Below are 72,089 nucleotides of genomic sequence, written 5' to 3' on the forward strand. Positions count from 1 at the left end.
AGATTGGGGTAGTTTTTAAAATTTAAGTTAAACATACTTAAAATTAATTTTTCTTAATAACAAGAAAAATGATCCTAGATTATAGTTTAAAGTTTAATTTAAGACCGTTCCTAAAACTAACCAACGTATAGTTTTCCTAAATCACGAATAACCGATTTGTTTTTTTCGAAAAATTTCCCATGTTATTTCTATGGGAAAAATTTCTGTTTTGCATCAAAAGGTGTGATTAATTTTATGGAAATTAAAACCACCCTTAGCAAATTTATTTTTTATAAAATAAACTAATTTATGGATCTCTTTGAAATTTTAACCACATATTAAGGGCCCGAATTGTAGTTCTGTGGAATTTTTTCGAATGAATTAATACAATACAAAAAAAACTACATCCAAACAAAAAACCCTCCTTATACATTAAAAGCAGTATGAAGTCTTATCTAAGAGAGCTACCGCTCTCTCAGAATAATGTTATTGTTCAAGGACCTAAAGAAATGGAGCATTTCTTCGAATAGGCCCGCTTTTTACCTCTCCGAGTGACGTATGTCACGGAGAGGTTCTGTAACGATAGTGTGTGTCTGGGTGTCTGTGTGTGTGTCTGTTGTTACACCCACGTGACCGCGTTCGCAGTTTCCAAATCGGAGCAAAGGTGTTCGCCATTTCCGAACTGCTTTCACAGTCACGGAAATGGCTACTCTACTTCAGTTCTCACACCACCATCTTCTGGTCTTTGTCCAACCCACACGGACACCAGTCTGTACTTACTGGCTTCTAATCATCACCATCTTACGGCCTTCGTCCATCCCACATGGACACCAGTCTGTACATACTGGCTTCTAACCACCATCATCTTCTGGTCATTGTCCATCCCACATGGACACCAGTCTGTACACACTGGCTTCTAACACCACCATCATCTGGTCTTTGTTTTTGTCCATCCCACATGGACACCAGTCTGTACACACTGGCTTCTAACACCACCATCATCTGGTCTTTGTTTTTGTCCATCCCACATGGACACCAGTCTGTACTTACTGGCTTCTAACACCACCATCTTCAGGTCATTGTCCATCCCTCATGGACACCAGTCTGTACACACTGGCTTCTAACACCACCATCTTCAGGTCATTGTCCATCCCACATGGACACCAGTCTGTACACACTGGCTTCTAACACCACCATCTTCAGGTCATTGTCCATCCCACATGGACACCAGTCTGTACACACTGGCTTCTAACACCACCATCTTCTGGTCTTTGTTTTTGTCCATCCCACATGGACACCAGTCTGCACACCTGGCTTCTACACCACCAATTTCTGGTCTTTGTTTTTGTCCATCCCACATGGACACCAGTCTGCACACCTGGCTTCTACACCACCATCTTCTAGTCTTTGTTTTTGTCCATCCCATATGGACACCAGTCTGCACACCTGGCTTCTACTCCATCGTCATCGTTGGGTTTAAGACATTCGCGGCGATCAGCTAGGGTTACGAGAAACGTCTAGCCTCCCTAGGGTGGGTTGTCCACGATAGGTTTTCGCAATTGCGGTTATTCTTGCTTTTAGCCGTAGTTCGACACCCTTATATACTACCTATTTGATTAAGGCGAAGCAACCGGCGTATGCTTAATTTCAAACGCCAATATTAGTCAAGTCTCTCAAGAATGTTTAATTGTTCTTTTTTAAAACGATGTAACGTTCAATAAGGCGAATAACTAACGAAGAAAATATTAAATATTAATTATATTTATTTTAATATTTAAGATAATCTTGTTTCTCAATTCAAAATTAATACGGAAAGAGTTAAAAAGCAGTCTATGTTTTTGTCTGTGTGTGTCCGTCCGTTGTTACAGTAGTGCGCTGCGTTAGAAGTTCGTTTTGTTTTGATGTGTAAAGGAATCCTACAGAACCATAATATTCCCTTTATCCTTAATATAAAGTGAATATGTGGAAATATTTTTCGTAATTATGATGTATTTAGTACTTTTATAGCTTTAAAGCTCTATTTCATTTTGATATTCCAAAGATTTTTTTTAATATTATTATTTAAAATGGATGTTTATATATTACTTAAGCTATACTACATCTGTTTATAGCATAATCCTTTCTAAAGTGAATACAAGCACAACGCTATTTTGTTGGTCAAATGAACTTTTATTTGTCAAAAGGACTAGTGAACCAAAAAGTAAACGCTTGGGTTTGGTTTTCGTTTCTGTAATGCAGAGACATTAACGGTTCAGAGTGAGCCGAAAGTTAAATACACTTTTAAATAATTAGGCTTAGATTATATAATCATGGTGGAAATCTGGGCCGCGTTCAGCAGTGCCCAGCGCTGTGAGCAGTGTCCTACATAACGGGATTTTGTTTTTGAATTTTGACGTCACGGTTCTTAGCGCTGAGCTAGCGCGGTCTTCAAAGGAAATAGTCGGCTCTTTGGATAACGTGACGTAAAACGCATAGTTCTCAGATTGGCGAAAAAACCGTGGAGGAATTAATACAAATAGCTCTATGGGACTATAACTATTTAATTGGCGTGAAACCAGTTGATCACGCGAGAATTTTAAGAGATATGTTAGTTTCCAATTTTAATTATAAAAGTTGTTATCTATCTCTATAAATATGTTATCATACAATTTTTGGTAAGCCTTGGTACTTTGCACGCTTTATTGCGCTAGCGTCATTTATAAAACGCCGATGACCGGAGAAAAGCTATGACGACAGACCTCACCGGTAAACATTTCCAAAATCCGCCGTCTTTTTTGGTGAGCTCTGCTGCACGCAGCCCAGAGTCCCAGACCAGTGAAAGGTCTGATCGTAATCGGATAATAGCTTCGTGTTTTCATGCTTTTATGGTACCCATTTACTTTCAGTGTGTGTAGCCACAAATAAGCTTTGGTGTTATGTAACGTTAACAGTCATGTTGACAAACTAAGAAAATCGTTGAGATGAAACGAGAGGATAGTGTTTACATGGCAACCCTGTTGTGAATATGGCTTTGAACATAGAGGGCATACAGTTGAGGAGTAGAAAATTGGGCCTTTACAAACACGTAAAGGTAATATCCCTCCAAAGTTTTATCTCTTCTTTTCCCGTTTTTCCCCCATCGGATGATTTTAATGTGTACAAGTATTTCATTATTGGATGTAAAATGTCGTCTGATTTACAGTATATTTGCTATGCTTTGTATACTGCTTTAATATTTCATAAACATTTCCATATCTGGGTAAATAAGTTTGTAAGTAGTCGTCTTGACTCGGAGAGGTAATATTTTGGTTTTCCCAACTTGTATGAAGCTAGATTCCCACTCCACGGAAAAGACGACGGAAACCCGGCAGAAAGGGGTTCGACCGACGGAATTTCCGTTCGTCGGGCGTAAGATGTGTTCTATTTTTTCGGTCGTGTTCGTCGTTACGCCGGTGTCTCAGCCAATGAAATTATCCCACTGACAACGTCATAAATTTCAAGACCGCACGCACACGCGAAATCGATTGATAGCCGCCATTTTTTGTGGTTGACCAAGGCTTATCGGAAACATACCACCAAGAAAGAAAAATTAAATTAACGGAAGTAAAAAGAGATAAGATGTTAATAAGGAAAAGTTTACTGAGGAAGCTAGAAAATATCCCTTCTAGTACGATCCAAGCGACAAGGGGACAAAGAGTGTGAAATAGATGTTGAGGAAACAACTCAAATCTGTCACGTGACCCAAAAATATCTACCGCCAAACTGAAAATTCAGTCGTAGTTTGAACGGTCTACCGCCGGACGCCAGCATAAGTTAAAATTTTTACCGTTGGCTGTGTGATTTCCGCCGGTTTTTTTCGGTCGAGTGGGAATCTAGTTTAATGCCTAAGAAAGAAAGGTGTTGCTTTAAAAAGTAACATGTGCTCTTTATTAATACCGATCTGACTCTATTAGTTGTAACCCAAGAGAGATCATTTGGATAATTTTAACTGCATTAACTTATAGTCGTGTTAATTCGAGCTTGATATAATCATGAGTTAATAATATGTTAGCTCATATAGGGAGCTAACATATTATTCACTCATGATATAATAGAAAAGCCTTCAACGTGTATATACACAATAGTAAAGGTAGTGAAGTCCCACCGAACACGACAATAATGATCCCAGTAAATGGGGTGAATAGAGGTTTGAAATGGGCAAATAGTGACAAGAAATGGGGTAAATAAAGACTTGAAAAGAGGTGAATAGGGGTTTTGCAATGGTGTAAATAGGGCTTGAAATAAGGTAAATATACACTTGAAATGGGCTAAATTTAGACTTGAAATGGGATAAATAAGGACTTGAAATGAGGTAAATAGGAGTTTTCAATGGCGTAAATAGGTTTAAAATGGGGTAAATATTAGGAATTAAAATGAGGTAAATAGGGGTTTTGCAATAGTGAAAATAGGACAAGAAATGGGGTAAATATAGACTTGAAATGTGGTAAATATAGGCCTGAAATGGGGTAGATATGGAGTTGAAATGGGGTAAATAGGGACTTTAAATGGGGTAAATAAGGGTTTTGCAATGGTGTAAATAGGGGTTTTGCAATGGTATAAATAGGGGTTTTGCAATGGTGTAAATAAGGCTTGAAAAGGTGTAAATAGGGGTTTTGCAATGGTGTAAATAGGGGTTTTGCAATGGTGTAAATAGGTGTTTTGCAATGGTGTAAATAGGGGTTTTGCAATGGTGTAAATAGGGGTTTTGCAATGGTATAAATATGGGTTTTGCAATGGTGTAAATAGGGGTTTTGCAATGGTGTAAATAGGGGTTTTGCAATAGTGTAAATAGGGGTTTTGCAATGGTGTAAATAGGGGTTTTGCAATGGTGTAAATAGGGCTTGAAATGGGGTAAATATAGACTTGAAATGGTGTAAATATGGACTTGAAATGGTGTAAATATGGACTTGAAATGAGGTGAATAGGGATTTGCAATGGTGTAAATGGGGTAAATATAGACTTGGAATGGGCTAATTAATAAGGACTTAAAATGGGGTAAATAGGGGTTTGCAATGGTGTAAATGGGGTAAATATAGACTTGTAATGGGCTAATTAATAAGGACTTAAAATGGGGTAAATAGGGGTTTGCAAAGGTGTATTTTCGTATTATTTTAACACCATTTAATGGTATAATCGAAGGTGTTATTTTAATCCATTTGTGTATAATTTGAGCAACTTTTATTGAATGATGTTTTATGAATCCGTTTTTTGCACCATTTATTTTCGCTAATGGTGTTTGTAAAATATCGCACTATTTTCATACAATTTCAACACATTGTCAAGGTGTACAAATACTGCGGAATAAATTTTACACAACTACAACACTTTTTAGGTACCTTAATTTAGAGTGCATAACTCCATTTTCACGTTATTTCACCATCTTTTATGAGTCTTGCTCACCTTTTCGAGGATGAGGTTTCTTCAGTCGTTTCTTACACCTTCTATTTAAGCGAAAGGTGTTTAAAAGATAACTCCATTTTCACATTATTTCAACATCTTTTTAAGGGCCTGCGAAGGTGTTATTTTATACCAATTGCGCAACTTTCCGAGGATGAGGTTTTTTCCGCCCTTATTTACACCTTCTATTTAAGCCAATGGTTTTCAAAACATAACTCTATTTTCACATTATTTGAACACCTTTTATATGGGCCTTGCGAAGTTATTATTTTATATCGTTTGGGTATCATTTGTGCGCCTTTTAATGAATGAGGCTTTTTGAACCCTTATTCACACCGTTTATTTAAGCGAATGGTGAATGAATGAATATTTTATTGACCTTTTTGTAAACAATCCCTTTTAAATCAGGGAGGAACACTCTCGGTGTTCACAGGTCCGGAACAATAAACAATGATATACAATACAGGAATCGATATAATATTTACAGTTAAACAGTTAAACACTTAAACAATTGACTAAGTACATCGACGAATTGCAGAACAGGCTAAGGTGGGCTTTGTTGGCGCAAATTGGCCCATTGTCGGAGAATGCTTTTTGTCGTCCCTACCAATTCTAAGTGTAGCCCCTCGCCAATCGCGGGCAACCCAAAGGTCCTAAACGGCGCCCTCGCCAACTCCAGGGCTGGACATTCCAAGATGACATGCGCTATGTGTTTAAAAATTATCGCACTAATACTATGCCATTTGAGCACCATTTAATGGGGTATTCAATGGGGCTATTTTATATAATTAAGGTATCATTTGCACACCTTCTAAAGAATTATGGTTTATAAACCCATTTCTACACCATTCGTTTAAGCTAATGGTGTTTTTAAAATATCGAACCATTTTCGTAATATTTCCGCACCTTGTCAAGGTGCACAAATAGTGCACATTATTTTAACACCATTATGGCACTATTTAGACACCACAATTTTTTACAGTGTACAATTGAGACCTCACAACACCGCTCCCGAATGGGCTCGAACCACGAACCTTTTGAATAACAGCAGAGCGCGCTACCCATTGCGCTACGGAAGCCCAAAAATTATTTGGTCGTCAGGTATTGTGGAAAAACTTTGGCTTTATACGTGACATTTGAGATCCCACAACACCGCTCCCGGGTTGGCTCGAACCACCAACCTATTGGTTAACAGCCGAACGCGCTAATCATTGAGCCACGGAAGCTCAGAAATTTAATGGTTGTCAGGTATTGTGGAAAAGCTATGACTTTTTACGCTAAATCTGAGACCTCACAACACCGCTCCCGGGTGGGCTCGAACCACCAACCTTTTGAATAACAGCGGAGCGCGCTAACCATTGCGCCACGGAAGCCCAAAAATTATATGGTCGTCAGGTATTGTGGAAAAACTTTGGCTTTATACGTGACATTTGAGATCCCACAACACCGCTCCCGGGTGGGCTCGAACCACCAACCTATTGGTTAACAGCCGAACGCGCTAACCACTGAGCCACGGAAGCTCAGAAATTAAATGGTTGTCAGGTATTGTGGAAAAGCTATGACTTTTTACGCTAAATCTGAGACCTCGCAACACCGCTCCCGGGTGGGCTCGAACCACCAACCTTTTGAATAACAGCTGAGCGCGCTAACCATTGCGCCACGGAAGCCCAAAAATTATATGGTCGTCAGAAATTGTGGAAAAACTTTCGCTTTATACGTGACATTTGAGATCCCACAACACCGCTCCCGGGTGGGCTCGAACCACCAACCTATTGGTTAACAGCCGAACGCGCTAACCATTGAGCCACGGAAGCTCGGAAACTAAATGGTTGTCACGTATTGTGGAAAAGTTTTGACTTTTTACGCTACATCTAAGACCCCACAACACCGCTCCCGAATGGGCTCGAGCCACCAACCTTTTGAATAACAGCAGAGCGCGATACCCATTGCGCCACGGAAGCCCAAAAATTATTTGGTCGTCAGGTATTGTGGAAAAACTTTGGCTTTATACGTGACAATTGAGATCCCACAACACCGCTCCCGGGTGGGCTCGAACCACCAACCTATTGGTTAACAGCCGAACGCGCTAACCATTGAGCCACGGAAGCTCAGAAATTTAATGGTTGTCAGGTATTGTGGAAAAGCTATGACTTTTTACGCTAAATCTGAGACCTCACAACACCGCTCCCGGGTGGGCTCGAACCACCAACCTTTTGAATAACAGCGGAGCGCGCTAACCATTGCGCCACGGAAGCCCAAAAATTATATGATCGTCAGGTATTGTGGAAAAACTTTGGCTTTATACGTGTCATTTGAGATCCCACAACACCGCTCCCGGGTGGGCTCGACCCACCAACCTATTGGTTAACAGCCGAACGCGCTTACCATTGAGCCACGGAAGCTCAGAAATTAAATGGTTGTCAGGTATTGTGGAAAAGCTATGACTTTTTACGCTACACCTGAGACCTCACAACACCGCTCCCGGGTGGGCTCGAATCACCAACCTTTTGAATAACAGCTGAGCGCGCTAACCATTGCGCCACGGAAGCCCAAAAATTATATGGTCGTCAGGTATTGTGGAAAAACTATGGCTTTATACGTGACATTTGAGATCCCACAACACCTCTCCCGGGTGGGCTCGAACCACCAACCTATTGGTTAACAGCCGAACGCGCTAACCATTGAGCCACGGAAGCTCAGAAACTAAATGGTTGTCACGTATTGTGGAAAAGTTTTGACTTTTTACGCTACATCTTAGACCCCACAACATCGCTCCCGGGTGGGCTCGAACCACCAACCTATTGGTTAACAGCCGAACGCGCTAACCATTGAGCCACGGAAGCTCAGAAATTAAATGGTTGTCAGGTATTGGGAAAAGCTATGACTTTTTACGCTAAATCTGAGACCTCGCAACACCGCTCCCGGGTGGGCTCGAACCACCAACCTTTTGAATAACAGCTGAGCGCGCTAACCATTGCGCCACGGAAGCCCAAAAATTATATGGTCGTCAGATATTGTGGAAAAACTTTCGCTTTATACGTGACATTTGAGATCCCACAACACCGCTCCCGGGTGGGCTCGAACCACCAACCTATTGGTTAACAGCCGAACGCGCTAACCATTGAGCCACGGAAGCTCAGAAATTAAATCTTTGTCACGTATTGTGGAAAAGTTTTGACTTTTTACGCTACATCTAAGACCCCACAAAACTTCTCCCGGGTGGGCTCTAAACACCAACCTTTCGGTTAACAGCTGAACGCGCTAACTATTGTGCCACGGAAGCCCAAAAATTACATGTTCGTCAGGTATTGTGGAAAAACTCTGAATTTAAACGTTACATTTGAAACCTCACAACACCGCTCCCGAATGGGCTCGAACCACCAACATTTTGAATAACAGCGGAGCGCGCTAACCATTGCGCCACGGAAGCCCAAAAAGTATATGGTCGTCAGGGATTGTGGAAAAACTTTGGCTTTATACGCTACATCTGAGACCTCACAACACCGCTCCCGGGTGGGCTCGAACCACCAACCTTTTGAATAACAGCGGAGTGCGCTAACCATTGCGCCACCGAAGCCCAAAAAGTATATGGTCGTCAGGTATTGTGGAAAAACTTTGGCTTTATACGTGACATTTGAGATCCCACAACACCGCTCCCGGGTGGGCTCGAACCACCAACCTATTGGTTAACAGCCGAACGCGCTAACCATTGAGCCACGGAAGCTCAGAAATTAAATCTTTGTCACGTATTGTGGAAAAGTTTTGACTTTTTACGCTACATCTAAGACCCCACAAAGATCTCTCGCGGGTGGGCTCTAACCACCAACCTTTCGGTTAACAGCTGAACGCGCTAACTATTGTGCCACGGAAGCCCAAAAATTACATGTTCGTCAGGTATTGTGGAAAAACTCTGAATTTAAACGTTACATTTGAAAAATCACAACACCGCTCCCGAATGGGCTCGAACCACCAACATTTTGAATAACAGCGGAGCGCGCTAACCATTGCGCCACGGAAGCCCAGAAAGTATATGGTCGTCAGGGATTGTGGAAAAACTTTGGCTTTATACGTGACATTTGAGATCCCACAACACCGCTCCCGGGTGGGCTCGAACCACCAACCTATTGGTTAACAGCCGAACGCGCTAACCATTGAGCCACGGAAGCTCAGAAATTAAATGGTTGTCAGGTATTGTGGAAAAGCTATGACTTTTTACGCTACATCTGAGACCTCACAACACCGCTCCCGGGTGGGCTCGAACCACCAACCTTTTGAATAACAGCGGAGTGCGCTAACCATTGCGCCACCGAAGCCCAAAAAGTATATGGTCGTCAGGTATTGTGGAAAAACTTTCGCTTTATACGTGACATTTGAGATCCCACAACACCGCTCCCGGGTGGGCTCGAACCACCAACCTATTGGTTAACAGCCGAACGCGCTAACCATTGAGCCAGGGAAGCTCAGAAACTAAATGGTTGTCACGTATTGTGGAAAGGTTTTGACTTTTTACGCTACATCTAAGACCCCACAACACCGCTCCCGGGTGGGCTCGAACCACCAACCTATTGGTTAACAGCCGAACGCGCTAACCATTGAGCCACGGAAGCCCAAAAATTACATGTTCGTCAGGTATTGTGGAAAAACTCTGAATTTAAACGTTACAATTGAGACCTCACAACACCGCTCCCGAATGGGCTCGAACCACCAACCTTTTGAATAACAGCAGAGCGCGCTACCCATTGCGCAAAGGAAGCCCAAAAATTATTTGGTCGTCAGGTATTGTGGAAAAACTTTGGCTTTATACGTGACATTTGAGATCCCACAACACCGCTCCCGGGTGGGCTCTAACCACCAACCTATTGGTTAACAGCCGAACGCGCTAACCATTGAGCCACGAAAGCTCAGAAATTAAATGGTTGTCACGTATTGTGGAAAAGGTTTGACTTTTTACGCTACATCTAAGACCTCACAAAACTTCTCCCGGGTAGGGTCTAACCACCAACCTTTCGGTTAACAGCTGAACGCGCAAACTATTGTGCCACGGAAGCCCAAAAATTACATGTTCGTCAGGTATTGTGGAAAAACTCTGAATTTAAACGTTACATTTGAAACCTCACAACACCGCTCCCGAATGGGCTCGAACCACCAACCTTTTGAATAACAGCTGAACGCGCTAAACATTGCGCCACGGAATCCCAAAAATTAAATGGTCGTCAGGGTTTATGGAAAAACTTTGACTTTTTTCGTTATTTTTACCAAAACACACCAACGTTCCCGGGTGGGCTCGAACTAGCAATCTTTCGGTTAACAGCCGAACGCGCTAACCATTGTGCCACGGAAGTTTAGAAAGTAAATTGTCGTCAGGTATTGTAGAAAAACTTTGACTTTTTACGTTACAACTGACACAACACAACACCGCTCCCGGGTGGGATCGAACCACCAACCTTTCGGTTAACAGCCGAACGCGCTAACCATTGCGCCACGGAAGCCCAAAAATTAAATGGTCGTCAGGTATTATGGAAAAACTTTGACTTTTGACCTTATTTATACCAAAACACACCAACGTTCCCGGGTGGGCTCGAACTAGCAATCTTTCGGTTAACAGCCGAACGCGCTAACCATTGTGCCACGGAAGTTTAGAAAATAAATTGTCGTCAGGTATTGTAGAACAACTTTGACTTTTTACGTTACATCTGACACAACACAACTCCGCTCCCGGTTGGGCTCGAACCACCAACCTTTTTACTAACAACTGAACGCGCTAACCATTGCGTCATGGAAGCCAGAAAATTAAATGGTCGTCAGGTATTATGGAAAAACTTTGACTTTTTACGTTATTTATCACAAAACACTCCAACGTTCCCGTGTGGGCTCGAACTAGCAATCTTTCGGTTAACAGCCGAACGCGCTAACCATTTTGCCACGGAAGTTTAGAAAATAAATTGTCGTCAGGTATTGTAGAAAAACTTTGACTTTTTACGTTACATCTGAGACAACACAACACCGCTCCCGGATGGGCTCGAACCACCAACCTTTCGGTTAACAGCCAACGCGCTAACCATTGAGCAACGGAAGCCCAAGAATTAAATGGTCGTCAGGAATTATGGAAAAACTTTGACTTTTTACGTTATTTATACCAAAACACACCAACGTTCCCGGGTGGGCTCGAACTAGCAATCTTTCGGTTAACAGCCGAACGCGCTAACCATTGTGCCACGGAAGTTTAGAAAATAAATTGTCGTCAGGTATTGTAGAACAACTTTGACTTTTTACGTTACATCTGACACAACACAACACCGCTCCCGGGTGGGATTGAACCACCAACCTTTCGGTTAACAGCCGAACGCGCTAACCATTGCGCCACGGAAACTCAGAAATTAAATGATCGGAGGTATTGTGGAAAAACTTTGACTTTTATTTTACATCTGAGGCCTCACAACTCCGCTCCCGGGTGGGCTCGCCACCAACCTTTCGGTTAACAGCCGAACGCGCTAGCCATTGAGCCACGGAAACTCAGAAATTAAATGATCGGCAGGTATTGTGGAAAAACTTTGACTTTTTATGTTACATCTGACACAACACAACTCCGCTCCCGGTTGGGCTCGAACCACCAACCTTTTTACTAACAACTGAACGCGCTAACCATTGCGTCACGGAAGCCAGAAAATTAAATGGTCGTCAGGTATTATGGAAAAACTTTGACTTTTTACGTTATTTATCACAAAACACACCAACGTTCCCGGGTGAGCTCGAACTAGCAATCTTTCGGTTAACAGCCGAACGCGCTAACCATTGTGCCACGGAAGTTTAGAAAATAAATTGTCGTCAGGTATTGTAAAAAAACTTTGACTTTTTACGTTACATCTGACACATCACAACACCGCTCCCGGGTGGGCTCGAACCACCAACCTTTAGATTAACAGCTGAACGCGCTAACCATTGCGCCACGGAATCCTAAAAATTAAATGGTCGTCAGGGTTTATGGAAAAACTTTGACTTTTTTCGTTATTTTTACCAAAACACACCAACGTTCCCGGGTGGGCTCGAACTAGCAATCTTTCGGTTAACAACCGAACGCGCTAACCATTGTGCCACGGAAGTTTAGAAAATAAATTGTCGTCAGGTATTGTAGAACAACTTTGACTTTTTACGTTACATCTGACACAACACAACTCCGCTCCCGGTTGGGCTCGAACCACCAACCTTTTTACTAACAACTGAACGCGCTAACCATTGCGTCATGGAAGCCAGAAAATTAAATGGTCGTCAGGTATTATGGAAAAACTTTGACTTTTTACGTTATTTATACCAAAACACACCAACGTTCCCGGGTGGGCTCGAACTAGCAATCTTTCGGTTAACAGCCGAACGCGCTAACCATTGTGCCACGGAAGTTTAGAAAATAAATTGTCGTCAGGTATTGTAGAACAACTTTGACTTTTTACGTTACATCTGACACAACACAATACCGCTCCCGGGTGGGATTGAACCACCAACCTTTCGGTTAACAGCCGAACGCGCTAACCATTGCGCCACGGAAACTCAGAAATTAAATGATCGGAGGTATTGTGGAAAAACTTTGACTTTTATTTTACATCTGAGGCCTCACAACTCCGCTCCCGGGTGGGCTCGCCACCAACCTTTCGGTTAACAGCCGAACGCGCTAGCCATTGAGCCACGGAAACTCAGAAATTAAATGATCGGCAGGTATTGTGGAAAAACTTTGACTTTTTATGTTACATCTGACACAACACAACTCCGCTCCCGGTTGGGCTCAAACCACCAACCTTTTTACTAACAACTGAACGCGCTAACCATTGCGTCACGGAAGCCAGAAAATTAAATGGTCGTCAGGTATTATGGAAAAACTTTGACTTTTTACGTTATTTATCACAAAACACACCAACTTTCCCGGGTGAGCTCGAACTAGCAATCTTTCGGTTAACAGCCGAACGCGCTAACCATTGTGCCACGGAAGTTTAGAAAATAAATTGTCGTCAGGTATTGTAGAAAAACTTTGACTTTTTACGTTACATCTGACACATCACAACACCGCTCCCGGGTGGGCTCGAACCACCAACCTTTAGATTAACAGCTGAACGCGCTAACCATTGCGCCACGGAATCCTAAAAATTAAATGGTCGTCAGGGTTTATGGAAAAACTTTGACTTTTTTCGTTATTTTTACCAAAACACACCAACGTTCCCGGGTGGGCTCGAACTAGCAATCTTTCGGTTAACAACCGAACGCGCTAACCATTGTGCCACGGAAGATTAGAAAATAAATTGTCGTCAGGTATTGTAGAACAACTTTGACTTTTTACGTTACATCTGACACAACACAACTCCGCTCCCGGTTGGGCTCGAACCACCAACCTTTTTACTAACAACTGAACGCGCTAACCATTGCGTCATGGAAGCCAGAAAATTAAATGGTCGTCAGGTATTATGGAAAAACTTTGACTTTTTACGTTATTTATCACAAAACACTCCAACGTTCCCGTGTGGGCTCGAACTAGCAATCTTTCGGTTAACAGCCGAACGCGCTAACCATTTTGCCACGGAAGTTTAGAAAATAAATTGTCGTCAGGTATTGTAGAAAAACTTTGACTTTTTACGTTACATCTGAGACAACACAACACCGCTCCCGGGTGGGCTCGAACCACCAACCTTTCGGTTAACGCGCTCGAACCACCAACCTTTTTACTAACAACTGAACGCGCTAACCATTGAGCAACTGAAGCCCAAGAATTAAATGGTCGTCAGGAATTATGGAAAAACTTTGACTTTTTACGTTATTTATACCAAAACACACCAACGTTCCCGGGTGGGCTGGAACTAGCAATCTTTCAGTTAACAGCCGAACGCGCTAACCATTGTGCCACGGAAGTTTAGAAAAAAATTCTCGTCAGGTATTCTAGAAAAACTTTGACTTTTTACATTACATCTGAGACAACACAACACCGCTCCCGGGTGGGCTCGAACCACCAACCGTTCGGTTAACAGCCGAACGCGCTAACCATTGAGCCACGGAAATTCAGAAATTAAATGATCGGCAGGTATTGTGGAAAAACTTTGACTTTTTATGTTACATCTGAGAACTAACAACCCCGCTCCCGGTTGGGCTCGAACCACCAACCTTTTAACTAACAGCTAAACGCGCTAACCATTGCGCCACGGAAGCCCAAAAAATAAATGGTCGTCAGGTATTATGGAAAAACGTTGACTTTTTACGTTATTTTTACCAAAACACACCAACGATCCCGGGTGGGCTCGAACTAGCAATCTTTCGGTTAACAGCCGAACGCGCTAACCATTGTGCCACGGAAGTTCAGAAAATAAATTGTCGTCAGGTATTGTAGAAAAACTTTGACTTTTCGCGATACATCCGACAAAACACAACACCGGTCCCGGGTGGGCTCGAACCACGAACCTTTCGGTTAACAGCCGAACGCACTAACCATTGAGCCACGGAAACTCAGAAATAAAATGATCGGCAGGTATTGTGGAAAAACTTTGACTTTTTATGTTACATCTGAGACCTCACAACTCCGCTCCCGGTTGGGCTCGTACCACCAACCTTTCGGTTAACAGCCGAACGCGCTAACCATTGAGCCACGGAAGCCCAAAAATTAAATGGTCGTCAGGTATTATGGAAAAACTTTGGCTTTTTACGTCATTTATACCAAAACACACCAACGTTCCCGGGTGGGCTCGAACTAGCAATCTTTCGGTTAACAGTCGAACGCGCTAAATATTGTGCCACGGAAGTTTAGAAAATAAATTGTCGTCAGGTATTGTAGAAAAACTTTGACTTTTTACGTTGCATCTGAGACAACACAACACCGCTCCCGGGTGGGTTCGAACCACCAACCTTTCGGTTAACAGCCGAACGCGCTAACCTCAATGGTGGTAACCTCACGGAAACTCAGAAATTAAATGATCGGCAGGTATTGTGGAAAAACTTTGACTTTTTATGTTACATTTGAAACCTCACAACACCGCTCCCGAATGGGCTCGAACCACCAACATTTTGAATAACAGCGGAGCGCGCTAACCATTGCGCCACGGAAGCCCAAAAAGTATATGGTCGTCAGGGATTGTGGAAAAACTTTGGCTTTATACGTGACATTTGAGATCCCACAACACCGCTCCCGGGTGGGCTCGAACCACCAACCTATTGGTTAACAGCCGAACGCGCTAACCATTGAGCCACGGAAGCTCAGAAATTAAATGGTTGTCAGGTATTGTGGAAAAGCTATGACTTTTTACGCTACATCTGAGACCTCACAACACCGCTCCCGGGTGGGCTCGAACCACCAACCTTTTGAATAACAGCGGAGTGCGCTAACCATTGCGCCACCGAAGCCCAAAAAGTATATGGTCGTCAGGTATTGTGGAAAAACTTTGGCTTTATACGTGACATTTGAGATCCCACAACACCGCTCCCGGGTGGGCTCGAACCACCAACCTATTGGTTAACAGCCGAACGCGCTAACCATTGAGCCACGGAAGCTCAGAAATTAAATCTTTGTCACGTATTGTGGAAAAGTTTTGACTTTTTACGCTACATCTAAGACCCCACAAAACTTCTCCCGGGTGGGCTCTAACCACCAACCTTTCGGTTAACAGCTGAACGCGCTAACTATTGTGCCACGGAAGCCCAAAAATTACATGTTCGTCAGGTATTGTGGAAAAACTCTGAATTTAAACGTTACATTTGAAACCTCACAACACCGCTCCCGAATGGGCTCGAACCACCAACATTTTGAATAACAGCGGAGCGCGCTAACCATTGCGCCACGGAAGCCCAAAAAGTATATGGTCGTCAGGGATTGTGGAAAAACTTTGGCTTTATACGTGACATTTGAGATCCCACAACACCGCTCCCGGGTGGGCTCGAACCACCAACCTATTGGTTAACAGCCGAACGCGCTAACCATTGAGCCACGGAAGCTCAGAAACTAAATGGTTGTCACGTATTGTGGAAAGGTTTTGACTTTTTACGCTACATCTAAGACCCCACAACACCGCTCCCGGGTGGGCTCGAACCACCAACCTATTGGTTAACAGCCGAACGCGCTAACCATTGAGCCACGGAAGCCCAAAAATTACATGTTCGTCAGGTATTGTGGAAAAACTCTGAATTTAAACGTTACAATTGAGACCTCACAACACCGCTCCCGAATGGGCTCGAACCACCAACCTTTTGAATAACAGCAGAGCGCGCTACCCATTGCGCCAAGGAAGCCCAAAAATTATTTGGTCGTCAGGTATTGTGGAAAAACTTTGGCTTTATACATGACATTTGAGATCCCACAACACCGCTCCCGGGTGGGTTCGAACCACCAACCTATTGGTTAACAGCCGAACGCGCTAACCATTGAGCCACGGAAGCTTAGAAATTAAATGGTTGTCAGGTATTGTGGAAAAGCTATGACTTTTTACGCTAAATCTGAGACCTCGCAACACCGCTCCCGGGTGGGCTCGAACCACCAACCTTTTGAATAACAGCTGGGCGCGCTAACCATTGCGCCACGGAAGCCCAAAAATTATATGGTCGTCAGATATTGTGGAAAAACTTTAACTTTATACGTGACATTTGAGATCCCACAACACCGCTCCCGGGTGGGCTCTAACCACCAACCTATTGGTTAACAGCCGAACGCGCTAACCATTGAGCCACGGAAGCTCAGAAATTAAATGGTTGTCACGTATTGTGGAAAAGTTTTGACTTTTTACGCTACATCTAAGACCTCACAAAACTTCTCCCGGGTAGGGTCTAACCACCAACCTTTCGGTTAACAGCTGAACGCGCAAACTATTGTGCCACGGAAGCCCAAAAATTACATGTTCGTCAGGTATTGTGGAAAAACTCTGAATTTAAACGTTACATTTGAAACCTCACAACACCGCTCCCGAATGGGCTCGAACCACCAACCTTTTGAATAACAGCTGAACGCGCTAACCATTGCGCCACGGAATCCCAAAAATTAAATGGTCGTCAGGGTTTATGGAAAAACTTTGACTTTTTTCGTTATTTTTACCAAAACACACCAACTTTCCCGGGTGGGCTCGAACTAGCAATCTTTCGGTTAACAGCCGAACGCGCTAACCATTGTGCCACGGAAGTTTAGAAAATAAATTGTCGTCAGGTATTGTAGAAAAACTTTGACTTTTTACGTTACATCTGACACATCACAACACCGCTCCCGGGTGGGCTCGAACCACCAACCTTTAGATTAACAGCTGAACGCGCTAACCATTGCGCCACGGAATCCTAAAAATTAAATGGTCGTCAGGGTTTATGGAAAAACTTTGACTTTTTTCGTTATTTTTACCAAAACACACCAACGTTCCCGGGTGGGCTCGAACTAGCAATCTTTCGGTTAACAACCGAACGCGCTAACCATTGTGCCACGGAAGATTAGAAAATAAATTGTCGTCAGGTATTGTAGAACAACTTTGACTTTTTACGTTACATCTGACACAACACAACTCCGCTCCCGGTTGGGCTCGAACCACCAACCTTTTTACTAACAACTGAACGCGCTAACCATTGCGTCATGGAAGCCAGAAAATTAAATGGTCGTCAGGTATTATGGAAAAACTTTGACTTTTTACGTTATTTATCACAAAACACTCCAACGTTCCCGTGTGGGCTCGAACTAGCAATCTTTCGGTTAACAGCCGAACGCGCTAACCATTTTGCCACGGAAGTTTAGAAAATAAATTGTCGTCAGGTATTGTAGAAAAACTTTGACTTTTTACGTTACATCTGAGACAACACAACACCGCTCCCGGGTGGGCTCGAACCACCAACCTTTCGGTTAACGCGCTCGAACCACCAACCTTTTTACTAACAACTGAACGCGCTAACCATTGAGCAACTGAAGCCCAAAAATTAAATGGTCGTCAGGAATTATGGAAAAACTTTGACTTTTTACGTTATTTATACCAAAACACACCAACGTTCCCGGGTGGGCTGGAACTAGCAATCTTTCAGTTAACAGCCGAACGCGCTAACCATTGTGCCACGGAAGTTTAGAAAAAAATTCTCGTCAGGTATTCTAGAAAAACTTTGACTTTTTACATTACATCTGAGACAACACAACACCGCTCCCGGGTGGGCTCGAACCACCAACCGTTCGGTTAACAGCCGAACGCGCTAACCATTGAGCCACGGAAATTCAGAAATTAAATGATCGGCAGGTATTGTGGAAAAACTTTGACTTTTTATGTTACATCTGAGAACTAACAACCCCGCTCCCGGTTGGGCTCGAACCACCAACCTTTTAACTAACAGCTAAACGCGCTAACCATTGCGCCACGGAAGCCCAAAAAATAAATGGTCGTCAGGTATTATGGAAAAACGTTGACTTTTTACGTTATTTTTACCAAAACACACCAACGTTCCCGGGTGGGCTCGAACTAGCAATCTTTCGGTTAACAGCCGAACGCGCTAACCATTGTGCCACGGAAGTTCAGAAAATAAATTGTCGTCAGGTATTGTAGAAAAACTTTGACTTTTCGCGATACATCCGACAAAACACAACACCGGTCCCGGGTGGGCTCGAACCACGAACCTTTCGGTTAACAGCCGAACGCACTAACCATTGAGCCACGGAAACTCAGAAATAAAATGATCGGCAGGTATTGTGGAAAAACTTTGACTTTTTATGTTACATCTGAGACCTCACAACTCCGCTCCCGGTTGGGCTCGTACCACCAACCTTTCGGTTAACAGCCGAACGCGCTAACCATTGAGCCACGGAAGCCCAAAAATTAAATGGTCGTCAGGTATTATGGAAAAACTTTGGCTTTTTACGTCATTTATACCAAAACACACCAACGTTCCCGGGTGGGCTCGAACTAGCAATCTTTCGGTTAACAGTCGAACGCGCTAAATATTGTGCCACGGAAGTTTAGAAAATAAATTGTCGTCAGGTATTGTAGAAAAACTTTGACTTTTTACGTTGCATCTGAGACAACACAACACCGCTCCCGGGTGGGTTCGAACCACCAACCTTTCGGTTAACAGCCGAACGCGCTAACCTCAATGGTGGTAACCTCACGGAAACTCAGAAATTAAATGATCGGCAGGTATTGTGGAAAAACTTTGACTTTTTATGTTACATTTGAAACCTCACAACACCGCTCCCGAATGGGCTCGAACCACCAACATTTTGAATAACAGCGGAGCGCGCTAACCATTGCGCCACGGAAGCCCAAAAAGTATATGGTCGTCAGGGATTGTGGAAAAACTTTGGCTTTATACGTGACATTTGAGATCCCACAACACCGCTCCCGGGTGGGCTCGAACCACCAACCTATTGGTTAACAGCCGAACGCGCTAACCATTGAGCCACGGAAGCTCAGAAATTAAATGGTTGTCAGGTATTGTGGAAAAGCTATGACTTTTTACGCTACATCTGAGACCTCACAACACCGCTCCCGGGTGGGCTCGAACCACCAACCTTTTGAATAACAGCGGAGTGCGCTAACCATTGCGCCACCGAAGCCCAAAAAGTATATGGTCGTCAGGTATTGTGGAAAAACTTTGGCTTTATACGTGACATTTGAGATCCCACAACACCGCTCCCGGGTGGGCTCGAACCACCAACCTATTGGTTAACAGCCGAACGCGCTAACCATTGAGCCACGGAAGCTCAGAAATTAAATCTTTGTCACGTATTGTGGAAAAGTTTTGACTTTTTACGCTACATCTAAGACCCCACAAAACTTCTCCCGGGTGGGCTCTAACCACCAACCTTTCGGTTAACAGCTGAACGCGCTAACTATTGTGCCACGGAAGCCCAAAAATTACATGTTCGTCAGGTATTGTGGAAAAACTCTGAATTTAAACGTTACATTTGAAACCTCACAACACCGCTCCCGAATGGGCTCGAACCACCAACATTTTGAATAACAGCGGAGCGCGCTAACCATTGCGCCACGGAAGCCCAAAAAGTATATGGTCGTCAGGGATTGTGGAAAAACTTTGGCTTTATACGTGACATTTGAGATCCCACAACACCGCTCCCGGGTGGGCTCGAACCACCAACCTATTGGTTAACAGCCGAACGCGCTAACCATTGAGCCACGGAAGCTCAGAAACTAAATGGTTGTCACGTATTGTGGAAAGGTTTTGACTTTTTACGCTACATCTAAGACCCCACAACACCGCTCCCGGGTGGGCTCGAACCACCAACCTATTGGTTAACAGCCGAACGCGCTAACCATTGAGCCACGGAAGCCCAAAAATTACATGTTCGTCAGGTATTGTGGAAAAACTCTGAATTTAAACGTTACAATTGAGACCTCACAACACCGCTCCCGAATGGGCTCGAACCACCAACCTTTTGAATAACAGCAGAGCGCGCTACCCATTGCGCCAAGGAAGCCCAAAAATTATTTGGTCGTCAGGTATTGTGGAAAAACTTTGGCTTTATACATGACATTTGAGATCCCACAACACCGCTCCCGGGTGGGTTCGAACCACCAACCTATTGGTTAACAGCCGAACGCGCTAACCATTGAGCCACGGAAGCTTAGAAATTAAATGGTTGTCAGGTATTGTGGAAAAGCTATGACTTTTTACGCTAAATCTGAGACCTCGCAACACCGCTCCCGGGTGGGCTCGAACCACCAACCTTTTGAATAACAGCTGGGCGCGCTAACCATTGCGCCACGGAAGCCCAAAAATTATATGGTCGTCAGATATTGTGGAAAAACTTTAACTTTATACGTGACATTTGAGATCCCACAACACCGCTCCCGGGTGGGCTCTAACCACCAACCTATTGGTTAACAGCCGAACGCGCTAACCATTGAGCCACGGAAGCTCAGAAATTAAATGGTTGTCACGTATTGTGGAAAAGTTTTGACTTTTTACGCTACATCTAAGACCTCACAAAACTTCTCCCGGGTAGGGTCTAACCACCAACCTTTCGGTTAACAGCTGAACGCGCAAACTATTGTGCCACGGAAGCCCAAAAATTACATGTTCGTCAGGTATTGTGGAAAAACTCTGAATTTAAACGTTACATTTGAAACCTCACAACACCGCTCCCGAATGGGCTCGAACCACCAACCTTTTGAATAACAGCTGAACGCGCTAACCATTGCGCCACGGAATCCCAAAAATTAAATGGTCGTCAGGGTTTATGGAAAAACTTTGACTTTTTTCGTTATTTTTACCAAAACACACCAACTTTCCCGGGTGGGCTCGAACTAGCAATCTTTCGGTTAACAGCCGAACGCGCTAACCATTGTGCCACGGAAGTTTAGAAAATAAATTGTCGTCAGGTATTGTAGAAAAACTTTGACTTTTTACGTTACAACTGACACAACACAACACCGCTCCCGGGTGGGATCGAACCACCAACCTTTCGGTTAACAGCCGAACGCGCTAACCATTGCGCCACGGAAGCCCAAAAATTAAATGGTCGTCAGGTATTATGGAAAAACTTTGACTTTTGACGTTATTTTTACCAAAACACACCAACGTTCCCGGGTGGGCCCGACTTTTTACGTTACATCTGACACAACACAACACCGCTCCCGGGTGGGCTCGAACCACCAACCTTTTGATTAACAGCTGAACGCGCTAACCATTGCGCCACGGAAGCCCAAAAATTAAATGGTCGTCAGGTATTATGGAAAAACTTTGACTTTTGACGTTATTTTTACCAAAACACACCAACGTTCCCGGGTGGGCTCGAACTAGCAATCTTTCGGTTAACAGCCGAACGCGCTAACCATTGTGCCACGGAAGTTTAGAAAATAAATTGTCGTCAGGTATTGTAGAACAACTTTGACTTTTTACGTTACATCTGACACAACACAACTCCGCTCCCGGTTGGGCTCGAACCACCAACCTTTTTACTAACAACTGAACGCGCTAACCATTGCGTCATGGAAGCCAGAAAATTAAATGGTCGTCAGGTATTATGGAAAAACTTTGACTTTTTACGTTATTTATCACAAAACACTCCAACGTTCCCGTGTGGGCTCGAACTAGCAATCTTTCGGTTAACAGCCGAACGCGCTAACCATTTTGCCACGGAAGTTTAGAAAATAAATTGTCGTCAGGTATTGTAGAAAAACTTTGACTTTTTACGTTACATCTGAGACAACACAACACCGCTCCCGGATGGGCTCGAACCACCAACCTTTCGGTTAACAGCCAACGCGCTAACCATTGAGCAACGGAAGCCCAAGAATTAAATGGTCGTCAGGAATTATGGAAAAACTTTGACTTTTTACGTTATTTATACCAAAACACACCAACGTTCCCGGGTGGGCTCGAACTAGCAATCTTTCGGTTAACAGCCGAACGCGCTAACCATTGTGCCACGGAAGTTTAGAAAATAAATTGTCGTCAGGTATTGTAGAACAACTTTGACTTTTTACGTTACATCTGACACAACACAACACCGCTCCCGGGTGGGATTGAACCACCAACCTTTCGGTTAACAGCCGAACGCGCTAACCATTGCGCCACGGAAACTCAGAAATTAAATGATCGGAGGTATTGTGGAAAAACTTTGACTTTTATTTTACATCTGAGGCCTCACAACTCCGCTCCCGGGTGGGCTCGCCACCAACCTTTCGGTTAACAGCCGAACGCGCTAGCCATTGAGCCACGGAAACTCAGAAATTAAATGATCGGCAGGTATTGTGGAAAAACTTTGACTTTTTATGTTACATCTGACACAACACAACTCCGCTCCCGGTTGGGCTCGAACCACCAACCTTTTTACTAACAACTGAACGCGCTAACCATTGCGTCACGGAAGCCAGAAAATTAAATGGTCGTCAGGTATTATGGAAAAACTTTGACTTTTTACGTTATTTATCACAAAACACACCAACGTTCCCGTGTGAGCTCGAACTAGCAATCTTTCGGTTAACAGCCGAACGCGCTAACCATTGTGCCACGGAAGTTTAGAAAATAAATTGTCGTCAGGTATTGTAGAACAACTTTGACTTTTTACGTTACATCTGACACAACACAACTCCGCTCCCGGTTGGGCTCGAACCACCAACCTTTTTACTAACAACTGAACGCGCTAACCATTGCGTCATGGAAGCCAGAAAATTAAATGGTCGTCAGGTATTATGGAAAAACTTTGACTTTTTACGTTATTTATCACAAAACACTCCAACGTTCCCGTGTGGGCTCGAACTAGCAATCTTTCGGTTAACAGCCGAACGCGCTAACCATTTTGCCACGGAAGTTTAGAAAATAAATTGTCGTCAGGTATTGTAGAAAAACTTTGACTTTTTACGTTACATCTGAGACAACACAACACCGCTCCCGGATGGGCTCGAACCACCAACCTTTCGGTTAACAGCCAACGCGCTAACCATTGAGCAACGGAAGCCCAAGAATTAAATGGTCGTCAGGAATTATGGAAAAACTTTGACTTTTTACGTTATTTATACCAAAACACACCAACGTTCCCGGGTGGGCTCGAACTAGCAATCTTTCGGTTAACAGCCGAACGCGCTAACCATTGTGCCACGGAAGTTTAGAAAATAAATTGTCGTCAGGTATTGTAGAACAACTTTGACTTTTTACGTTACATCTGACACAACACAACACCGCTCCCGGGTGGGATTGAACCACCAACCTTTCGGTTAACAGCCGAACGCGCTAACCATTGCGCCACGGAAACTCAGAAATTAAATGATCGGAGGTATTGTGGAAAAACTTTGACTTTTATTTTACATCTGAGGCCTCACAACTCCGCTCCCGGGTGGGCTCGCCACCAACCTTTCGGTTAACAGCCGAACGCGCTAGCCATTGAGCCACGGAAACTCAGAAATTAAATGATCGGCAGGTATTGTGGAAAAACTTTGACTTTCTATGTTACATCTGACACAACACAACTCCGCTCCCGGTTGGGCTCGAACCACCAACCTTTTTACTAACAACTGAACGCGCTAACCATTGCGTCACGGAAGCCAGAAAATTAAATGGTCGTCAGGTATTATGGAAAAACTTTGACTTTTTACGTTATTTATCACAAAACACACCAACGTTCCCGGGTGAGCTCGAACTAGCAATCTTTCGGTTAACAGCCGAACGCGCTAACCATTGTGCCACGGAAGTTTAGAAAATAAATTGTCGTCAGGTATTGTAAAAAAACTTTGACTTTTTACGTTACATCTGACACATCACAACACCGCTCCCGGGTGGGCTCGAACCACCAACCTTTAGATTAACAGCTGAACGCGCTAACCATTGCGCCACGGAATCCTAAAAATTAAATGGTCGTCAGGGTTTATGGAAAAACTTTGACTTTTTTCGTTATTTTTACCAAAACACACCAACGTTCCCGGGTGGGCTCGAACTAGCAATCTTTCGGTTAACAACCGAACGCGCTAACCATTGTGCCACGGAAGTTTAGAAAATAAATTGTCGTCAGGTATTGTAGAACAACTTTGACTTTTTACGTTACATCTGACACAACACAACTCCGCTCCCGGTTGGGCTCGAACCACCAACCTTTTTACTAACAACTGAACGCGCTAACCATTGCGTCATGGAAGCCAGAAAATTAAATGGTCGTCAGGTATTATGGAAAAACTTTGACTTTTTACGTTATTTATACCAAAACACACCAACGTTCCCGGGTGGGCTCGAACTAGCAATCTTTCGGTTAACAGCCGAACGCGCTAACCATTGTGCCACGGAAGTTTAGAAAATAAATTGTCGTCAGGTATTGTAGAACAACTTTGACTTTTTACGTTACATCTGACACAACACAACACCGCTCCCGGGTGGGATTGAACCACCAACCTTTCGGTTAACAGCCGAACGCGCTAACCATTGCGCCACGGAAACTCAGAAATTAAATGATCGGAGGTATTGTGGAAAAACTTTGACTTTTATTTTACATCTGAGGCCTCACAACTCCGCTCCCGGGTGGGCTCGCCACCAACCTTTCGGTTAACAGCCGAACGCGCTAGCCATTGAGCCACGGAAACTCAGAAATTAAATGATCGGCAGGTATTGTGGAAAAACTTTGACTTTTTATGTTACATCTGACACAACACAACTCCGCTCCCGGTTGGGCTCGAACCACCAACCTTTTTACTAACAACTGAACGCGCTAACCATTGCGTCACGGAAGCCAGAAAATTAAATGGTCGTCAGGTATTATGGAAAAACTTTGACTTTTTACGTTATTTATCACAAAACACTCCAACGTTCCCGGGTGGGCTCGAACTAGCACTCTTTCGGTTAACAGCCGAACGCGCTAACTATTGTGCCACAGAAGTTTAGGAAATAAATTGTCGTCAGGTATTGTAGAAAAACTTTGACTTTTTACGTTACATCTGAGACAACACAACACCGCTCCCGGGTGGGCTCGAACCACCAACCTTTCGGTTAACAGCCAACGCGCTAACCATTGAGCAACGGAAGCCCAAAAATTAAATGGTCGTCAGGAATTATGGAAAAACTTTGACTTTTTTCGTTATTTTTACCAAAACACACCAACGTTCCCGGGTGGGCTCGAACTAGCAATCTTTCGGTTAACAACCGAACGCGCTAACCATTGTGCCACGGAAGTTTAGAAAATAATTTGTCGTCAGGTATTGTAGAACAACTTTGACTTTTTACGTTACATCTGAGACAACACAACACCGCTCCCGGGTGGGCTCGAACCACCAACCTTTCGGTTAACAGCCAACGCGCTAACCATTGAGCAACGGAAGCCCAAAAATTAGATGGTCGTCAGGAATTATGGAAAAACTTTGACTTTTTACGTTATTTATACCAAAACACACCAACGTTCCCGGGTGGGCTGGAACTAGCAATCTTTCAGTTAACAGCCGAACGCGCTAACCATTGTGCCACGGAAGTTTAGAAAATAAATTGTCGTCAGGTATTGTAGAAAAACTTTGAATTTTCGCGTTACATCCGACAAAACACAACACCGGTCCCGGGTGGGCTCGAACCACGAACCTTTCGGTTAACAGCCGAACGCACTAACCATTGAGCCACGGAAACTCAGAAATAAAATGATCGGCAGGTATTGTGGAAAAACTTTGACTTTTTATGTTACATCTGAGACCTCACAACTCCGCTCCCGGTTGGGCTCGTACCACCAACCTTTCGGTTAACAGCCGAACGCGCTAACCATTGAGCCACGGAAGCCCAAAAATTAAATGGTCGTCAGGTATTATGGAAAAACTTTGACGTTTTACGTTATTTATCACAAAACACTCCAACGTTCCCGGGTGGGCTCGAACTAGCACTCTTTCGGTTAACAGCCGAACGCGCTAACCATTGTGCCACAGAAGTTCAGGAAATAAATTGTCGTCAGGTATTGTAGAAAAACTTTGACTTTTTACGTTACATCTGAGACAACACAACACCGCTCCCGGGTGGGCTCGAACCACCAACCTTTCGGTTAACAGCCAACGCGCTAACCATTGAGCAACGGAAGCCCAAAAATTAAATGGTCGTCAGGAATTATGGAAAAACTTTGACTTTTTACGTTATTTATACCAAAACACACCAACGTTCCCGGGTGGGCTGGAACTAGCAATCTTTCAGTTAACAGCCGAACGCGCTAACCATTGTGCCACGGAAGTTTAGAAAAAAATTCTCGTCAGGTATTCTAGAAAAACTTTGACTTTTTACATTACATCTGAGACAACACAACACCGCTCCCGGGTGGGCTCGAACCACCAACCGTTCGGTTAACAGCCGAACGCGCTAACCATTGAGCAACGGAAATTCAGAAATTAAATGATCGGCAGGTATTGTGGAAAAACTTTGACTTTTTATGTTACATCTGAGACCTAACAACCCCGCTCCCGGTTGGGCTCGAACCACCAACCTTTTTACTAACAGCTAAACGCGCTAACCATTGCGCCACGGAAGCCCAAAAAATAAATGGTCGTCAGGTATTATGGAAAAACGTTGACTTTTTACGTTATTTTTACCAAAACACACCAACGTTCCCGGGTGGGCTCGAACTAGCAATCTTTCGGTTAACAGCCGAACGCGCTAACCATTGTGCCACGGAAGTTTAGAAAATAAATTGTCGTCAGGTATTGTAGAAAAACTTTGACTTTTCGCGTTACATCCGACAAAACACAACACCGGTCCCGGGTGGGCTCGAACCACGAACCTTTCGGTTAACAGCCGAACGCACTAACCATTGAGCCACGGAAACTCAGAAATAAAATGATCGGCAGGTATTGTGGAAAAACTTTGACTTTTTATGTTACATCTGAGGCCTCACAACTCCGCTCCCGGTTGGGCTCGAACCACCAACCTTTTTTCTAACAGCTGAACGCGCTAACCATTGCGCCACGGAAGCCCAAAAAGTAAATGGTCGTCAGGTATTATGGAAAAACTTTGACTTTTTACGTTATTTATCACAAAACACTCCAACGTTCCCGGGTGGGCTCGAACTAGCACTCTTTCGGTTAACAGCCGAACGCGCTAACCATTGTGCCACAGAAGTTTAGGAAATAAATTGTCGTCAGGTATTGTAGAAAAACTTTGACTTTTTACGTTACATCTGAGACAACACAACACCGCTCCCGGGTGGGCTCGAACCACCAACCTTTCGGTTAACAGCCAACGCGCTAACCATTGAGCAACGGAAGCCCAAAAATTAAATGGTCGTCAGGAATTATGGAAAAACTTTGACTTTTTACGTTATTTATACCAAAACACACCAACGTTCCCGGGTGGGCTGGAACTAGCAATCTTTCAGTTAACAGCCGAACGCGCTAACCATTGTGCCACGGAAGTTTAGAAAATAAATTGTCGTCAGGTATTGTAGAAAAACTTTGACTTTTCGCGTTACATCCGACAAAACACAACACCGGTCCCGGGTGGGCTCGAACCACGCACCTTTCGGTTAACAGCCGAACGCACTAACCATTGAGCCACGGAAACTCAGAAATAAAATGATCGGCAGGTATTGTGGAAAAACTTTGACTTTTTATGTTACATCTGAGAACTCACAACTCCGCTCCCGGTTGGGCTCGTACCACCAACCTTTCGGTTAACAGCCGAACGCGCTAACCATTGAGCCACGGAAACTCAGAAATTAAATGATCGGCAGGTATTGTGGAAAAACTTTGACTTTTTATGTTACATCTGAGGCCTCACAACTCCGCTCCCGGTTGGGCTCGAACCACCAACCTTTTTTCTAACAGCTGAACGCGCTAACCATTGCGCCACGGAAGCCCAAAAATTAAATGGTCGTCAGGTATTATGGAAAAACTTTGACTTTTTACGTTATTTATCACAAAACACTCCAACGTTCCCGGGTGGGCTCGAACTAGCACTCTTTCGGTTAACAGCCGAACGCGCTAACCATTGTGCCACAGAAGTTTAGGAAATAAATTGTCGTCAGGTATTGTAGAAAAACTTTGACTTTTTACGTTACATCTGAGACAACACAACACCGCTCCCGGGTGGGCTCGAACCACCAACCTTTCGGTTAACAGCCAACGCGCTAACCATTGAGCAACGGAAGCCCAAAAATTAAATGGTCGTCAGGAATTATGGAAAAACTTTGACTTTTTACGTTATTTATACCAAAACACACCAACGTTCCCGGGTGGGCTGGAACTAGCAATCTTTCAGTTAACAGCCGAACGCGCTAACCATTGTGCCACGGAAGTTTAGAAAAAAATTCTCGTCAGGTATTCTAGAAAAACTTTGACTTTTTACATTACATCTGAGACAACACAACACCGCTCCCGGGTGGGCTCGAACCACCAACCGTTCGGTTAACAGCCGAACGCGCTAACCATTGAGCAACGTAAATTCAGAAATTAAATGATCGGCAGGTATTGTGGAAAAACTTTGACTTTTTATGTTTCATCTGAGACCTAACAACCCCGCTCCCGGTTGGGCTCGAACCACCAACCTTTTTACTAACAGCTAAACGCGCTAACCATTGCGCCACGGAAGCCCAAAAAATAAATGGTCGTCAGGTATTATGGAAAAACGTTGACTTTTTACGTTATTTTTACCAAAACACACCAACGTTCCCGGGTGGGCTCGAACTAGCAATCTTTCGGTTAACAGCCGAACGCGCTAACCATTGTGCCACGGAAGTTTAGAAAATAAATTGTCGTCAGGTATTGTAGAAAAACTTTGACTTTTCGCGTTACATCTGACACAACACAACACCGCTCCCGGGTGGGCTCGAACCACCAACATTTAGATTAACAGCTGAACGCGCTAACCATTGCGCCACGGAATCCTAAAAATTAAATGGTCGTCAGGGTTTATGGAAAAACTTTGACTTTTTTCGTTATTTTTACCAAAACACACCAACGTTCCCGGGTGGGCTCGAACTAGCAATCTTTCGGTTAACAGCCGAACGCGCTAACCATTGTGCCACGGAAGTTTAGAAAATAAATTGTCGTCAGGTATTGTAGAACAACTTTGACTTTTTACGTTACATCTGACACAACACAACTCCGCTCCCGGTTGGGCTCGAACCACCAACCTTTTTACTAACAACTGAACGCGCTAACCATTGCGTCATGGAAGCCAGAAAATTAAATGGTCGTCAGGTATTATGGAAAAACTTTGACTTTTTACGTTATTTATCGCAAAACACTCCAACGTTCCCGTGTGGGCTCGAACTAGCAATCTTTCGGTTAACAGCCGAACGCGCTAACCATTTTGCCACGGAAGTTTAGAAAATAAATTGTCGTCAGGTATTGTAGAAAAACTTTGACTTTTCGCGTTACATCCGACAAAACACAACACCGGTCCCGGGTGGGCTCGAACCACGAACCTTTCGGTTAACAGCCGAACGCACTAACCATTGAGCCACGGAAACTCAGAAATAAAATGATCAGCAGGTATTGTGGAAAAACTTTGACTTTTTATGTTACATCTGAGACCTCACAACTCCGCTCCCGGTTGGGCTCGTACCACCAACCTTTCGGTTAACAGCCGAACGCGCTAACCATTGAGCCACGGAAGCCCAAAAATTAAATGGTCGTCAGGTATTATGGAAAAACTTTGGCTTTTTACGTCATTTATACCAAAACACACCAACGTTCCCGGGTGGGCTCGAACTAGCAATCTTTCGGTTAACAGTCGAACGCGCTAAATATTGTGCCACGGAAGTTTAGAAAATAAATTGTCGTCAGGTATTGTAGAAAAACTTTGACTTTTTACGTTGCATCTGAGACAACACAACACCGCTCCCGGGTGGGTTCGAACCATCAACCTTTCGGTTAACAGCCGAACGCGCTAACCATTGAGCCACGGAAACTCAGAAATTAAATGATCGGCAGGTATTGTGGAAAAACTTTGACTTTTTATGTTACATCTGAGGCCTCACAACTCCGCTCCCGGTTGGGCTCGAACCACCAACCTTTTTTCTAACAGCTAAACGCGCTAACCATTGCGCCACGGAAGCCCAAAAAATAAATGGTCGTCAGGTATTATGGAAAAACGTTGACTTTTTACGTTATTTTTACCAAAACACACCAACGTTCCCGGGTGGGCTCGAACTAGCAATCTTTCGGTTAACAGCCGAACGCGCTAACCATTGTGCCACGGAAGTTTAGAAAATAAATTGTCGTCAGGTATTGTAGAAAAACTTTGACTTTTCGCGTTACATCTGACACAACACAACACCGCTCCCGGGTGGGCTCGAACCACCAACCTTTAGATTAACAGCTGAACGCGCTAACCATTGCGCCACGGAATCCTAAAAATTAAATGGTCGTCAGGGTTTATGGAAAAACTTTGACTTTTTTCGTTATTTTTACCAAAACACACCAACGTTCCCGGGTGGGCTCGAACTAGCAATCTTTCGGTTAACAACCGAACGCGCTAACCATTGTGCCACGGAAGTTTAGAAAATAAATTGTCGTCAGGTATTGTAGAACAACTTTGACTTTTTACGTTACATCTGACACAACACAACTCCGCTCCCGGTTGGGCTCAACCACCAACCTTTTTACTAACAGCTAAACGCGCTAACCATTGCGCCACGGAAGCCCAAAAAATAAATGGTCGTCAGGTATTATGGAAAAACGTTGACTTTTTACGTTATTTTTACCAAAACACACCAACGTTCCCGGGTGGGCTCGAACTAGCAATCTTTCGGTTAACAGCCGAACGCGCTAACCATTGTGCCACGGAAGTTTAGAAAATAAATTGTCGTCAGGTATTGTAGAAAAACTTTGACTTTTGGCGTTACATCTGACACAACACAACACCGCTCCCGGGTGGGCTCGAACCACCAACCTTTAGATTAACAGCTGAACGCGCTAACCATTGCGCCACGGAATCCTAAAAATTAAATGGTCGTCAGGGTTTATGGAAAAACTTTGACTTTTTTCGTTATTTTTACCAAAACACACCAACGTTCCCGGGTGGGCTCGAACTAGCAATCTTTCGGTTAACAACCGAACGCGCTAACCATTGTGCCACGGAAGTTTAGAAAATAAATTGTCGTCAGGTATTGTAGAACAACTTTGACTTTTTACGTTACATCTGACACAACACAACTCCGCTCCCGGTTGGGCTCGAACCACCAACCTTTTTACTAACAACTGAACGCGCTAACCATTGCGTCATGGAAGCCAGAAAATTAAATGGTCGTCAGGTATTATGGAAAAACTTTGACTTTTTACGTTATTTATCGCAAAACACTCCAACGTTCCCGTGTGGGCTCGAACTAGCAATCTTTCGGTTAACAGCCGAACGCGCTAACCATTTTGCCACGGAAGTTTAGAAAATAAATTGTCGTCAGGTATTGTAGAAAAACTTTGACTTTTTACGTTGCATCTGAGACAACACAACACCGCTCCCGGGTGGGTTCGAACCATCAACCTTTCGGTTAACAGCCGAACGCGCTAACCATTGAGCCACGGAAACTCAGAAATTAAATGATCGGCAGGTATTGTGGAAAAACTTTGACTTTTTATGTTACATCTGAGGCCTCACAACTCCGCTCCCGGTTGGGCTCGAACCACCAACCTTTTTTCTAACAGCTAAACGCGCTAACCATTGCGCCACGGAAGCCCAAAAAATAAATGGTCGTCAGGTATTATGGAAAAACGTTGACTTTTTACGTTATTTTTACCAAAACACACCAACGTTCCCGGGTGGGCTCGAACTAGCAATCTTTCGGTTAACAGCCGAACGCGCTAACCATTGTGCCACGGAAGTTTAGAAAATAAATTGTCGTCAGGTATTGTAGAAAAACTTTGACTTTTCGCGTTACATCTGACACCACACAACACCGCTCCCGGGTGGGCTCGAACCACCAACCTTTAGATTAACAGCTGAACGCGCTAACCATTGCGCCACGGAATCCTAAAAATTAAATGGTCGTCAGGGTTTATGGAAAAACTTTGACTTTTTTCGTTATTTTTACCAAAACACACCAACGTTCCCGGGTGGGCTCGAACTAGCAATCTTTCGGTTAACAACCGAACGCGCTAACCATTGTGCCACGGAAGTTTAGAAAATAAATTGTCGTCAGGTATTGTAGAACAACTTTGACTTTTTACGTTACATCTGACACAACACAACTCCGCTCCCGGTTGGGCTCAACCACCAACCTTTTTACTAACAGCTAAACGCGCTAACCATTGCGCCACGGAAGCCCAAAAAATAAATGGTCGTCAGGTATTATGGAAAAACGTTGACTTTTTACGTTATTTTTACCAAAACACACCAACGTTCCCGGGTGGGCTCGAACTAGCAATCTTTCGGTTAACAGCCGAACGCGCTAACCATTGTGCCACGGAAGTTTAGAAAATAAATTGTCGTCAGGTATTGTAGAAAAACTTTGACTTTTCGCGTTACATCTGACACAACACAACACCGCTCCCGGGTGGGCTCGAACCACCAACCTTTAGATTAACAGCTGAACGCGCTAACCATTGCGCCACGGAATCCTAAAAATTAAATGGTCGTCAGGGTTTATGGAAAAACTTTGACTTTTTTCGTTATTTTTACCAAAACACACCAACGTTCCCGGGTGGGCTCGAACTAGCAATCTTTCGGTTAACAACCGAACGCGCTAACCATTGTGCCACGGAAGTTTAGAAAATAAATTGTCGTCAGGTATTGTAGAACAACTTTGACTTTTTACGTTACATCTGACACAACACAACTCCGCTCCCGGTTGGGCTCGAACCACCAACCTTTTTACTAACAACTGAACGCGCTAACCATTGCGTCATGGAAGCCAGAAAATTAAATGGTCGTCAGGTATTATGGAAAAACTTTGACTTTTTACGTTATTTATCGCAAAACACTCCAACGTTCCCGTGTGGGCTCGAACTAGCAATCTTTCGGTTAACAGCCGAACGCGCTAACCATTTTGCCACGGAAGTTTAGAAAATAAATTGTCGTCAGGTATTGTAGAAAAACTTTGACTTTTCGCGTTACATCCGACAAAACACAACACCGGTCCCGGGTGGGCTCGAACCACGAACCTTTCGGTTAACAGCCGAACGCACTAACCATTGAGCCACGGAAACTCAGAAATAAAATGATCAGCAGGTATTGTGGAAAAACTTTGACTTTTTATGTTACATCTGAGACCTCACAACTCCGCTCCCGGTTGGGCTCGTACCACCAACCTTTCGGTTAACAGCCGAACGCGCTAACCATTGAGCCACGGAAGCCCAAAAATTAAATGGTCGTCAGGTATTATGGAAAAACTTTGGCTTTTTACGTCATTTATACCAAAACACACCAACGTTCCCGGGTGGGCTCGAACTAGCAATCTTTCGGTTAACAGTCGAACGCGCTAAATATTGTGCCACGGAAGTTTAGAAAATAAATTGTCGTCAGGTATTGTAGAAAAACTTTGACTTTTTACGTTGCATCTGAGACAACACAACACCGCTCCCGGGTGGGTTCGAACCATCAACCTTTCGGTTAACAGCCGAACGCGCTAACCATTGAGCCACGGAAACTCAGAAATTAAATGATCGGCAGGTATTGTGGAAAAACTTTGACTTTTTATGTTACATCTGAGGCCTCACAACTCCGCTCCCGGTTGGGCTCGAACCACCAACCTTTTTTCTAACAGCTGAACGCGCTAATCATTGCGCCACGGAAGCCCAAAAATTAAATGGTCGTCAGGTATTATGGAAAAACTTTGACTTTTTACGTTATTTATCACAAAACACTCCAACGTTCCCGGGTGGGCTCGAACTAGCACTCTTTCGGTTAACAGCCGAACGCGCTAACCATTGTGCCACAGAAGTTTAGGAAATAAATTGTCGTCAGGTATTGTAGAAAAACTTTGACTTTTTACGTTACATCTGAGACAACACAACACCGCTCCCGGGTGGGCTCGAACCACCAACCTTTCGGTTAACAGCCAACGCGCTAACCATTGAGCAACGGAAGCCCAAAAATTAAATGGTCGTCAGGAATTATGGAAAAACTTTGACTTTTTACGTTATTTATACCAAAACACACCAACGTTCCCGGGTGGGCTGGAACTAGCAATCTTTCAGTTAACAGCCGAACGCGCTAACCATTGTGCCACGGAAGTTTAGAAAAAATTCTCGTCAGGTATTCTAGAAAAACTTTGACTTTTTACATTACATCTGAGACAACACAACACCGCTCCCGGGTGGGCTCGAACCACCAACCGTTCGGTTAACAGCCGAACGCGCTAACCATTGAGTCACGGAAATTCAGAAATTAAATGATCGGCAGGTATTGTGGAAAAACTTTGCCTTTTTATGTTACATCTGAGACCTAACAACCCCGCTCCCGGTTGGGCTCGAACCACCAACCTTTTTACTAACAGCTAAACGCGCTAACCATTGCGCCACGGAAGCCCAAAAAATAAATGGTCGTCAGGTATTATGGAAAAACGTTGACTTTTTACGTTATTTTTACCAAAACACACCAACGTTCCCGGGTGGGCTCGAACTAGCAATCTTTCGGTTAACAGCCGAACGCGCTAACCATTGTGCCACGGAAGTTTAGAAAATAAATTGTCGTCAGGTATTGTAGAACAACTTTGACTTTTTACGTTACATCTGACACAACACAACTCCGCTCCCGGTTGGGCTCGAACCACCAACCTTTTTACTAACAACTGAACGCACTAACCATTGCGTCATGGAAGCCAGAAAATTAAATGGTCGTCAGGTATTATGGAAAAACTTTGACTTTTTACGTTATTTATCGCAAAACACTCCAACGTTCCCGTGTGGGCTCCAACTAGCAATCTTTCGGTTAACAGCCGAACGCGCTAACCATTTTGCCACGGAAGTTTAGAAAATAAACTGTCGTCAGGTATTGTAGAAAAACTTTGACTTTTTACGTTACATCTGAGACAACACAACACCGCTCCCGGGTGGGCTCGAACCACCAACCTTTCGGTTAACAGCCAACGCGCTAACCATTGAGCAACGGAAGCCCAAAAATTAAATGGTCGTCAGGAATTATGGAAAAACTTTGACTTTTTACGTTATTTATACCAAAACACACCAACGTTCCCGGGTGGGCTGGAACTAGCAATCTTTCAGTTAACAGCCGAACGCGCTAACCATTGTGCCACGGAAGTTTAGAAAAAATTCTCGTCAGGTATTCTAGAAAAACTTTGACTTTTTACATTACATCTGAGACAACACAACACCGCTCCCGGGTGGGCTCGAACCACCAACCGTTCGGTTAACAGCCGAACGCGCTAACCATTGAGTCACGGAAATTCAGAAATTAAATGATCGGCAGGTATTGTGGAAAAACTTTGCCTTTTTATGTTACATCTGAGACCTAACAACCCCGCTCCCGGTTGGGCTCGAACCACCAACCTTTTTACTAACAGCTAAACGCGCTAACCATTGCGCCACGGAAGCCCAAAAAATAAATGGTCGTCAGGTATTATGGAAAAACGTTGACTTTTTACGTTATTTTTACCAAAACACACCAACGTTCCCGGGTGGGCTCGAACTAGCAATCTTTCGGTTAACAGCCGAACGCGCTAACCATTGAGCCACGGAAACTCAGAAATTAAATGATCGGCAGGTATTGTGGAAAAACTTTGACTTTTTATGTTACATCTGAGGCCTCACAACTCCGCTCCCGGTTGGGCTCGAACCACCAACCTTTTTACTAACAACTGAACGCACTAACCATTGCGCCACGGAAGCCCAAAAATTAAATGGTCGTCAGGTATTATGGAAAAACTTTGACTTTTTACGTTATTTATCGCAAAACACTCCAACGTTCCCGGGTGAGCTCGAACTAGCACTCTTTCGGTTAACAGCCGAACGCGCTAACCATTGTGCCACAGAAGTTTAGGAAATAAATTGTCGTCAGGTATTGTAGAAAAACTTTGACTTTTTACGTTACATCTGAGACAACACAACACCGCTCCCGGGTGGGCTCGAACCACCAACCTTTCGGTTAACAGCCAACGCGCTAACCATTGAGCAACGGAAGCCCAAAAAATAAATGGTCGTCAGGTATTATGGAAAAACGTTGACTTTTTACGTTATTTTTACCAAAACACACCAACGTTCCCGGGTGGGCTCGAACTAGCAATCTTTCGGTTAACAGCCGAACGCGCTAACCATTGTGCCACGGAAGTTTAGAAAATAAATTGTCGTCAGGTATTGTAGAAAAACTTTGACTTTTCGCGTTACATCCGACACAACACAACACCGCTCCCGGTTGGGCTCGAACCACGAACCTTTCGGTTAACAGCCGAACGCACTAACCATTGAGCCACGGAAACTCAGAAATAAAATGATCGGCAGGTATTGTGGAAAAACTTTGACTTTTTATGTTACATCTGAGACCTCACAACTCCGCTCCCGGTTGGGCTCGTACCACCAACCTTTCGGTTAACAGCCGAACGCGCTAACCATTGAGCCACGGAAGCCCAAAAATTAAATGGTCGTCAGGTATTATGGAAAAACTTTGGCTTTTTACGTCATTTATACCAAAACACACCAACGTTCCCGGGTGGGCTCGAACTAGCAATCTTTCGGTTAACAGTCGAACGCGCTAAATATTGTGCCACGGAAGTTTAGAAAATAAATTGTCGTCAGGTATTGTAGAAAAACTTTGACTTTTTACGTTACATCTGAGACAACACAACTCCGCTCCCGGTTGGGCTCGAACCACCAACCTTTCGGTTAACAGCCAACGCGCTAACCATTGAGCAACGGAAAAACGTTGACTTTTTACGTTATTTTTACCAAAACACACCAACGTTCCCGGGTGGGCTCGAACTAGCAATCTTTCGGTTAACAGCCGAACGCGCTAACCATTGTGCCACGGAAGTTTAGAAAATAAATTGTCGTCAGGTATTGTAGGACAACTTTGACTTTTTACGTTACATCTGACACAACACAACACCGCTCCCGGGTGGGCTCGAACCACCAACCTTTCGGTTAACAGCCGAACGCGCTAACCATTGCGCCACGGAAACTCAGAAATTAAATGATCGGCAGGTATTGTGGAAAAAATTTGACTTTTTATGTTACATCTGAGACCTCACAACTCCGCTCCCGGTTGGGCTCGAACCACCAACCTTATTACTAACAACTGAACGCGCTAACCATTGCGTCACGGAAGTCAGAAAATTAAATGGTCGTCAGGTATTATGGAAAAACTTTTGCTTTTCACGTTACATTTGAGACCCCTCAACACCGCTCCCGGGTGGGCTCGAACCACCAACCTTTAGATTAACAGCTGAACGCGCTAACCATTGCGCCACGGAAGCCCAAAAATTAAATGGTCGTCAGGTATTATGGAAAAACTTTGACTTTTTTCGTTATTTTTACCAAAACACACCATCGTTCCCGGGTGGGCTCGAACTAGCAATCTTTCGGTTAACAGCCGAACGCGCTAACCATTGTGCCACGGAAGCCAGAAAATTAAATGGTCGTCAGGTTTTATGGAAAAACTTTGACTTTTTACGTTATTTATCACAAAACACACCAACGTTCCCGGGTGGGCTCGAACTAGCAATCTTTCGGTTAACAGCCGAACGCGCTAACCATTGTGCCACGGAAGTTTAGAAAATAAATTGTCGTCAGGTATTGTAGAAAAACTTTGACTTTTTACGTTACATCTGACACATCACAACACCGCTCCCGGGTGGGCTCGAACCACCAACCTTTAGATTAACAGCTGAACGCGCTAACCATTGCGCCACGGAATCCCAAAAATTAAATGGTCGTCAGGGTTTATGGAAAAACTTTGACTTTTTTCGTTATTTTTACCAAAACACACCAACGTTCCCGGGTGGGCTCGAACTAGCAATCTTTCGGTTAACAGCCGAACGCGCTAACCATTGTGCCACGGAAGTTTAGAAAATAAATTGTCGTCAGGTATTGTAGAACAACTTTGACTTTTTACGTTACATCTGACACATCACAACTCCGCTCCCGGTTGGGCTCGAACCACCAACCTTTTTACTAACAACTGAACGCACTAACCATTGCGTCACGGAAGGCAGAAAATTAAATGGTCGTCAGGTATTATGGAAAAACTTTGACTTTTTACGTTATTTATCACAAAACACACCAACGTTCCCGGGTGGGCTCGAACTAGCAATCTTTCGGTTAACAGCCGAACGCGCTAACCATTGTGCCACGGAAGTTTAGAAAATAAATTGTCGTCAGGTATTGTAGAAAAACTTTGACTTTTTACGTTACATCTGACACAACACAACACCGCTCCCGGGTGGGCTCGAACCACCAACCTTTAGATTAACAGCTGAACGAGCTAACCATTGCGCTACGGAAGCCCAAAAATTAAATGGTCGTCAGTGTTTATGGAAAAACTTTGACTTTTTTCGTTATTTTTACCAAAACACACCAACGTTCCCGGGTGGGCTCGAACTAGCAATCTTTCGGTTAACAGCCGAACGCGCTAACCATTGTGCCACGGAAGTTTAGAAAATAAATTGTCGTCAGGTATTGTAGAAAAACTTTGACTTTTCGCGTTACATCCGACACAACACAACACCGCTCCCGGGTGGGCTCGAACCACGAACCTTTCGGTTAACAGCCGAACGCACTAACCATTGAGCCACGGAAACTCAGAAATAAAATGATCGGCAGGTATTGTGGAAAAACTTTGACTTTTTATGTTACATCTGAGACCTCACAACTCCGCTCCCGGTTGGGCTCGTACCACCAACCTTTCGGTTAACAGCCGAACGCGCTAACCATTGAGCCACGGAAGCCCAAAAATTAAATGGTCGTCAGGTATTATGGAAAAACTTTGGCTTTTTACGTCATTTATACCAAAACACACCAACGTTCCCGGGTGGGCTCGAACTAGCAATCTTTCGGTTAACAGTCGAACGCGCTAAATATTGTGCCACGGAAGTTTAGAAAATAAATTGTCGTCAGGTATTGTAGAAAAACTTTGACTTTTTACGTTGCATCTGAGACAACACACCACCGCTCCCGGGTGGGTTCGAACCACCAACCTTTCGGTTAACAGCCGAACGCGCTAACCATTGAGCCACGGAAACTCAGAAATTAAATGATCGGCAGGTATTGTGGAAAAACTTTGACTTTTTATGTTACATCTGAGGCCTCACAACTCCGCTCCCGGTTGGGCTCGAACCACCAACCTTTTTTCTAACAGCTGAACGCGCTAACCATTGCGCCACGGAAGCCCAAAAATTAAATGGTCGTCAGGTATTATGGAAAAACTTTGACTTTTTACGTTATTTATCACAAAACACTCCAACGTTCCCGGGTGGGCTCGAACTAGCACTCTTTCGGTTAACAGCCGAACGCGCTAACCATTGTGCCACAGAAGTTTAGGAAATAAATTGTCGTCAGGTATTGTAGAAAAACTTTGACTTTTTACGTTACATCTGAGACAACACAACACCGCTCCCGGGTGGGCTCGAACCACCAACCTTTCGGTTAACAGCCAACGCGCTAACCATTGAGCAACGGAAGCCCAAAAAATAAATGGTCGTCAGGTATTATGGAAAAACGTTGACTTTTTACGTTATTTTTACCAAAACACACCAACGTTCCCGGGTGGGCTCGAACTAGCAATCTTTCGGTTAACAGCCGAACGCGCTAACCATTGTGCCACGGAAGTTTAGAAAATAAATTGTCGTCAGGTATTGTAGGACAACTTTGACTTTTTACGTTACATCTGACACAACACAACACCGCTCCCGGGTGGGCTCGAACCACCAACCTTTCGGTTAACAGCCGAACGCGCTAACCATTGCGCCACGGAAACTCAGAAATTAAATGATCGAAGGTATTGTGGAAAAACTTTGACTTTTATTTTACATCTGAGGCCTTACAACTCCGCTCCCGGGTGGGCTCGCCACCAACCTTTCGGTTAACAGCCGAACGCGCTAGCCATTGAGCCACGGAAACTCAGAAATTAAATGATCGGCAGGTATTGTGGAAAAACTTTGACTTTTTACGTTACATCTGACACAACACAACACCGCTCCCGGGTGGGCTCGAACCACCAACCTTTAGATTAACAGCTGAACGCGCTAACCATTGCGCCACGGAAGCCCAAAAATTAAATGGTCGTCAGGTATTATGGAAAAACTTTGACTTTTTTCGTTATTTTTACCAAAACACACCAACGTTCCCGGGTGGGCTCGAACTAGCAATCTTTCGGTTAACAGCCGAACGCGCTAACCATTGTGCCACGGAAGTTTAGAAAATAAATTGTCGTCAGGTATTGTAGAAAAACTTTGACTTTTCGCGTTACATCCGACACAACACAACACCGCTCCCGGTTGGGCTCGAACCACGAACCTTTCGGTTAACAGCCGAACGCACTAACCATTGAGCCACGGAAACTCAGAAATAAAATGATCGGCAGGTATTGTGGAAAAACTTTGACTTTTTATGTTACATCTGAGACCTCACAACTCCGCTCCCGGTTGGGCTCGTACCACCAACCTTTCGGTTAACAGCCGAACGCGCTAACCATTGAGCCACGGAAGCCCAAAAATTAAATGGTCGTCAGGTATTATGGAAAAACTTTGGCTTTTTACGTCATTTATACCAAAACACACCAACGTTCCCGGGTGGGCTCGAACCACCAACCTTTAGATTAACAGCTGAACGCGCTAACCATTGCGCCACGGAAGCCCAAAAATTAAATGGTCGTCAGGTATTATGGAAAAACTTTGACTTTTTTCGTTATTTTTACCAAAACACACCAACGTTCCCGGGTGGGCTCGAACTAGCAATCTTTCGGTTAACAGCCGAACGCGCTAACCATTGTGCCACGGAAGTTTAGAAAATAAATTGTCGTCAGGTATTGTAGAAAAACTTTGACTTTTTACGTTACATCTGACACAACACAACACCGCTCCCGGGTGTGCTCGAACCACCAACCTTTTGATTAACAGCTGAACGCGCTAACCATTGCGCCACGGAAGCCCAAAATTTAAATGGTCGTCAGGTATTATGGAAAAACTTTGACTTTTGACGTTATTTCTACCAAAACACACCAACGTTCCCGGGTGGGCTCGAACTAGCAATCCTTCGGTTAACAGCCGAACGCGCTAACCATTGTGCCACGGAAGATTAGAAAATAAATTGTCGTCAGGTATTGTAGAACAACTTTGACTTTTTACGTTACATCTGACACAACACAACTCCGCTCCCGGTTGGGCTCGAACCACCAACCTTTTTACTAACAACTGAACGCACTAACCATTGCGTCACGGAAGGCAGAAAATTAAATGGTCGTCAGGTATTATGGAAAAACTTTGACTTTTTACGTTATTTATCACAAAACACACCAACGTTCCCGGGTGGGCTCGAACTAGCAATCTTTCGGTTAACAGCCGAACGCGCTAACCATTGTGCCACGGAAGTTTAGAAAATAAATTGTCGTCAGGTATTGTAGAAAAACTTTGACTTTTTACGTTACATCTGACACAACACAACACCGCTCCCGGGTGGGCTCGAACCACCAACCTTTAGATTAACAGCTGAACGAGCTAACCATTGCGCTACGGAAGCCCAAAAATTAAATGGTCGTCAGGTATTATGGAAAAACTTTGACTTTTTTCGTTATTTTTACCAAAACACACCAACGTTCCCGGGTGGGCTCGAACTAGCAATCTTTCGGTTAACAGCCGAACGCGCTAACCATTGTGCCACGGAAGTTTAGAAAATAAATTGTCGTCACGTATTAGAGAAAAACTTTGACTTTTTACGTTACATCTGACACAACACAACACCGCTCCCGGGTGGGCTCGAACCACCAACCTTTAGATTAACAGCTGAACGCGCTAACCATTGCGCCACGGAAGCCCAAAAATTAAATGGTCGTCAGGTATTATGGAAAAACTTTGACTTTTTTCGTTATTTTTACCAAAACACACCAACGTTCCCGGGTGGGCTCGAACTAGCAATCTTTCGGTTAACAGCCGAACGCGCTAACCATTGTGCCACGGAAGTTTAGAAAATAAATTGTCGTCAGGTATTGTAGAAAAACTTTGACTTTTTACGTTACATCTGACACAACACAACACCGCTCCCGGGTGTGCTCGAACCACCAACCTTTTGATTAACAGCTGAACGCGCTAACCATTGCGCCACGGAAGCCCAAAATTTAAATGGTCGTCAGGTATTATGGAAAAACTTTGACTTTTGACGTTATTTCTACCAAAACACACCAACGTTCCCGGGTGGGCTCGAACTAGCAATCTTTCGGTTAACAGCCGAACGCGCTAACCATTGTGCCACGGAAGATTAGAAAATAAATTGTCGTCAGGTATTGTAGAACAACTTTGACTTTTTACGTTACATCTGACACAACACAACTCCGCTCCCGGTTGGGCTCGAACCACCAACCTTTTTACTAACAACTGAACGCACTAACCATTGCGTCACGGAAGGCAGAAAATTAAATGGTCGTCAGGTATTATGGAAAAACTTTGACTTTTTACGTTATTTATCACAAAACACACCAACGTTCCCGGGTGGGCTCGAACTAGCAATCTTTCGGTTAACAGCCGAACGCGCTAACCATTGTGCCACGGAAGTTTAGAAAATAAATTGTCGTCAGGTATTGTAGAAAAACTTTGACTTTTTACGTTACATCTGACACAACACAACACCGCTCCCGGGTGGGCTCGAACCACCAACCTTTAGATTAACAGCTGAACGCGCTAACCATTGCGCCACGGAAGCCCAAAAATTAAATGGTCGTCAGGTATTATGGAAAAACTTTGACTTTTTTCGTTATTTTTACCAAAACACACCAACGTTCCCGGGTGGGCTCGAACTAGCAATCTTTCGGTTAACAGCCGAACGCGCTAACCATTGTGCCACGGAAGTTTAGAAAATAAATTGTCGTCAGGTATTGTAGAAAAACTTTGACTTTTTACGTTACATCTGACACAACACAACACCGCTCCCGGGTGTGCTCGAACCACCAACCTTTTGATTAACAGCTGAACGCGCTAACCATTGCGCCACGGAAGCCCAAAATTTAAATGGTCGTCAGGTATTATGGAAAAACTTTGACTTTTGACGTTATTTCTACCAAAACACACCAACGTTCCCGGGTGGGCTCGAACTAGCAATCTTTCGGTTAACAGCCGAACGCGCTAACCATTGTGCCACGGAAGATTAGAAAATAAATTGTCGTCAGGTATTGTAGAACAACTTTGACTTTTTACGTTACATCTGACACAACACAACTCCGCTCCCGGTTGGGCTCGAACCACCAACCTTTTTACTAACAACTGAACGCGCTAACCATTGCGTCACGGAAGCCAGAAAATTAAATGGTCGTCAGGTTTTATGGAAAAACTTTGACTTTTTACGTTATTTATCACAAAACACACCAACGTTCCCGGGTGGGCTCGAACTAGCAATCTTTCGGTTAACAGCCGAACGCGCTAACCATTGTGCCACGGAAGTTTAGAAAATAAATTGTCGTCAGGTATTGTAGAAAAACTTTGACTTTTTACGTTACATCTGACACATCACAACACCGCTCCCGGGTGGGCTCGAACCACCAACCTTTAGATTAACAGCTGAACGCGCTAACCATTGCGCCACGGAATCCCAAAAATTAAATGGTCGTCAGGTATTATGGAAAAACTTTGACTTTTTACGTTATTTATCACAAAACACACCAACGTTCCCGGGTGGGCTCGAACTAGCAATCTTTCGGTTTACAGCCGAACGCGCTAACCATTGTGCCACGGAAGTTTAGAAAATAAATTGTCGTCAGGTATTGTAGAAAAACTTTGACTTTTTACGTTACATCTGACACATCACAACACCGCTCCCGGGTGGGCTCGAACCACCAACCTTTAGATTAACAGCTGAACGCGCTAACCATTGCGCCACGGAATCCCAAAAATTAAATGGTCGTCAGGGTTTATGGAAAAACTTTGACTTTTTTCGTTATTTTTACCAAAACACACCAACGTTCCCGGGTGGGCTCGAACTAGCAATCTTTCGGTTAACAGCCGAACGCGCTAACCATTGTGCCACGGAAGTTTAGAAAATAAATTGTCGTCAGGTATTGTAGAACAACTTTGACTTTTTACGTTACATCTGACACAACACAACTCCGCTCCCGGTTGGGCTCGAACCACCAACCTTTTTACTAACAACTGAACGCACTAACCATTGCGTCACGGAAGGCAGAAAATTAAATGGTCGTCAGGTATTATGGAAAAACTTTGACTTTTTTCGTTATTTTTACCAAAACACACCAACGTTCCCGGGTGGGCTCGAACTAGCAATCTTTCGGTTAACAGCCGAACGCGCTAACCATTGTGCCACGGAAGTTTAGAAAATAAATTGTCGTCACGTATTGTAGAAAAACTTTGACTTTTTACGTTACATCTGACACAACACAACACCGCTCCCGGGTGGGCTCGAACCACCAACCTTTAGATTAACAGCTGAACGCGCTAACCATTGCGCCACGGAAGCCCAAAAATTAAATGGTCGTCAGGTATTATGGAAAAACTTTGACTTTTTTCGTTATTTTTACCAAAACACACCAACGTTCCCGGGTGGGCTCGAACTAGCAATCTTTCGGTTAACAGCCGAACGCGCTAACCATTGTGCCACGGAAGTTTAGAAAATAAATTGTCGTCAGGTATTGTAGAAAAACTTTGACTTTTTACGTTACATCTAACACAACACAACACCGCTCCCGGGTGTGCTCGAACCACCAACCTTTTGATTAACAGCTGAACGCGCTAACCATTGCGCCACGGAAGCCCAAAATTTAAATGGTCGTCAGGTATTATGGAAAAACTTTGACTTTTGACGTTATTTCTACCAAAACACACCAACGTTCCCGGGTGGGCTCGAACTAGCAATCTTTCGGTTAACAGCCGAACGCGCTAACCATTGTGCCACGGAAGATTAGAAAATAAATTGTCGTCAGGTATTGTAGAACAACTTTGACTTTTTACGTTACATCTGACACAACACAACTCCGCTCCCGGTTGGGCTCGAACCACCAACCTTTTTACTAACAACTGAACGCGCTAACCATTGCGTCACGGAAGCCAGAAAATTAAATGGTCGTCAGGTTTTATGGAAAAACTTTGACTTTTTACGTTATTTATCACAAAACACACCAACGTTCCCGGGTGGGCTCGAACTAGCAATCTTTCGGTTAACAGCCGAACGCGCTAACCATTGTGCCACGGAAGTTTAGAAAATAAATTGTCGTCAGGTATTGTAGAAAAACTTTGACTTTTTACGTTACATCTGACACATCACAACACCGCTCCCGGGTGGGCTCGAACCACCAACCTTTAGATTAACAGCTGAACGCGCTAACCATTGCGCCACGGAATCCCAAAAATTAAATGGTCGTCAGGGTTTATGGAAAAACTTTGACTTTTTTCGTTATTTTTACCAAAACACACCAACGTTCACGGGTGGGCTCGAACTAGCAATCTTTCGGTTAACAGCCGAACGCGCTAACCATTGTGCCACGGAAGTTTAGAAAATAAATTGTCGTCAGGTATTGTAGAACAACTTTGACTTTTTACGTTACATCTGACACAACACAACTCCGCTCCCGGTTGGGCTCGAACCACCAACCTTTTTACTAACAACTGAACGCACTAACCATTGCGTCACGGAAGGCAGAAAATTAAATGGTCGTCAGGTATTATGGAAAAACTTTGACTTTTTACGTTATTTATCACAAAACACACCAACGTTCCCGGGTGGGCTCGAACTAGCAATCTTTCGGTTAACAGCCGAACGCGCTAACCATTGTGCCACGGAAGTTTAGAAAATAAATTGTCGTCAGGTATTGTAGAAAAACTTTGACTTTTTACGTTACATCTGACACAACACAACACCGCTCCCGGGTGTGCTCGAACCACCAACCTTTTGATTAACAGCTGAACGCGCTAACCATTGCGCCACGGAAGCCCAAAATTTAAATGGTCGTCAGGTATTATGGAAAAACTTTGACTTTTGACGTTATTTCTACCAAAACACACCAACGTTCCCGGGTGGGCTCGAACTAGCAATCTTTCGGTTAACAGCCGAACGCGCTAACCATTGTGCCACGGAAGATTAGAAAATAAATTGTCGTCAGGTATTGTAGAACAACTTTGACTTTTTACGTTACATCTGACACAACACAACTCCGCTCCCGGTTGGGCTCGAACCACCAACCTTTTTACTAACAACTGAACGCGCTAACCATTGCGTCACGGAAGCCAGAAAATTAAATGGTCGTCAGGTTTTATGGAAAAACTTTGACTTTTTACGTTATTTATCACAAAACACACCAACGTTCCCGGGTGGGCTCGAACTAGCAATCTTTCGGTTAACAGCCGAACGCGCTAACCATTGTGCCACGGAAGTTTAGAAAATAAATTGTCGTCAGGTATTGTAGAAAAACTTTGACTTTTTACGTTACATCTGACACATCACAACACCGCTCCCGGGTGGGCTCGAACCACCAACCTTTAGATTAACAGCTGAACGCGCTAACCATTGCGCCACGGAATCCCAAAAATTAAATGGTCGTCAGGGTTTATGGAAAAACTTTGACTTTTTTCGTTATTTTTACCAAAACACACCAACGTTCCCGGGTGGGCTCGAACTAGCAATCTTTCGGTTAACAGCCGAAAGCGCTAACCATTGTGCCACGGAAGTTTAGAAAATATATTGTCGTCAGGTATTGTAGAACAACTTTGACTTTTTACGTTACATCTGACACAACACAACTCCGCTCCCGGTTGGGCTCGAACCACCAACCTTTTTACTAACAACTGAACGCACTAACCATTGCGTCACGGAAGGCAGAAAATTAAATGGTCGTCAGGTATTATGGAAAAACTTTGACTTTTTACGTTATTTATCACAAAACACACCAACGTTCCCGGGTGGGCTCGAACTAGCAATCTTTCGGTTAACAGCCGAACGCGCTAACCATTGTGCCACGGAAGTTTAGAAAATAAATTGTCGTCAGGTATTGTAGAAAAACTTTGACTTTTTACGTTACATCTGACACAACACAACACCGCTCCCGGGTGGGCTCGAACCACCAACCTTTAGATTAACAGCTGAACGAGCTAACCATTGCGCTACGGAAGCCCAAAAATTAAATGGTCGTCAGGTATTATGGAAAAACTTTGACTTTTTTCGTTATTTTTACCAAAACACACCAACGTTCCCGGGTGGGCTCGAACTAGCAATCTTTCGGTTAACAGCCGAACGCGCTAACCATTGTGCCACGGAAGTTTAGAAAATAAATTGTCGTCAGGTATTGTAGAAAAACTTTGACTTTTTACGTTACATCTGACACAACACAACACCGCTCCCGGGTGTGCTCGAACCACCAACCTTTTGATTAACAGCTGAACGCGCTAACCATTGCGCCACGGAAGCCCAAAATTTAAATGGTCGTCAGGTATTATGGAAAAACTTTGACTTTTGACGTTATTTCTACCAAAACACACCAACGTTCCCGGGTGGGCTCGAACTAGCAATCTTTCGGTTAACAGCCGAACGCGCTAACCATTGTGCCACGGAAGATTAGAAAATAAATTGTCGTCAGGTATTGTAGAACAACTTTGACTTTTTACGTTACATCTGACACAACACAACTCCGATCCCGGTTGGGCTCGAACCACCAACCTTTTTACTAACAACTGAACGCGCTAACCATTGCGTCACGGAAGCCAGAAAATTAAATGGTCGTCAGGTATTATGTAAAAACTTTGACTTTTTACGTTATTTATCACAAAACACACCAACGTTCCCGGGTGGGCTCGAACTAGCAATCTTTCGGTTAACAGCCGAACGCGCTAACCATTGTGCCACGGAAGTTTAGAAAATAAATTGTCGTCAGGTATTGTAGAAAAACTTTGACTTTTTACGTTACATCTGACACATCACAACACCGCTCCCGGGGGGGCTCGAACCACCAACCTTTAGATTAACAGCTGAACGCGCTAACCATTGCGCCACGGAATCCCAAAAATTAAATGGTCGTCAGGGTTTATGGAAAAACTTTGACTTTTTTCGTTATTTTTACCAAAACACACCAACGTTCCCGGGTGGGCTCGAACTAGCAATCTTTCGGTTAACAGCCGAACGCGCTAACCATTGTGCCACGAAAGTTTAGAAAATAAATTGTCGTCAGGTATTGTAGAAAAACTTTGACTTTTTACGTTACATCTGACACAACACAACACCGCTCCCGGGTGGGCTCGAACCACCAACCTTTTGATTAACAGCTGAACGCGCTAACCATTGCGCCACGGAAGCCCAATATTTAAATGGTCGTCAGGTATTATGGAAAAACTTTGACTTTTGACGTTATTTCTACCAAAACACACCAACGTTCCCGGGTGGGCTCGACTTTTTACGTTACATCTGACGCAACACAACACCGCTCCCGGGTGGGCTCGAACCACCAACCTTTTGATTAACAGCTGAACGCGCTAACCATTGCGCCACGGAAGCCCAAAAATTAAATGGTCGTCAGGTATTATGGAAAAACTTTGACTTTTGACGTTATTTTTACCAAAACACACCAACGTTCCCGGGTGGGCTCGAACTAGCAATCTTTCGGTTAACAGCCGAACGCGCTAACCATTGTGCCACGGAAGATTAGAAAATAAATTGTCGTCAGGTATTGTAGAACAACTTTGACTTTTTACGTTACATCTGACACAACACAACTCCGATCCCGGTTGGGCTCGAACCACCAACCTTTTTACTAACAACTGAACGCGCTAACCATTGCGTCACGGAAGCCAGAAAATTAAATGGTCGTCAGGTATTATGTAAAAACTTTGACTTTTTACGTTATTTATCACAAAACACACCAATGTTCCCGGGTGGGCTCGAACTAGCAATCTTTCGGTTAACAGCCGAACGCGCTAACCATTGTGCCACGGAAGTTTAGAAAATAAATTGTCGTCAGGTATTGTAGAAAAACTTTGACTTTTTACGTTACATCTGACACATCACAACACCGCTCCCGGGGGGGCTCGAACCACCAACCTTTAGATTAACAGCTGAACGCGCTAACCATTGCGCCACGGAATCCCAAAAATTAAATGGTCGTCAGGGTTTATGGAAAAACTTTGACTTTTTTCGTTATTTTTACCAAAACACACCAACGTTCCCGGGTGGGCTCGAACTAGCAATCTTTCGGTTAACAGCCGAACGCGCTAACCATTGTGCCACGAAAGTTTAGAAAATAAATTGTCGTCAGGTATTGTAGAAAAACTTTGACTTTTTACGTTACATCTGACACAACACAACACCGCTCCCGGGTGGGCTCGAACCACCAACCTTTTGATTAACAGCTGAACGCGCTAACCATTGCACCACGGAAGCCCAAAATTTAAATGGTCGTCAGGTATTATGGAAAAACTTTGACTTTTGACGTTATTTCTACCAAAACACACCAACGTTCCCGGGTGGGCTCGACTTTTTACGTTACATCTGACGCAACACAACACCGCTCCCGGGTGGGCTCGAACCACCAACCTTTTGATTAACAGCCGAACGCGCTAACCATTGCGCCACGGAAACTCAGAAATTAAATGATCGGAGGTATTGTGGAAAAACTTTGACTTTTATTTTACATCTGAGGCCTCACAACTCCGCTCCCGGGTGGGCTCGCCACCAGCCTTTCGGTTAACAGCCGAACGCGCTAGCCATTGAGCCACGGAAACTCAGAAATTAAATGATCGGCAGGTATTGTGGAAAAACTTTGAATTTTTATGTTACATCTGAGACCTCACAACTCCGCTCCCGGTTGGGCTCGAACCACCAACCTTTTTACTAACAACTGAACGCGCTAACCATTGCGTCACGGAAGCCAGAAAATTAAATGGTCGTCAGGGTTTATGGAAAAACTTTGACTTTTTTCGTTATTTTTACCAAAACACACCAACGTTCCCGGGTGGGCTCGAACTAGCAATCTTTCGGTTAACAGCCGAACGCGCTAACCATTGTGCCACGGAAGTTTAGAAAATAAATTGTCGTCAGTATTGTAGAAAAACTTTGACTTTTTATGTTACATCTGAGGCCTCACAACTCCGCTCCTGGGTGGGCTCGAACCACCAACCTTTCGGTTAACAGCCGAACGCGCTAACCATTGAGCCACGGAAACTCAGAAATTAAATGGTCGTCAGGTATTATGGAAAAACTTTGACTTTTGACGTTATTTCTACCAAGACACACCAACGTTCCCGGGTGGGCTCGAACTAGCAATCTTTCGGTTAACAGCCGAACGCGCTAACCATTGTGCCACGGACGTTTAGAAAATAAATTGTCGTCAGGTATTGTAGAACAACTTTGACTTTTTACGTTACATCTGACACAACACAACTCCGCTCCCGAGTGGGCTCGAACCACCAACCTTTTTACTAACAACTGAACGCGCTAACCATTGCGTCACGGAAGCCAGAAAATTAAATGGTCGTCAGGTATTATGGAAAAACTTTGACTTTTTACGTTATTTATCACAAAACACACCAACGTTCCCGGGTGGGCTCGAACTAGCAATCTTTCGGTTAACGGCCGAACGCGCTAACCATTGTGCCACGGAAGTTTAGAAAATAAATTGTCGTCTGGTATTGTAGAAAAACTTTGACTTTTTACGTTACATCTGACACATCACAACACCGCTCCCGGGTGGGCTCGAACCACCAACCTTTAGATTAACAGCTGAACGCGCTGACCATTGCGCCACGGAATCCCAAAAATTAAATGGTCGTCAGGGTTTATGGAAAAACTTTGACTTTTTTCGTTATTTTTACCAAAACACACCAACGTTCCCGGGTGGGCTCGAACTAGCAATTTTTCGGTTAACAGCCGAACGCGCTAACCATTGTGCCACGGAAGTTTAGAAAATAAATTGTCGTCAGTATTGTAGAAAAACTTTGACTTTTTATGTTACATCTGAGGCCTCACAACTCCGCTCCTGGGTGGGCTCGAACCACCAACCTTTCGGTTAACAGCCGAACGCGCTAACCATTGAGCCACGGAAACTCAGAAATTAAATGGTCGTCAGGTATTATGGAAAAACTTTGACTTTTGACGTTATTTCTACCAAGACACACCAACGTTCCCGGGTGGGCTCGAACTAGCAATCTTTCGGTTAACGGCCGAACGCGCTAACCATTGTGCCACGGACGTTTAGAAAATAAATTGTCGTCAGGTATTGTAGAACAACTTTGACTTTTTACGTTACATCTGACACAACACAACTCCGCTCCCGGTTGGGCTCGAACCACCAACCTTTTTACTAACAACTGAACGCGCTAACCATTGCGTCACGGAAGCCAGAAAATTAAATGGTCGTCAGGTATTATGGAAAAACTTTGACTTTTTACGTTATTTATCACAAAACACACCAACGTTCCCGGGTGGGCTCGAACTAGCAATCTTTCGGTTAACAGCCGAACGCGCTAACCATTGTGCCACGGAAGTTTAGAAAATAAATTGTCGTCAGGTATTGTAGAAAAACTTTGACTTTTTACGTTCAATCTGACACAACACAACACCGCTCCCGGGTGGGCTCGAACCACCAACCTTTTGATTAACAGCTGAACGCGCTAACCATTGCGCCACGGAAGCCCAAAATTTAAACGGTCGTCAGGTATTATGGAAAAACTTTGACTTTTTTCGTTATTTTTACCAAAACACACCAACGTTCCCTTGTGGGCTCGAACTAGCAATATTTCGGTTAACAGCCGAACGCGCTAACCATTGTGCCACGGAAGTTTAGAAAATAAATTGTCGTCAGGTATTGTAGAAAAACTTTGACTTTTTACGTTACATCTGACACAACACAACACCGCTCCCGGGTGGGCTCGAACCACCAACCTTTAGATTAACAGCTGAACGCGCTAACCATTGCGTCACGGAAGCCAGAAAATTAAATGGTCGTCAGGTATTATGGAAAAACTTTGACTTTTTACGTTATTTATCACAAAACACACCAACGTTCCCGGGTGGGCTCGAACTAGCAATCTTTCGGTTAACAGCCGAACGCGCTAACCATTGTGCCACGGAAGTTTAGAAAATAAATTGTCGTCTGGTATTGTAGAAAAACTTTGACTTTTTACGTTACACCTGACACATCACAACACCGCTCCCGGGTGGGCTCGAACCACCAACCTTTAGATTAACAGCTGAACGCGCTAACCATTGCGCCACGGAATCCCAAAAATTAAATGGTCGTCAGGGTTTATGGAAAAACTTTGACTTTTTTCGTTATTTTTACCAAAACACACCAACGTTCCCGGGTGGGCTCGAACTAGCAATCTTTCGGTTAACAGCCGAACGCGCTAACCATTGTGCCACGGAAGTTTAGAAAAAAAATTGTCGTCAGGTATTGTAGAAAAACTTTGACTTTTTACGTTACATCTGACACAACACAACACCGCTCCCGGGTGGGCTCGAACCACCAACCTTTAGATTAACAGCTGAACGCGCTAACCATTGCGCCACGGAAGCCCAAAAATTAAATGGTCGTCAGGTTTTATGGAAAAACTTTGACTTTTTTCGTTATTTTTACCAAAACACACCAACGTTCCCGGGTGGGCTCGAACTAGCAATCTTTCGGTTAACAGCCGAACGCGCTAACCATTGTGCCACGGAAGTTTAGAAAATAAATTGTCGTCAGGTATTGTGGAAAAACTTTGACTTTTTACGTTCAATCTGACACAACACAACACCGCTCCCGGGTGGGCTCGAACCACCAACCTTTTGATTAACAGCTGAACGCGCTAACCATTGCGCCACGGAAGCCCAAAATTTAAACGGTCGTCAGGTATTATGGAAAAACTTTGACTTTTTTCGTTATTTTTACCAAAACACACCAACGTTCCTGGGTGGGCTCGAACTAGCAATCTTTCGGTTAACAGCCGAACGCGCTAACCATTGTGCCACGGAAGTTTAGAAAATAAATTGTCGTCAGGTATTGTAGAAAAACTTTGACTTTTTACGTTACATCTGACACAACACAACACCGCTCCCGGGTGGGCTCGAACCACCAAGCTTTTGATTAACAGCTGAACGCGCTAACCATTGCGCCACGGAAGCCCAAAATTTAAATGGTCGTCAGGTATTATGGAAAAACTTTGACTTTTTTCGTTATTTTTACCAAGACACACCAACGTTCCCGGGTGGGCTCGAACTAGCAATCTTTCGGTTAACGGCCGAACGCGCTAACCATTGTGCCACGGACGTTTAGAAAATAAATTGTCGTCAGGTATTGTAGAACAACTTTGACTTTTTACGTTACATCTGACACAACACAACTCCGCTCCCGGTTGGGCTCGAACCACCAACCTTTTTACTAACAACTGAACGCGCTAACCATTGCGTCACGGAAGCCAGAAAATTAAATGGTCGTCAGGTATTATGGAAAAACTTTGACTTTTTACGTTATTTATCACAAAACACACCAACGTTCCCGGGTGGGCTCGAACTAGCAATCTTTCGGTTAACAGCCGAACGCGCTAACCATTGTGCCACGGAAGTTTAGAAAATAAATTGTCGTCAGGTATTGTAGAAAAACTTTGACTTTTTACGTTACATCTGACACAACACAACACCGCTCCCGGGTGTGCTCGAACCACCAACCTTTTGATTAACAGCTGAACGCGCTAACCATTGCGCCACGGAAGCCCAAAATTTAAATGGTCGTCAGGTATTATGGAAAAACTTTGACTTTTGACGTTATTTCTACCAAAACACACCAACGTTCCCGGGTGGGCTCGAACTAGCAATCTTTCGGTTAACAGCCGAACGCGCTAACCATTGTGCCACGGAAGATTAGAAAATAAATGGTCGTCAGGTATTGTAGAACAACTTTGACTTTTTACGTTACATCTGACACAACACAACTCCGCTCCCGGTTGGGCTCGAACCACCAACCTTTTTACTAACAACTGAACGCGCTAACCATTGCGTCACGGAAGCCAGAAAATTAAATGGTCGTCAGGTATTATGGAAAAACTTTGACTTTTTACGTTATTTATCACAAAACACACCAACGTTCCCGGGTGGGCTCGAACTAGCAATCTTTCGGTTAACAGCCGAACGCGCTAACCATTGTGCCACGGAAGTTTAGAAAATAAACTGTCGTCAGGTATTGTAGAAAAACTTTGACTTTTTACGTTACATCTGACACAACACAACACCGCTCCCGGGTGGGCTCGAACCACCAACCTTTTGATTAACAGCTGAACGCGCTAACCATTGCGCCACGGAAGCCCAAAATTTAAATGGTCGTCAGGTATTATGGAAAAACTTTGACTTTTTTCGTTATTTTTACCAAAACACACCAACGTTCCCGGGTGGGCTCGAACTAGCAATCTTTCGGTTAACAGCCGAACGCGCTAACCATTGTGCCACGGAAGTTTAGAAAATAAATTGTCGTCAGGTATTGTAGAACAACTTTGACTTTTTACGTTACATCTGACACAACACAACTCCGCTCCCGGTTGGGCTCGAACCACCAACCTTTTTACTAACAACTGAACGCACTAACCATTGCGTCACGGAAGCCAGAAAATTAAATGGTCGTCAGGTATTATGGAAAAACTTTGACTTTTTACGTTATTTATCACAAAACACACCAACGTTCCTGGGTGGGCTCGAACTAGCAATCTTTCGGTTAACAGCCGAACGCGCTAACCATTGTGCCACGGAAGTTTAGAAAATAAATTGTCGTCAGGTATTGTAGAAAAACTTTGACTTTTTACGTTACATCTGACACAACACAACACCGCTCCCGGGTGGGCTCGAACCACCAACCTTTTGATTAACAGCTGAACGCGCTAAACATTGCGCCACGGAAGCCCAAAATTTAAATGGTCGTCAGGTATTATGGAAAAACTTTGACTTTTTTCGTTATTTTTACCAAAACACACCAACGTTCCCGGGTGGGCTCGAACTAGCAATCTTTCGGTTAACAGCCGAACGCGCTAACCATTGTGCCACGGAAGTTTAGAAAATAAATTGTCGTCAGGTATTGTAGAAAAACTTTGACTTTTTACGTTACATCTGACACAACACAACACCGCTCCCGGGTGTGCTCGAACCACCAACCTTTTGATTAACAGCTGAACGCGCTAACCATTGCGCCACGGAAGCCCAAAATTTAAATGGTCGTCAGGTATTATGGAAAAACTTTGACTTTTGACGTTATTTCTACCAAAACACACCAACGTTCCCGGGTGGGCTCGAACTAGCAATCTTTCGGTTAACAGCCGAACGCGCTAACCATTGTGCCACGGAAGATTAGAAAATAAATTGTCGTCAGGTATTTTAGAACAACTTTGACTTTTTACGTTACATCTGACACAACACAACTCCGCTCCCGGTTGGGCTCGAACCACCAACCTTTTTACTAACAACTGAACGCGCTAACCATTGCGTCACGGAAGCCAGAAAATTAAATGGTCGTCAGGTATTATGGAAAAACTTTGACTTTTTACGTTATTTATCACAAAACACACCAACGTTCCCGGGTGGGCTCGAACTAGCAATCTTTCGGTTAATAGCCGAACGCGCTAACCATTGTGCCACGGAAGTTTAGAAAATAAATTGTCGTCAGGTATTGTAGAACAACTTTGACTTTTTACGTTACATCTGACACAACACAACTCCGCTCCCGGTTGGGCTCGAACCACCAACCTTTTTACTAACAACTGAACGCACTAACCATTGCGTCACGGAAGCCAGAAAATTAAATGGTCGTCAGGTATTATGGAAAAACTTTGACTTTTTACGTTATTTATCACAAAACACACCAACGTTCCTGGGTGGGCTCGAACTAGCAATCTTTCGGTTAACAGCCGAACGCGCTAACCATTGTGCCACGGAAGTTTAGAAAATAAATTGTCGTCAGGTATTGTAGAAGAACTTTGACTTTTTACGTTACATCTGACACAACACAACTCCGCTCCCGGTTGGGCTCGAACCACCAACCTTTTTACTAACAACTGAACGCGCTAACCATTGCGTCACGGAAGCCAGAAAATTAAATGGTCGTCAGGTATTATGGAAAAACTTTGACTTTTTACGTTACATCTGACACAACACAACACCGCTCCCGGGTGGGCTCGAACCACCAACCTTTAGATTAACAGCTGAACGCGCTAACCATTGCGCCACGGAATCCCAAAAATTAAATGGTCGTCAGGGTTTATGGAAAAACTTTGACTTTTTTCGTTATTTTTACCAAAACACACCAACGTTCCCGGGTGGGCTCGAACTAGCAATCTTTCGGTTAACAGCCGAACGCGCTAACCATTGTGCCACGGAAGTTTAGAAAAAAAAATTGTCGTCAGGTATTGTAGAAAAACTTTGACTTTTTACGTTACATCTGACACAACACAACACCGCTCCCGGGTGGGCTCGAACCACCAACCTTTTGATTAACAGCTGAACGCGCTAACCATTGCGCCACGGAAGCCCAAAATTTAAATGGTCGTCAGGTATTATGGAAAAACTTTGACTTTTTACGTTATTTATCACAAAACACACCAACGTTCCCGGGTGGGCTCGAACTAGCAATCTTTCGGTTAACAGCCGAACGCGCTAACCATTGTGCCACGGAAGTTTAGAAAATAAATTGTCGTCAGGTATTGTAGAAAAACTTTGACTTTTTACGTTACATCTGACACATCACAACACCGCTCCCGGGTGGGCTCGAACCACCAACCTTTAGATTAACAGCTGAACGCGCTAACCATTGCGCCACGGAATCCCAAAAATTCAATGGTCGTCAGGTATTATGGAAAAACTTTGACTTTTTTCGTTATTTTTACCAAAACACACCAACGTTCCCGGGTGGGCTCGAACTAGCAATCTTTCGGTTAACAGCCGAACGCGCTAACCATTGTGCCACGGAAGTTTAGAAAATAAATTGTCGTCAGGTATTGTAGAAAAACTTTGACTTTTTACGTTACATCTGACACAACACAACACCGCTCCCGGGTGGGCTCGAACCACCAACCTTTTGATTAACAGCTGAACGCGCTAACCATTGCGCCACGGAAGCCCAAAATTTAAATGGTCGTCAGGTATTATGGAAAAACTTTGACTTTTTTCGTTATTTTTACCAAAACACACCAACGTTCCCGGGTGGGCTCAAACTAGCAATCTTTCGGTTAACAGCCGAACGCGCTAATCATTGTGCCACGGAAGTTTAGAAAATAAATTGTCGTCAGGTATTGTAGAAAAACTTTGACTTTTTACGTTACATCTGACACAACACAACACCGCTCCCGGGTGTGCTCGAACCACCAACCTTTTGATTAACAGCTGAACGCGCTAACCATTGCGCCACGGAAGCCCAAAATTTAAATGGTCGTCAGGTATTATGGAAAAACTTTGACTTTTGACGTTATTTCTACCAAAACACACCAACGTTCCCGGGTGGGCTCGAACTAGCAATCTTTCGGTTAACAGCCGAACGCGCTAACCATTGTGCCACGGAAAATTAGAAAATAAATTGTCGTCAGGTATTGTAGAACAACTTTGACTTTTTACGTTACATCTGACACAACACAACTCCGCTCCCGGTTGGGCTCGAACCACCAACCTTTTTACTAACAACTGAACGCGCTAACCATTGCGTCACGGAAGCCAGAAAATTAAATGGTCGTCAGGTATTATGGAAAAACTTTGACTTTTTACGTTATTTATCACAAAACACACCAACGTTCCCGGGTGGGCTCGAACTAGCAATCTTTCGGTTAACAGCCGAACGCGCTAACCATTGTGCCACGGAAGTTTAGAAAATAAATTGTCGTCAGGTATTGTAGAAAAACTTTGACTTTTTACGTTACATCTGACACAACACAACACCGCTCCCGGGTGGGCTCGAACCACCAACCTTTTGATTAACAGCTGAACGCGCTAACCATTGCGCCACGGAAGCCCAAAATTTAAACGGTCGTCAGGTATTATGGAAAAACTTTGACTTTTTTCGTTATTTTTACCAAAACACACCAACGTTCCCGGGTGGGCTCGAACTAGCAATCTTTCGGTTAACAGCCGAACGCGCTAACCATTGTGCCACGGAAGTTTAGAAAATAAATTGTCGTCAGGTATTGTAGAAAAACTTTGACTTTTTACGTTGCATCTGACACAACACAACACCGCTCCCGGGTGGGCTCGAACCACCAACCTTTTGATTAACAGCTGAACGCGCTAACCATTGCGCCACGGAAGCCCAAAATTTAAATGGTCGTCAGGTATTATGGAAAAACTTTGACTTTTTTCGTTATTTTTACCAAAACACACCAACGTTCCCGGGTGGGCTCGAACTAGCAATCTTTCGGTTAACAGCCGAACGCGCTAACCATTGTGCCACGGAAGTTTAGAAAATAAATTGTCGTCAGGTATTGTAGAAAAACTTTGACTTTTTACGTTACATCTGACACAACACAACACCGCTCCCGGGTGGGCTCGAACCACCAACCTTTTGATTAACAGCTGAACGCGCTAACCATTGCGCCACGGAAGCCCAAAATTTAAATGGTCGTCAGGTATTATGGAAAAACTTTGACTTTTTTCGTTATTTTTACCAAAACACACCAACGTTCCCGGGTGGGCTCAAACTAGCAATATTTCGGTTAACAGCCGAACGCGCTAACCATTGTACCACGGAAGTTTAGAAAATAAATTGTCGTCAGGTATTGTAGAAAAACTTTGACTTTTTACGTTACATCTGACACAACACAACACCGCTCCCGGGTGTGCTCGAACCACCAACCTTTTGATTAACAGCTGAACGCGCTAACCATTGCGCCGCGGAAGCCCAAAATTTAAATGGTCGTCAGGTATTATGGAAAAACTTTGACTTTTGACGTTATTTCTACCAAAACACACCAACGTTCCCGGGTGGGCTCGAACTAGCAATCTTTCGGTTAACAGCCGAACGCGCTAACCATTGTGCCACGGAAGATTAGAAAATAAATTGTCGTCAGGTATTGTAGAACAACTTTGACTTTTTACGTTACATCTGACACAACACAACTCCGCTCCCGGTTGGGCTCGAACCACCAACCTTTTTACTAACAACTGAACGCGCTAACCATTGCGTCACGGAAGCCAGAAAATTAAATGGTCGTCAGGTATTATGGAAAAACTTTGACTTTTTACGTTATTTATCACAAAACACACCAACGTTCCCGGGTGGGCTCGAACTAGCAATCTTTCGGTTAACAGCCGAACGCGCTAACCATTGTGCCACGGAAGTTTAGAAAATAAATTGTCGTCAGGTATTGTAGAACAACTTTGACTTTTTACGTTACATCTGACACAACACAACTCCGCTCCCGGTTGGGCTCGAACCACCAACCTTTTTACTAACAACTGAACGCACTAACCATTGCGTCACGGAAGCCAGAAAATTAAATGGTCGTCAGGTATTATGGAAAAACTTTGACTTTTTACGTTATTTATCACAAAACACACCAACGTTCCCGGGTGGGCTCGAACTAGCAATCTTTCGGTTAACAGCCGAACGCGCTAACCATTGTGCCACGGAAGTTTAGAAAATAAATTGTCGTCAGGTATTGTAGAAAAACTTTGACTTTTTACGTTACATCTGACACAACACAACACCGCTCCCGGGTGGGCTCGAACCACCAACCTTTTGATTAACAGCTGAACGCGCTAACCATTGCGCCACGGAAGCCCAAAATTTAAATGGTCGTCAGGTATTATGGAAAAACTTTGACTTTTTTCGTTATTTTTACCAAAACACACCAACGTTCCCGGGTGGGCTCGAACTAGCAATCTTTCGGTTAACAGCCGAACGCGCTAACCATTGTGCCACGGAAGTTTAGAAAATAAATTGTCGTCAGGTATTGTAGAAAAACTTTGACTTTTTACGTTACATCTGACACAACACAACACCGCTCCCGGGTGTGCTCGAACCACCAACCTTTTGAATAACAGCTGAACGCGCTAACCATTGCGTCACGGAAGCCCAAAATTTAAATGGTCGTCAGGTATTATGGAAAAACTTTGACTTTTGACGTTATTTCTACCAAAACACACCAACGTTCCCGGGTGGGCTCGAACTAGCAATCTTTCGGTTAACAGCCGAACGCGCTAACCATTGTGCCACGGAAGATTAGAAAATAAATTGTCGTCAGGTATTGTAGAACAACTTTGACTTTTTACGTTACATCTGACACAACACAACTCCACTCCCGGTTGGGCTCGAACCACCAACCTTTTTACTAACAACTGAACGCGCTAACCATTGCGTCACGGAAGCCAGAAAATTAAATGGTCGTCAGGTATTATGGAAAAACTTTGACTTTTTACGTTATTTATCACAAAACACACCAACGTTCCCGGGTGGGCTCGAACTAGCAATCTTTCGGTTAACAGCCGAACGCGCTAACCATTGTGCCACGGAAGTTTAGAAAATAAATTGTCGTCAGGTATTGTAGAAAAACTTTGACTTTTTACGTTACATCTGACACATCACAACACCGCTCCCGGGGGGGCTCGAACCACCAACCTTTAGATTAACAGCTGAACGCGCTAACCATTGCGCCACGGAATCCCAAAAATTAAATGGTCGTCAGGGTTTATGGAAAAACTTTGACTTTTTTCGTTATTTTTACCAAAACACACCAACGTTCCCGGGTGGGCTCGAACTATAGTCTGTCAAACGAAAGAAGAGCCCTGAGAAATTTGTCCAAATTGGTGTCGCCACCATCGACCCCATAGTACTTTATCAACTTGTTTTGTTTTGTCAATAGTCGTCTGTAATATAGTCTGCTATAAACAGATAGGCTTAATCGCAATAGAACCAATAAATTTTGCTATATATATTTAATATGTTTATGTTTCATGATTTTACGATCATCGAGTATTAAAGAATAAAAAACTAAATTAACGACAAGACACCAGTTTTATCTTTGTTGAACTAGCATTGCAATATATTTTAATGACATAAGTTAAAGTACTTGTCCATGAGTAGTTCAGCATCAAAGCGTCTTCAGTCCACGTTTTCATCAGAGTCTTCGCTGTCTTCTTGCATATTAATTTTAACAGGTTCAATTGTGGTTTCGATGATGGGATCTTTTTCCCAATACTCATGCATTATATTCTCGACGTGCTCTATTGCCTTACGCCAATTCTCTGGTGTCACACCTTCAATGGCCCTCAATTTTGCATCTTTCACCGTCGAGAGTTTGAAACCAGAATTCTTCTTCGCAACGTCGTTCTTCACTTGTGCCCATATTAGTTCAATCGGGTTAAACTGGCAATGGTACGGTGGAATCCTCACTACCGTGTGACCTCTACTTTTAGCAACCTCGTCAATTTCGTACTTCAGGGTTCTGGACTTGTGACGCTTTATTATTTCATAAATTTCACATCGAGAATATAATGCATGAGTATTGGGAAAAAGATCCCATCATCGAAACCACAATTGAACCTCTTAAAATTAATATGCAAGAAGACAGCGAAGACTCTGATGAAAACGTGGACTGAAGACGCTTTGATGCTGAACTACTTAGCCTTATGGACAAATACTTTAACTTATGTCATTAAAATATATTGCAATGCTAGTTCAACAAAGATAAAACTGGTGTCTTGTCGTTAATTTAGTTTTTTATTCTTTAATACTCGATGATCGTAAAAAATCATGAAACATAAACATATTAAATATATATAGCAAAATTTATTGGTTCTATTGCGATTAAGCCTATCTGTTTATAGCAGACTATATTACAGACGACTATTGACAAAACAAAACAAGTTGATAAAGTACTATGGGGTCGATGGTGGCGACACCAATTTGGACAAATTTCTCAGGGCTCTTCTTTCGTTTGACAGACTATAGCAATCTTTCGGTTAACAGCCGAACGCGCTAACCATTGTGCCACGGAAGTTTAGAAAATAAATTGTCGTCAGGTATTGTAGAAAAACTTTGACTTTTTACGTTACATCTGACACAACACAACACCGCTCCCGGGTGGGCTCGAACCACCAACCTTTTGATTAACAGCTGAACGCGCTAACCATTGCGCCACGGAAGCCCAAAATTTAAATGGTCGTCAGGTATTATGGAAAAACTTTGACTTTTTACGTTATTTATCACAAAACACACCAACGTTCCCGGGTGGGCTCGAACTAGCAATCTTTCGGTTAACAGCCGAACGCGCTAACCATTGTGCCACGGAAGTTTAGAAAATAAATTGTCGTCAGGTATTGTAGAAAAACTTTGACTTTTCGCGTTACATCTGACACAACACAACACCGCTCCCGGGTGGGCTCGAACCACGAACCTTTCGGTTAACAGCCGAACGCACTAACCATTGAGCCACGGAAACTCAGAAATAAAATGATCGGCAGGTATTGTGGAAAAACTTTGACTTTTTATGTTACATCTGAGACCTCACAACTCCGCTCCCGGTTGGGCTCGTACCACCAACCTTTTTACTAACAGCTGAACGCGCTAACCATTGCGCCACGGAAGCCAGAAAATTAAATGGTCGTCAGGTATTATGGAAAAACTTTGACTTTTGACGTTATTTTTATCAAAACACACCAACGTTCCCGGGTGGGCTCGAACTAGCAATCTATCGGTTAACAGCCGAACGCGCTAACCATTGTGCCACGGAAGTTTAGAAAATAAATTGTCGTCAGGTATTGTAGAACAACTTTGACTTTTTTCGTTATTTTTACCAAAACACACCAACGTTCCCGGGTGGGCTCGAACTAGCAATCTTTCGGTTAACAGCCGAACGCGCTAACCATTGTGCCACGGAAGTTTAGAAAATAAATTGTCGTCAGGTATTGTAGAAAAACTTTGACTTTTCGCGTTACATCTGACACAACACAACACCGCTCCCGGGTGGGCTCGAACCACGAACCTTTCGGTTAACAGCCGAACGCACTAACCATTGAGCCACGGAAACTCAGAAATAAAATGATCGGCAGGTATTGTGGAAAAACTTTGACTTTTTATGTTACATCTGAGACCTCACAACTCCGCTCCCGGTTGGGCTCGTACCACCAACCTTTTTACTAACAGCTGAACGCGCTAACCATTGCGCCACGGAAGCCAGAAAATTAAATGTTCGTCAGGTATTATGGAAAAAATTTGACTTTTGACGTTATTTTTACCAAAACACACCAACGTTCCCGGGTGGGCTCGAACTAGCAATCTTTCGGTTAACAGCCGAACGCGCTAACCATTGTGCCACGGAAGTTTAGAAAATAAATTGTCGTCAGGTATTGTAGAACAACTTTGACTTTTTACGTTACATCTGACACAACACAACACCGCTCCCGGGTGGGCTCGAACTACCAACCTTTCGGTTAACAGCCGAACGCGCTAACCATTGCGCCACGGAAACTCAGAAATTAAATGATCGGTGGTATTGTGGAAAAACTTTGACTTTTATTTTTCATCTGAGGCCTCACAACTCCGCTCCCGGGTGGGCTCGCCACCAACCTTTCGGTTAACAGCCGAACGCGCTAGCCATTGAGCCACGGAAACTCAGAAATTAAATGATCGGCAGGTATTGTGGAAAAACTTTGACTTTTTATGTTACATCTGAGACCTCACAACTCCGCTCCCGGTTGGGCTCGAACCACCAACCTTTTTACTAACAACTGAACGCGCTAACCATTGCGTCACGGAAGCCAGAAAATTAAATGGTCGTCAGGTTTTATGGAAAAACTTTGACTTTTTACGTTATTTATCACAAAACACACCAACGTTCCCGGGTGGGCTCGAACTAGCAATCTTTCGGTTAACAGCCGAACGCGCTAACCATTGTGCCACGGAAGTTTAGAAAATAAATTGTCGTCAGGTATTGTAGAAAAACTTTGACTTTTTACGTTACATCTGACACATCACAACACCGCTCCCGGGTGGGCTCGAACCACCAACCTTTAGATTAAAAGCTGAACGCGCTAACCATTGCGCCACGGAATCCCAAAAATTAAATGGTCGTCAGGGTTTATGGAAAAACTTTGACTTTTTTCGTTATTTTTACCAAAACACACCAACGTTCCCGGGTGGGCTCGAACTAGCAATCTTTCGGTTAACAGCCGAACGCGCTAACCATTGTGCCACGGAAGTTTAGAAAACAAATTGTCGTCAGGTATTGTAGAAAAACTTTGACTTTTTACGTTACATCTGACACAACACAACACCGCTCCCGGGTGGGCTCGAACCACCAACCTTTTGATTAACAGCTGAACGCGCTAACCATTGCGCCACGGAATCCCAAAAATTAAATGGTCGTCAGGGTTTATGGAAAAACTTTGACTTTTTTCGTTATTTTTACCAAAACACACCAACGTTCCCGGGTGGGCTCGAACTAGCAATCTTTCGGTTAACAGCCGAACGCGCTAACCATTGTGCCACGGAAGTTTAGAAAATAAATTGTCGTCAGGTATTGTAGAAAAACTTTGACTTTTCGCGTTACATCTGACACAACACAACACCGCTCCCGGGTGGGCTCGAACCACGAACCTTTCGGTTAACAGCCGAACGCACTAACCATTGAGCCACGGAAACTCAGAAATAAAATGATCGGCAGGTATTGTGGAAAAACTTTGACTTTTTATGTTACATCTGAGACCTCACAACTCCGCTCCCGGTTGGGCTCGTACCACCAACCTTTTTACTAACAGCTGAACGCGCTAACCATTGCGCCACGGAAGCCAGAAAATTAAATGGTCGTCAGGTATTATGGAAAAACTTTGACTTTTGACGTTATTTTTACCAAAACACAACAACGTTCCCGGGTGGGCTCGAACTAGCAATATTTCGGTTAACAGCCGAACGCGCTAACCATTGTGCCACGGAAGTTTAGAAAATAAATTGTCGTCAGGTATTGTAGAACAACTTTGACTTTTTTCGTTATTTTTACCAAAACACACCAACGTTCCCGGGTGGGCTCGAACTAGCAATCTTTCGGTTAACAGCCGAACGCGCTAACCATTGTGCCACGGAAGTTTAGAAAATAAATTGTCGTCAGGTATTGTAGAACAACTTTGACTTTTTTCGTTATTTTTACCAAAACACACCAACGTTCCCGGGTGGGCTCGAACTAGCAATCTTTCGGTTAACAGCCGAACGCGCTAACCATTGTGCCACGGAAGTTTAGAAAATAAATTGTCGTCAGGTATTGTAGAAAAACTTTGACTTTTCGCGTTACATCTGACACAACACAACACCGCTCCCGGGTGGGCTCGAACCACGAACCTTTCGGTTAACAGCCGAACGCACTAACCATTGAGCCACGGAAGTTTAGAAAATAAATTGTCGTCAGGTATTGTAGAAAAACTTTGACTTTTTACGTTACATCTGACACATCACAACACCGCTCCCGGGTGGGCTCGAACCACCAACCTTTAGATTAAAAGCTGAACGCGCTAACCATTGCGCCACGGAATCCCAAAAATTAAATGGTCGTCAGGGTTTATGGAAAAACTTTGACTTTTTTCGTTATTTTTACCAAAACACACCAACGTTCCCGGGTGGGCTCGAACTAGCAATCTTTCGGTTAACAGCCGAACGCGCTAACCATTGTGCCACGGAAGTTTAGAAAATAAATTGTTGTCAGGTATTGTAGAAAAACTTTGACTTTTTACGTTACATCTGACACAACACAACACCGCTCCCGGGTGGGCTCGAACCACCAACCTTTTGATTAACAGCTGAACGCGCTAACCATTGCGCCACGGAAGCCCAAAATTTAAATGGTCGTCAGGTATTATGGAAAAACTTTGACTTTTTACGTTATTTATCACAAAACACACCAACGTTCCCGGGTGGGCTCGAACTAGCAATCTTTCGGTTAACAGCCGAACGCGCTAACCATTGTGCCACGGAAGTTTAGAAAATAAATTGTCGTCAGGTATTGTAGAAAAACTTTGACTTTTTACGTTACATCTGACACATCACAACACCGCTCCCGGGTGGGCTCGAACCACCAACCTTTAGATTAACAGCTGAACGCGCTAACCATTGCGCCACGGAATCCCAAAAATTAAATGGTCGTCAGGGTTTATGGAAAAACTTTGACTTTTTTCGTTATTTTTACCAAAACACACCAACGTTCCCGGGTGGGCTCGAACTAGCAATCTTTCGGTTAACAGCCGAACGCGCTAACCATTGTGCCACGGAAGTTTAGAAAATAAATTGTCGTCAGGTATTGTAGAAAAACTTTGACTTTTCGCGTTACATCTGACACAACACAACACCGCTCCCGGGTGGGCTCGAACCACGAACCTTTCGGTTAACAGCCGAACGCACTAACCATTGAGCCACGGAAACTCAGAAATAAAATGATCGGCAGGTATTGTGGAAAAACTTTGACTTTTTATGTTACATCTGAGACCTCACAACTCCGCTCCCGGTTGGGCTCGTACCACCAACCTTTTTACTAACAGCTGAACGCGCTAACCATTGCGCCACGGAAGCCAGAAAATTAAATGGTCGTCAGGTATTATGGAAAAACTTTGACTTTTGACGTTATTTTTACCAAAACACACCAACGTTCCCGGGTGGGCTCGAACTAGCAATCTTTCGGTTAACAGCCGAACGCGCTAACCATTGTGCCACGGAAGTTTAGAAAATAAATTGTCGTCAGGTATTGTAGAACAACTTTGACTTTTTTCGTTATTTTTACCAAAATACGAGCCCAACCGGGAGCGGAGTTGTGAGGTCTCAGATGTAACATAAAAAGTCAAAGTTTTTCCACAATACCTGCCGATCATTTTATTTCTGAGTTTCCGTGGCTCAATGGTTAGTGCGTTCGGCTGTTAACCGAAAGGTTCGTGGTTCGAGCCCACCCGGGAGCGGTGTTGTGTTGTGTCAGATGTAACGCGAAAAGTCAAAGTTTTTCTACAATACCTGACGACAATTTATTTTCTAAACTTCCGTGGCACAATGGTTAGCGCGTTCGGCTGTTAACCGAAAGATTGCTAGTTCGAGCCCACCCGGGAACGTTGGTGTGTTTTGGTAAAAATAACGAAAAAAGTCAAAGTTTTTCCATAAACCCTGACGACCATTTAATTTTTGGGATTCCGTGGCGCAATGGTTAGCGCGTTCAGCTGTTAATCTAAAGGTTGGTGGTTCGAGCCCACCCGGGAGCGGTGTTGTGATGTGTCAGATGTAACGTAAAAAGTCAAAGTTTTTCTACAATACCTGACGACAATTTATTTTCTAAACTTCCGTGGCACAATGGTTAGCGCGTTCGGCTGTTAACCGAAAGATTGCTAGTTCGAGCCCACCCGGGAACGTTGGTGTGTTTTGTGATAAATAACGTAAAAAGTCAAAGTTTTTCCATAATACCTGACGACCATTTAAATTTTGGGCTTCCGTGGCGCAATGGTTAGCGCGTTCAGCTGTTAATCAAAAGGTTGGTGGTTCGAGCCCACCCGGGAGCGGTGTTGTGTTGTGTCAGATGTAACGTAAAAAGTCAAAGTTTTTCTACAATACCTGACAACAATTTATTTTCTAAACTTCCGTGGCACAATGGTTAGCGCGTTCGGCTGTTAACCGAAAGATTGCTAGTTCGAGCCCACCCGGGAACGTTGGTGTGTTTTGGTAAAAATAACGAAAAAAGTCAAAGTTTTTCCATAAACCCTGACGACCATTTAATTTTTGGGATTCCGTGGCGCAATGGTTAGCGCGTTCAGCTTTTAATCTAAAGGTTGGTGGTTCGAGCCCACCCGGGAGCGGTGTTGTGATGTGTCAGATGTAACGTAAAAAGTCAAAGTTTTTCTACAATACCTGACGACAATTTATTTTCTAAACTTCCGTGGCTCAATGGTTAGTGCGTTCGGCTGTTAACCGAAAGGTTCGTGGTTCGAGCCCACCCGGGAGCGGTGTTGTGTTGTGTCAGATGTAACGCGAAAAGTCAAAGTTTTTCTACAATACCTGACGACAATTTATTTTCTAAACTTCCGTGGCACAATGGTTAGCGCGTTCGGCTGTTAACCGAAAGATTGCTAGTTCGAGCCCACCCGGGAACGTTGGTGTGTTTTGGTAAAAATAACGAAAAAAGTCAAAGTTGTTCTACAATACCTGACGACAATTTATTTTCTAAACTTCCGTGGCACAATGGTTAGCGCGTTCGGCTGTTAACCGAAAGATTGCTAGTTCGAGCCCACCCGGGAACGTTGGTGTGTTTTGGTAAAAATAACGAAAAAAGTCAAAGTTGTTCTACAATACCTGACGACAATTTATTTTCTAAACTTCCGTGGCACAATGGTTAGCGCGTTCGGCTGTTAACCGAAATATTGCTAGTTCGAGCCCACCCGGGAACGTTGTTGTGTTTTGGTAAAAATAACGTCAAAAGTCAAAGTTTTTCCATAATACCTGACGACCATTTAATTTTCTGGCTTCCGTGGCGCAATGGTTAGCGCGTTCAGCTGTTAGTAAAAAGGTTGGTGGTACGAGCCCAACCGGGAGCGGAGTTGTGAGGTCTCAGATGTAACATAAAAAGTCAAAGTTTTTCCACAATACCTGCCGATCATTTTATTTCTGAGTTTCCGTGGCTCAATGGTTAGTGCGTTCGGCTGTTAACCGAAAGGTTCGTGGTTCGAGCCCACCCGGGAGCGGTGTTGTGTTGTGTCAGATGTAACGCGAAAAGTCAAAGTTTTTCTACAATACCTGACGACAATTTATTTTCTAAACTTCCGTGGCACAATGGTTAGCGCGTTCGGCTGTTAACCGAAAGATTGCTAGTTCGAGCCCACCCGGGAACGTTGGTGTGTTTTGGTAAAAATAACGAAAAAAGTCAAAGTTTTTCCATAAACCCTGACGACCATTTAATTTTTGGGATTCCGTGGCGCAATGGTTAGCGCGTTCAGCTGTTAATCAAAAGGTTGGTGGTTCGAGCCCACCCGGGAGCGGTGTTGTGTTGTGTCAGATGTAACGTAAAAAGTCAAAGTTTTTCTACAATACCTGACGACAATTTATTTTCTAAACTTCCGTGGCACAATGGTTAGCGCGTTCGGCTGTTAACCGAAAGATTGCTAGTTCGAGCCCACCCGGGAACGTTGGTGTGTTTTGGTAAAAATAACGAAAAAAGTCAAAGTTTTTCCATAAACCCTGACGACCATTTAATTTTTGGGATTCCGTGGCTCAATGGCTAGCGCGTTCGGCTGTTAACCGAAAGGTTGGTGGCGAGCCCACCCGGGAGCGGAGTTGTGAGGCCTCAGATGTAAAATAAAAGTCAAAGTTTTTCCACAATACCACCGATCATTTAATTTCTGAGTTTCCGTGGCGCAATGGTTAGCGCGTTCGGCTGTTAACCGAAAGGTTGGTAGTTCGAGCCCACCCGGGAGCGGTGTTGTGTTGTGTCAGATGTAACGTAAAAAGTCAAAGTTGTTCTACAATACCTGACGACAATTTATTTTCTAAACTTCCGTGGCACAATTGTTAGCGCGTTCGGCTGTTAACCGAAAGATTGCTAGTTAGAGCCCACCCGGGAACGTTGGTGTGTTTTGGTAAAAATAACGTCAAAAGTCAAATTTTTTCCATAATACCTGACGACCATTTAATTTTCTGGCTTCCGTGGCGCAATGGTTAGCGCGTTCAGCTGTTAGTAAAAAGGTTGGTGGTACGAGCCCAACCGGGAGCGGAGTTGTGAGGTCTCAGATGTAACATAAAAAGTCAAAGTTTTTCCACAATACCTGCCGATCATTTTATTTCTGAGTTTCCGTGGCTCAATGGTTAGTGCGTTCGGCTGTTAACCGAAAGGTTCGTGGTTCGAGCCCACCCGGGAGCGGTGTTGTGTTGTGTCAGATGTAACGCGAAAAGTCAAAGTTTTTCTACAATACCTGACGACAATTTATTTTCTAAACTTCCGTGGCACAATGGTTAGCGCGTTCGGCTGTTAACCGAAAGATTGCTAGTTCGAGCCCACCCGGGAACGTTGGTGTGTTTTGGTAAAAATAACGAAAAAAGTCAAAGTTGTTCTACAATACCTGACGACAATTTATTTTCTAAACTTCCGTGGCACAATGGTTAGCGCGTTCGGCTGTTAACCGAAAGATTGCTAGTTCGAGCCCACCCGGGAACGTTGGTGTGTTTTGGTAAAAATAACGTCAAAAGTCAAAGTTTTTCCATAATACCTGACGACCATTTAATTTTCTGGCTTCCGTGGCGCAATGGTTAGCGCGTTCAGCTGTTAGTAAAAAGGTTGGTGGTACGAGCCCAACCGGGAGCGGAGTTGTGAGGTCTCAGATGTAACATAAAAAGTCAAAGTTTTTCTACAATACCTGACGACAATTTTATTTCTGAGTTTCCGTGGCTCAATGGTTAGTGCGTTCGGCTGTTAACCGAAAGGTTCGTGGTTCGAGCCCACCCGGGAGCGGTGTTGTGTTGTGTCAGATGTAACGCGAAAAGTCAAAGTTTTTCTACAATACCTGACGACAATTTATTTTCTAAACTTCCGTGGCACAATGGTTAGCGCGTTCGGCTGTTAACCGAAAGATTGCTAGTTCGAGCCCACCCGGGAACGTTGGTGTGTTTTGGTAAAAATAACGAAAAAAGTCAAAGTTTTTCCATAAACCCTGACGACCATTTAATTTTTGGGATTCCGTGGCGCAATGGTTAGCGCGTTTAGCTGTTAATCTAAAGGTTGGTGGTTCGAGCCCACCCGGGAGCGGTGTTGTGATGTGTCAGATGTAACGTAAAAAGTCAAAGTTTTTCTACAATACCTGACGACAATTTATTTTCTAAACTTCCGTGGCACAATGGTTAGCGCGTTCGGCTGTTAACCGAAAGATTGCTAGTTCGAGCCCACCCGGGAACGTTGGTGTGTTTTGTGATAAATAACGTAAAAAGTCAAAGTTTTTCCATAATACCTGACGACCATTTAAATTTTGGGCTTCCGTGGCGCAATGGTTAGCGCGTTCAGCTGTTAATCAAAAGGTTGGTGGTTCGAGCCCACCCGGGAGCGGTGTTGTGTTGTGTCAGATGTAACGTAAAAAGTCAAAGTTTTTCTACAATACCTGACAACAATTTATTTTCTAAACTTCCGTGGCACAATGGTTAGCGCGTTCGGCTGTTAACCGAAAGATTGCTAGTTCGAGCCCACCCGGGAACGTTGGTGTGTTTTGGTAAAAATAACGAAAAAAGTCAAAGTTTTTCCATAAACCCTGACGACCATTTAATTTTTGGGATTCCGTGGCGCAATGGTTAGCGCGTTCAGCTTTTAATCT

The 72,089-nt window shown here is 43.8% G+C and overlaps 2 non-coding genes across 2 annotated transcripts; both read right to left on the bottom strand.

Annotated features, from left to right (window-relative positions):
• Window positions 1-10,810: 10,810 nt before the first annotated feature.
• TRNAN-GUU (transfer RNA asparagine (anticodon GUU)) lies at window positions 10,811-10,883 on the bottom strand. The gene has a single exon. It is a non-coding gene; the product is annotated as a tRNA-Asn (tRNA).
• Window positions 10,884-21,753: 10,870 nt separating this feature from the next.
• Window positions 21,754-21,826, bottom strand: TRNAN-GUU (transfer RNA asparagine (anticodon GUU)). Its single transcript has one exon. It is a non-coding gene; the product is annotated as a tRNA-Asn (tRNA).
• Between the last annotated feature and the right edge of the window lie 50,263 nt (window positions 21,827-72,089).

This window comes from Phalangium opilio, unplaced genomic scaffold, assembly GCF_054372755.1.
Source record: "Phalangium opilio isolate 3A_F unplaced genomic scaffold, DU_Popi_V2 ptg000329l_1, whole genome shotgun sequence".
NCBI lineage: Eukaryota > Metazoa > Arthropoda > Arachnida > Opiliones > Phalangiidae > Phalangium > Phalangium opilio.